The sequence below is a fragment of the Scyliorhinus torazame genome, chromosome 13 (assembly GCF_047496885.1).
Source record: "Scyliorhinus torazame isolate Kashiwa2021f chromosome 13, sScyTor2.1, whole genome shotgun sequence".
Taxonomy (NCBI): domain Eukaryota; kingdom Metazoa; phylum Chordata; class Chondrichthyes; order Carcharhiniformes; family Scyliorhinidae; genus Scyliorhinus; species Scyliorhinus torazame.
The window spans coordinates 185282644-185354732 of NC_092719.1; the positions used below are offsets into that span (position 1 = coordinate 185282644).

The 72089-nt window shown below is 48.0% G+C and overlaps 1 protein-coding gene, 1 long non-coding RNA gene and 1 other non-coding gene across 3 annotated transcripts; 2 read left to right on the plus strand and 1 right to left on the minus strand.

The window, feature by feature from the left end:
• Positions 1-2844: 2844 nt before the first annotated feature.
• On the minus strand, positions 2845-31420 carry isy1 (ISY1 splicing factor homolog). The gene is made up of 11 exons (XM_072472561.1): positions 31301-31420; positions 29777-29799; positions 26585-26636; positions 26175-26240; positions 23914-23956; positions 23713-23825; positions 22425-22542; positions 21108-21230; positions 7447-7562; positions 6894-6980; positions 2845-3213 (listed from the first exon to the last, which is right to left on the minus strand). Exons 1-11 carry the CDS (start codon positions 31301-31303, stop codon positions 3106-3108), a joined length of 852 nt encoding a protein of 283 aa, XP_072328662.1. The 5' UTR covers positions 31304-31420; the 3' UTR covers positions 2845-3105.
• On the plus strand, positions 27737-27823 carry trnas-uga (transfer RNA serine (anticodon UGA)). The gene has a single exon. It is a non-coding gene; the product is annotated as a tRNA-Ser (tRNA).
• Positions 31421-31539: 119 nt separating the features above from the next.
• LOC140388423 (uncharacterized) lies at positions 31540-60685 on the plus strand. Its single transcript, XR_011934183.1, has 3 exons — positions 31540-32044; positions 46679-46737; positions 60384-60685. It is a non-coding gene; the product is annotated as an uncharacterized lncRNA (long non-coding RNA).
• Positions 60686-72089: the final 11404 nt, after the last annotated feature.

Genomic DNA, 72089 nt, shown 5'->3' on the forward strand with positions numbered 1-72089 from the left:
GTTGTGGAGGAGAATGCTGAGACCCAGGCTATTAGAATAGATGGCATTGAGGTACGTAGGGAAGAGGTGTTGGCAATTCTGGACAGGCTGAAAATAGATAAGTCCCCGGGGCCTGATGGGATTTATCCTAGGATTCTCTGGGAGGCCAGGGAAGAGATTGCTGGACCTTTGGCTTTGATTTTTATGTCATCATTGGCTACAGGAATAGTGCCAGAGGACTGGAGGTTAGCAAATGTGGTCCCTTTGTTCAAAAAGGGGAGCAGAGACAACCCCGGCAACTATAGACCGGTGAGCCTCACGTCTGTAGTGGGTAAAGTCTTGGAGGGGATTATAAGAGACAAGATTTATAATCATCTAGATAGGAATAATATGATCAGGGATAGTCAGCATGGCTTTGTGAAGGGTAGGTCATGCCTCGCAAACCTTATCGAGTTCTTTGAGAAGGTGACTGAACAGGTAGACGATGGTAGAGCAGTTGATGTGGTGTATATGGATTTCAGTAAAGCGTTTGATAAGGTTCCCACGGTAGGCTATTGCAGAAAATACGGAGGCTGGGGATTGAGGGTGATTTAGAGATGTGGATCTGAAATTGGCTAGCTGAAAGAAGACAGAGGGTGGTGGTTGATGGGAAATGTTCAGAATGGAGTTCAGTTACAAGTGGCGTACCACAAGGATCTGTTCTGGGGCCGTTGCTGTTTGTCATTTTTATCAATGACCTAGAGGAAGGCGCAGAAGGGTGGGTGAGTAAATTTGCAGACGACACTAAAGTCGGTGGTGTTGTCGACAGTGTGGAAGGATGTAGCAGGTTACAGAGGGACATAGATAAGCTGCAGAGCTGGGCTGAGAGGTGGCAAATGGAGTTTAATGTAGAGAAGTGTGAGGTGATTCACTTTGGAAGGAATAACATGAATGCGGAATATTTGGCTAATGGAGAAGTTCTTGGAAGTGTGGATGAGCAGAGGGATCTAGGCGTCCATGTACATAGATCCCTGAAAGTTGCCACCCAGGTTGATAGGGTTGTGAAGAAGGCCTATGGAGTGTTGGCCTTTATTGGTAGAGGGATTGAGTTCCGGTGACAGGAGGTCATGTTGCAGCTGTACAAAACTCTGGTACGGCCGCATTTGGAGTATTGCGTACAGTTCTGGTCACCGCATTATAGGAAGGACGTGGAGGCTTTGGAGCGGGTGCAGAGGAGATTTACCAGGATGTTGCCTGGTATGGAGGGAAAATCTTATGAGGAAAGGCTGATGGACTTGAGGTTGTTTTCGTTAGAGAGAAGAAGGTGAAGAGGAGACTTAATAGAGGCATACAAAATGATCAGGGGGTTAGATAGGGTGGACAGTGAGAGCCTTCTCCCGCGGATGGAAATGGCTGGCACGAGGGGACATAGCTTTAAACTGAGGGGTAATAGATATAGGACAGAGGTCAGAGGTAGGTTCTTTACGCAAAGAGTGGTGAGGCCGTGGAATGCCCTACCTGCAACAGTAGTGAACTCGCCAACATTGAGGGCATTTAAAAGTTTATTGGATAAGCATATGGATGATAATGGCATAGTGTAGGTTAGATGGCTTTTGTTTCGGTGCAACATCGTGGGCTGAAGGGCCTGTACTGCGCTGTATCGTTCTATGTTCTATGTTCTAAATGCCGTGGGGGCCCTGTAAAAGAGCCCAAAAGTCCGTTCCAAGCGTGAGCTGCCGAATATGCGACCTAGCTCTGCATAGCCGCACCCGGAAGTCGCTCCCACCCATGTCTGACTGCGATTCATGCTGGCTGGCTGGCCCTTAACTAGCCAGCCCATGTGAAACTGCGATATCACATCCGCTTCAATCCCGCCTGCCATATGCGCCCGACATGCCCAAAATGCAGGCCGTACAGTAGTTGAAATCAGTCTTTTACTTTCACATTTATTTACAATGCCAGTTCAATTGGCATAAAGAAATAACCATTTAATACAAGAGGGAGTGATTAAAATGAAAGATTCTCCGACCTGCTGCACCAGTTTTCTGGTGCGGCACGCCCCCGCCGGCAGCAGGATCCTACATCCCGACAGCTGGCCAATGGGGTTTTCCATTGTTTGTACGCCATACCGTCGTCAAATCTTGAGTGCGCTGCTGGCGAAACAGAGGATCCTGCCAACGGAGGATCCAGCCACATAGAATCCCTACAGTGCAGGAGGCCATTCGGCCCGTCGAGTTTGCACCGGCCCCCCCAAAACAGCGCCCTACCTATGCCCACTCCCCCACCCCATCTTTGCAACCCCACCTAACCTTTGGATACTTAAGGGAGATTGCTCATGGCCAATCCACCTAATCTGCATATCTTTGGACTGTGGGAGGAAACCGGAACACCCAGAAGAAATCCATGCAGATATGAGGAGAATGTACAAACTCCACAGTCTCCAAAGGTTGGAATCGAACCCGGGTGCCTGGGGCTGTGAGGCAGCAGTGCTAACCACTGTGCCACCGTGGTGCCCAAATACAGTCTTTCTGAATTTTGACAGTAAATGGTTTAAAAATCTTCAAAATTGCTATTTCTTTCGGGTTTTCGAATTTTACATTTGGCCATATTTTGTCACCATTCCGACTTGGATGTTCAAGGATAGGGGCATAAATTCTAAAGTATGGACTGAACCAAAGCTTCATTTCTCCCTTTGCCTCCTACTCACTCCCCCCAACCCTACAGAGTTTCAAGAATGATTTCCTCACAAACCTACCGGATCTAGTGTCTGAGATTTTAAACAAAATCGATTTAAACTATACCGCTCCTCTAAGAAATGATCCAGTTCAACTTACTTTAGGATGCTATTGTGTTAAGCATATAGAAAATGTCCAGATGCATAATCAGTGACTATCTATAAAAAAATCATTTTATTAAAAAATAGTTCAATTCACATTAAGTGAAACATTTTTTTTGTTATTTACAGAAAGCATTGTCTGGTTTTACTAGAACCACCCCCACATCAGATGTCAAAAATCAGGTATTTCTGGCCACTGTACAAGCATTATGCATCATAACAAGAATTAGAGGTCAACAATCTATATGAAATTTATATTACTGGCTTTATATAAAATAGTCCTTGTGAATCAGTTATGAAATATTTCGCTGTTAGAGTCCCATAAGTCTTTTAGCATCTTCACTTTGAGCCATTAAAGTTTCACTAGCATATTTCTGTAAGAGTTCCATTTTCTTCCGCCGTACAAGAGCCTCCTCAATCTGCAATTATGGAAATTAAAAATATTATCAAATTATTTAATCCAAAAATGTAATCCAAATTGATAATTACGTTAAGTACTAAACAGAATTATATGCTGCAAAGCAGAACAATCCACCACTGTAAGAAGACTTTGAAATAAGTAATATTTGAAGTAAAGTCACATTTGAAGTACTCGTGATGCGAACTTTAAGAATGCCTTTTGGACAACATTCGATGCTCATTTTTAAGGCACCATTCCTGCAACCCATTTCTACACTCACACTGAAAATAAGAGTTTCTGCACGATCTGCCCCCTTTCAAACAGTGTTACTGAATGTAGATTTTTTTCCCCAAAAAATGTTTTATTAAAATTTTCCATATTAAACAAAACCACCCAATACAATTAACCAAAATTACACAATAGAAGAGACAAATAAACAAAAACACAAATTAACTTTCACCCAAAAAACTAAACTAAATCCCCTAACAGCTGATGGCGACTAGGTCCTTAAAAAATGAATGGCTGCGATCTTAGGTAGAGCTCTTCTACTGACCCTCTAATGGTGTACATGACCTTCTCCAAATGTAGCAAAGACATGAAATCACCCAACCATGCAGAGTAATGATGCAGAGTAGGAGACCTCCACCCAAGTAGAACTTGTCTCCGGGCTATTAGAAGAGAAGGCAACGAAATCCACCTTTACGCCCGACTGAAGCACTGGCGAATCTGATACCCTAATTATGGTTCCAAATCAACATTAAGTATTTTCGACATGATGATGAAGAAAGAGGCCCAGAAGCTTACCAACTTGGGGCAAGACCAGAACATATGGGCATAGTCAGACAACCCCAGAGAGCAGCGCTCACATTTATGCTCCATCCCAGAGAAAAATCCGCTTATCCTCCCTTTGGTCAGATACGCCCTATGCACCACCTTAAATCAAACTTAGTCAAGCACAGGAAGATGTGTGATTGACCCTGCGAAGGGCCCCACTCCACACCTACCAACCAGAATGGGACCTAATTCACTGTCCCATTTCGTCCTTGCCTCACTCAACAGAACTGAATCCGCTGAGAAGATATGGTCATACGTGTCTGAATTAGTCCCCCCCATCAGCCCCACCAAAGGCAAAATCCTCTTCAACAGGGAAGAGGGTGGTTCCACCCACGTCAACGCTACCACCAAGAAAGCACAACAGCGCCTATACTTCCTCAGGAAACTAAGGAAATTCGGCATGTCCACATTGACTCTTACCAACTTTTACAGATGCACCATAGAAAGCATCCTATCGGACTGCATCACAGCCTGGTATGGCAACTGCTCGGACCAGGACCGCAAGAAACTTCAGAGAGTCGTGAACACCGCCCAGTCCATCACGCGAACCTGCCTCCCATCCATTGACTCCATCTACACCTCTCGCTGCCTGGGGAAAGCGGGCAGTATAATCAAAGATCCCTCCCACCCGGCTTACTCACTCTTCCAACTTCTTCCATCGGGCAGGAGATGCAGAAGTCTGAGAACACGCACAAACAGACTCAAAAACAGCTTCTTCCCCACTGTCACCAGACTCCTAAATGACCCTCTTATGGACTGACTTCATTAACACTACACCCTGTATGCTTCAGCCGATGCCAGTGCTTATGTAGTTACATTGTATATGCTGTGTTGCCCTATTATGTATTTTCTTTTATTCCCTTTTCTTCTCATGTACTTAATGATCTGTTGAGCTGCTCGCAGAAAAATATTTTTCACTGTACCTCGGTACACGTGATAATAAACAAATCCAATCCAACGGAAAGGAGGGATAAGTCTTGCGTGAAACAGCACGAATCTGAAAGTACCTGAAAAGACTGGAAACCAAGCAGTTGTAATTTCTCCGCCAACTCCCTAAAACTGGCAAACCTCCCCTCCACAAACAGGTCTCCAATCCACTCCCTGACTTAAACATGGAATACAAATCCTCTGAGAGAAAAGGTGGTTGTTGCAGATGGGGGCGAGCGAAGACAGGAAACAGCTTGAAATGCTGCCTGAACTACTTCCAAATTCTCAGGGTGGTGACCACCACTGGATTCAAGGAAATTCTCACCGGAAAGGCAACAATGCTGCAACCACTGCACAAAGACTAGAAAGTGCAGGAGCTCACTTCCATTTGTCCCCATATGGAGCCAGTATCACTGAACCACAGCAATATCTTCTGAATATTGGCTGCCTAATAGTAAAGCAATAAGTTGGGTAGAGCCAAGTCCCCAGATTGTCTATCTGTCTATCTCTTTGGGGCAAAGCCCACATATCCTTGGGAGTCTTACCTGCCCAAATAAAGGAGGACATTAATTTGTTGACCTTGATAAATGCTTTTCGACATCCAGGGAAATAATCACCTCTGGTTTGGGTATCAAGGAGGGGGAAAAGGACAATGTTTAGCAGGCAATGTATATTGTCTAACAATTGTAAACCTTTAACGAAGCCTGTCTGAGCCTCTGAGATTACCTCGGGGAGGCAAAGATCCAGCCGCAGCGCCAGGACCTTGGCAAGTAACTTAACATCCGCATTTAACAGCGAGATAGGTCGATATGACCCACACTCCATTGGGTCTTTGTCTTTGAGAATCAAGGAAACAAGGGACCTGTGTGAGGGTAGAGGGCAGCAACCCCCAGGATAAGGAATCATTAAACATGCCCAGAATTAAAGGCACCAAATGCTCTGCAAACTTCTTATAAAATTCAATGGGGAAGTCATCTGGGCATGGGGCTTTACCAGTCTGTATCAACCCAATGCATTTTATCATTTCCCCTGGGCCCAATGGGAATTCCAATTCATCGCACCTCTCCAACTCCACCGCTGGGATGGATAAGTTGTTCAAAAAGTCAGTCGTGACTGATCCCTCAGCCGGAAGCTTCAATCTATGGAGACCCCAATAGAACGATTCAAAAGCCGCATTATGCCCGTGTTGCGTACCTGTATGATCTCCCGGGAAGCCTCCTGTCACTTAAGCTAGTGAGCTGAAAGGCTACTGGCCTTCTCCCGTATTCATAAAACATGCCCCTCGAACATCGCAACTGGCCCACTGCTCGGTCTATCGATAATAGCTCGAATTGTGTTTGTAGCTTTTTCCTACTTGCCAACAACTCTGGGGTAGGGGTAAGTGAGTACTGGTGGTCCACCTCAAGAATGAAATCCATCAACCTCTGCTGCTTCACGCTCTCTGTCTTTACCATGTTAAAGGCTTCCTACAGAGTGGAAAGTGAGATAGCCTCATTTTTATTAAATTTTATGTAGTCCCCAATGGCAGTGGACATGCATTCACAAAATTTGTCCGCCATGGCGGACGTTGGGAGGGACTTAACTCTAGTGCTGAATCAACAAAATGTGGGGCATGGTCCGAAATCACAATCGTTGAGTGATCTGCTGCCATCACAGGAGGGTGGCCATTTTCTCTGCTGATGAACTCAGAGAGGCCTCCCATTCATTCGACAAACTTCTGCTGTTCACCTTCTTTCCCCTGACTTTTCTGGGCATTTCATTCATATAGGATCCTTATCCCATTAATTATGTGGGCTTTCAAAAGAAAATACCCCCCCTGAAACGGAGAGAAAAGGGCAGAAAGTGCAGTACGCTAGCAGAAGCCACGTTGTGCATGTCTTCCCCCTACATTATGCCACTGGAGGTCCCCCCCACAGATTTTTTTCCATGTCCCCTTACCTCTTTCTGTGACGGTACAGGAACATGAGCTATAAATTTTTGCTCGTTTTCCTCTCCTTCCGTCTGTTCCTCACCTTCGTCATCAGACTGGACCATTTGAAACATAAATAATTTTAATACATTGGGAAAAACATCATTGTCCTTATTCTATAAACAATATGCATTTATTTTAAAGCAATTTTTAAAACAAAAATCTAAAAGTTCTGTGGTCATGATTTAACACAATATCTTAGCTGAAGGAAACATTAAAATATTTTGCTTCTTTTCTCTAGCGGCTAGATATTTCTTCTTCAGCATAGACAGCACAATGGCTCAAGTAATAATTAACAAAAATTAATGGGAGAAATGGCATTTAATATTTAACAAAAACTCAGAACTGCACCCAATTGGGGCCATTGTGTACAGGTGACACCATCAACATTATGCAACAAGATAGTTCAGGTCTTACCGACAAATTAATACAACACGCTTCTTCATTTTTACCCTGTGACAGAAATGATCCCATACATTGACAATTACAAGTTTGATTTAAGATATTTGATACTGCATTTACCTCATCATCCTTCACTGCATAAATGTTTACTTCTTCCTCCTCCTCCTCTTTATCACCTCCACTCTCAAGTCTGGCCTCTTTATCTTCCTTCCATTTTTCCACAGCTTCTAATATGACTAAAATGTGGAAGAAAGTTGAAGCATTTGTAAAACTTAATTCAAATGCAAATTTTGTTCCCAGTCTTTTTGCCCATACTCAAAATATAAATACAATCATGCTCATCTTGAGATACAGATCCCTAGGTCGCAGATTTCTCTGTGTCAATTAGCAGTGTTTCACTTTGATTACATGCCTGGAAAGCTGAGAAATCAGGACGGACATTAACTGATCGTAAATGAAGACTTTCAACATCTGGGATGTGTGGACTCCATTGCTGGGATGTTACATTTACAAAGCAAACCATCATAACACAGCAATTCACTTCTGAAAATGAAATGAAAATCGCTTATTGTCACCTCGGACTTTGGATCTCAGTTTTAAATACATTCATACGTGATCCTGTCGTTGGTATCTGCTAATATACAGAGTGATCGCAAACAGATTGCTCACTCAGTGTAAAAGTTGGCAACTTGGTGAGATTGTGAATTCAGTGCAGAGGGAGGAGGTGGTAACACTTTTGGTCGAAAATATCTGAAGTATTTAAAAACTTTTGTCTTGTATTTTAGTAGTTGATGCAAAATAGTGTGGAGAATTTTTTTTTGAATTATAATAATTTAAAAAGCATATATGAATAATCTACATCAAGATGTGGCCCAGCAGGATGTATGCTTGCACTGCAGTGTGCGGAAGTTTGTGAATAGTGAGTCCTAGACACGTAATAAAATCAAGAGATTGTTAGCTAAAGTTGAAGTTCGTGAAAATGGAAGGTGAATTATTAATCTAGTCAGAAAATTGTCCGGGTGGCAAGAGGCAGAGTGTAGGGATAATGGACAGGTACTTTATTTGACAGGATGTAGCAATGCTTTTCAAACATTTCCTTCCTCCTGGGACACACTTCTGCCAACTGGCTGACCTTTGGGATCCATGCCACATCCACTTACCTTTATTGCATTAGGTCCTAATGAATCACTGGATGCTAACTTTTTAAAAAAATAAACAAATGCACAAGATTGTATTTCCCTCAAAAAAAAAATTTTTAATCATAAATTACACTCTGCATTAAAATTTTTCCTCCCTGGGAAGAGACCACCCCTCACCAACCACCAGCAAAAATGTTGATAACCATAAATCTCCAGCTCCCAATTTCATAGTCAAAAGTATTAAGAACATATGTTGGTAGAACAGAAACAGTAAGTTGGCAATACATTTCTTGCACAAAACCCAGCTGGGCACTGACTAACCAACAGAAAAGGACAAGCAGCAGCTGAAAAATGAGACTTCACATAATAAAACATTGCAGTTTAAAAAAATAAAATACATGTAAACACTATGAATTTTCTCAGGATGCAAGATATTCAGATTCTGGTCTCTTACCACAGATGATTGCGACCATGCACACAGTTGTTGTTCCAATATCTTACATAGAAACATACATAAAAAACAGGAGGAGGCCATTCGCCCCTTCGGGTCTGCTCCACCATTCACTATTGGGACTGATCATCAAGTTAAATACCCTGATCCAGCCTTCCCCCATATCCCTTGATCTCTTTAGCCTCGAGCTATATCTAATTAGTTCTTGAAATTATACAATGTTTTGGCCTTAACTACTGGCTGCGGTAGTGAATTCCACAGATGAAGAAATTTCTCCTCACCTCAGCCCTCAAACTATGAGTACATAATGTACTTAAAACGGAGATCCAAAGTCCGAGGTGACAATAAACGATTTTCATTTCATTTCATTTTCAGAAGTGAATTGCTGTGTTACGATGGTTTGCTTCGTAAATGTAACATACCAGCAATGGAGTCCACACGTCCCAGATGTTGAATGCTGGAAGTCTTCATTTACAATCCGTTCTGGATTACCTTGTATAATCCTGTTAGAATTTTATACATTTCTATGAGATCCCTCTCACTCTTCTAAACTCCAATTAATATAATCCTAACCAAATTAGTCTCTCCTCATGTGACAGTCTCACCATCCCAGGAATCAGCCAGATAAACCTTTGTTGTACTTCCTCCATAGCAAGAACATCCTTTTCAGATTAGGGCACCAAAAACTGCACACAATACTCCAGGTGTGGCCTCCCCAATACCTTATACAACTGTAGTAAAACATCCCTAACCCTATACTCAAATCCCCTCGCTATGAAGGCCAACATACCATCTTGTGTAATAAATTTGTAGATCAGAAAAACAGCCAACCACACAGAAGTCATACAAAACAACCATTTGAACAAAATGCATCAGTGCTGGTACTATTATATTTTCTGTGCTCTGAACAGGATGTTTCAAAGAACGGAGCTGGTGCATGTTTGCATGACTCTGTGTTGGATCTTTATGACTTGGCTTTGAAATATCACAGATGACCACTGAAGAATATCTGATACCTGGATATGAGACCAAAGGGGAAGTTCATTCACCTCCCCATCACCTCGATTTATTCCACCCGACCACAAGTCTGGTCCAAGCAGGATGGATGGATTCTCAATGGGGCATTGACTGTCCCGATGTAATGGATTATTTTAACCCCAAAACTAGTAATTTTAACGTGACCACTGGCAATTGTCGTTACGATCCCACCTGCTCCTTTCCGACCAATGGTCACACCTTCAAATACATTACTGCCACGGTCACCTGTACCATTTCTGTTATCGGGATGATTGGCAGTGCGACTTTGCTGAGGATTACCATAAGTACATTGGCTTCTCTCTGTAGCCAGCATTCCCCACCTTCAGCTCTCCTGTACAATCAATTGCCCCATCAGCTTCATTCCTGATCTATTCTCCCATTTCTTGCCTAAACTTCAAATAACATTTTGGGTTTTTTCTGCCCTCTTTAATTCTGGTCCTTGCCGTTCACATTTTTTCCGACCCTGCACTCCGCAAACCTTCTGACACCCACGGCTCACAACCTGCACTTCTGAAAAACACTGGAGATTGGGCAGTACGGCGGCACAGTGGTTAGCACTGCTGTCTCACGGCACCGAGGTCCCAGGTTCGATCCCGGCTCTGGGTCACTGTCCTTGTGGAGTTTGCACATTCTCCCAGTGTTTGCATGGGTTTCACCCCAACACCCCAAAGATGTGCAGGTTAGGTGAATTGGCCATGCTAAAACCGCTACTTAATAGGAAAAAAATGAATTGGGTATTCTAAATTTAAAAAAAAAAAAAGAAAATCACTTGAGATACCTCGACACCAAGGGTAAATTAGGTGAGATTATACGAACTAAGAGCTGTATTCCATGGAATTTAGATAGCTGAGGGTTAATCAAAGTTTGAGAGAGAGAGAGAGACTATTTCCACAGATCAGGAAATCTAGAACTAGGGGGCATAGTCTAAATATTAGAGCCATACCTTTCAGGAGTGAAATAAGGAAGCACTTCTACCTGCAAAGGGTTGGCAAAGTTTGGAACTCTTTTGCAAACTCAAATTAATACTGACGCAATTGTTCATTTTAAATATGTGATTGATAGATTTGTTTTAACTAAAGGTATTAAGAGACATGGGGCAAGGGCAGATTTTGAGGTGTTAGGTCACAGAATCAACCAAAATCTCACCAAATGGCAGAACAAGATCAAAGGACTAAATGGCCTACTCCTGCTCCTATCTTATCAGCAGGCAAAATGTTTAGTTTTTTCCCAGCATATACAGTGTGTACTATCTTTGTACTTTGCAGGATATTTTTTAAATGTGCATTTAGCTTTTGGAAATCTGCCATGGCACAAATGATCACAATTAATTAAATTACACTGGAACTCACATGCACATAAATAGAAATTTCTTACTACATTGACTAACCTAATTCAATGTCTGATGAGAGGAAGTCACTTATACGCTTCATTAAAATCTAAACCTTTAACATATTGCAATCACGCATCTTGTTGCAGAAGCTCATTAAGCAAGAGTCTTGAGGATTGTGACTGCATAGAAACCATATAGACGGTCAATAGTCGACAGAAGCGCTGTATCCAGTTTTTTTTTTAAAAATCTACATTACGGATGAGAGATGATGGGAATGTAGCCTCAGAACATAGATATGGCCAGCTGAAATCATTACAGTGACATCACAAATACAAGGAGCATTGTAAAAAAAAATGCAGTTCCCACTCAAATACATACTCAGGAATGAATTCACTAGCCATGACTTTAATCACAACTCATGGTCACTAACCATTTCCCAAACCATCACAGTTGTCAGCAGCAAATTGTGTGTGCAGACTTGCCTCCCTTCCTTCTATTGCTGCACAATATCACACTTGAGGGAATGGTCCTTAAAGAGATTGATCGGAATTAATGCCCACTAAAATAATAGTACTAGTGCAATACACCGACAATGTCAATAGTCTTTAAAGAACATATCAATGCAATAAGTTTATCCTAAATGAGATACCACTGCTGCCTTAAGTTTGTAAGAGGTTAAGTGTCTGAATAGATGAGGCTGATTCAGTAACCCTTTGGCATGCTGCCAAAGTTGTAAGCATGTGGAATTTAACTGATTGATTTGTGACATTAGGAGAACCACATGATCTACAAAGTTATTGGAAGACAACTATTTTTAAAATCAGAACATGCAAAAGAAAAGAAACCCATTTAAAATGGCATTAATAAACTATTCTCCTGTTTAGCATACTATATTCTTGAATGTATGACAGAGTACAGCACAGTCATTTAAAACAACTAACAGAAAAGTTATTTTTTGGATCCTTTCTAATGCAATAAAAATAAACAAAAATTTGATTACTGCAGCAGAGCAAAAGAAATCTAGTAGTATTGCTGGAACAAGGCACCGTGATGTCACAAGCGGTCAGGCCAAGCAACCAGAAGATAAAGTCAAATCAATAAACAATTTATTGATTAATAGACGTGAAGGCATGTAGCCAAATTAATGGTCGTATAAATGGAAAAAGAGTTCAAGTTACCGAGGCAGGTTCTTACAGTCCATAGTCGGGTTCCAAAGCAGGTTTGTTGTCTGGTACTAGTTGTGACCCACAAAGCACATAGCAAGTAATTCAAACAGGAATCCAACATCCTCCTCACTTCCACTCAAAGGTCTTTCCTATTGCTCAGTGATCAGTGATCTACTTATATAGTCCATCTAAGGGGTTGCAGCTGAACCTCAACTCCAGGTTCCTTCTGGGATTTCTGGAAGCCATCTTGTGAAAGGCATGGTTGTACTCGATGAGTATCGGAATGCCGGCCCTCCAGTATCCAGCTGGATATATACCCTCGTCCTGGGCTGAAGCATACACCCAGAGATGGTTGTGCAAACATAGTGTGCATCTTTGAGAGGGCATTAGCATTGACACCTGGGCGGTGGGCCACGTCAAACTGGAACAGCTATAGGCTGAGGCACCATCGGGTGATCCTGCTGTTCTGGTCCTGGTTCCTGAACATCCATCTCAGGGATGCATGGTCTGTAAGTAGAAGTAAACGCCTCCCAATCAAGTAGTATTTCAGTGACACAAGTGCCCACTTAATGGCCAAGCTTATTTTCCAATTGTGGAATAATGTTTTTCCGCAGGCAACAATTTACAGCTAACGCATTTGAGTGGATACTCATTTCCAAACTCCTGTGACAATACCGCCACCAAACTGGTGTCCGATGCATGCATTTGTAGCCGTATCTGTTCACTGAAATCGGGAGAGCAAAGGATTGAGTAAGCACAGTGCATCCTAAAGGCCTGGAAAGGCTTTCTCAACGGGCTCTGACCACTGAACCCAGTTCGACAATTTGGCTTTGGCCAAATACTGCAAAGGGATGATCATGGATGCAAAGTAAGGGATGAATTGTCAGTAATAAATGGCGAAACCAAGGAATGCCCGGATGCCCGGACCTTTTTTTTTGAGAGTGGGGTGGGCCAGTCCCTTATAGCTTCCACTTTTATCTCATGTGGCATAATTAATCCCCTCCCAATGGTATATCTTAAGTAATTTGCCTCACTCACCCCAGATGGCACTTCTTCAGTTGCCAGTGAGACCTGCATTCCATTGGGCATCAACCACCCGCTTCAGGTGCAGCATATGTTCCTCTCAAGTCACACTGTGGATGACGACAGTATTGCGGTGGCAAACTGCCAATGGGGGCATAGGACCTGATCCAGTCTTTGGAAAGTGGCACAAGCTCAGTGCCAGCCAAAGGGCAGCTTGCGGTATTGGTATGGACCATTGTGGTCGTAAAAGCAGTTTTCTTACTAGTCTCTTTTGCCAGGGGTACCTGCCAATATTCTTTTGTTAAACCCAGGGCGATGAACCTAGAGCCGCTCAATGAGTTCATCGACCCAGAGCGTGCAGTATGTATCAAAGAGAGAGTTGGCATTTAGTTTATGAAAATAATTATAAAACTGAACAGACCCATCAGGTTTTGGTCAGAGGACTATCGGACTAGTCCACTCACTCCGAGACTCCTCGATGATTCCCATCGGCAACATCAATAAGGTCGGAGTCTCACCTTCTGTCCGGGCTGGGTCACTGTTTTGTGTTGTACTAACGCCATTCTTCCTGGGAGACTAATGAACACATCTTTATTTTACAACAAGAATTCAAGCATCTTTTGTTTCTGTTGTCTGGTCAGATGCCCCGGTGGTACTTCTGTCACTCAGTCCTCCTCTACCGGATCGGGGTTCAGGGAGGCTAATAAGGCGTTGGTTACATTCCATTTGTTCAGTAAATTTATGAGGTACAATTGCTCTGATTTTCTGCGATCTGCTCGTCTTATTTTGTAGGTAACCGGACCTATTCAAGTACATCATTGAGTCCCTTTCGCTTCGCAAGGAACTGTCAGCACCAGAAGCAGTACACAAATCTCCCACCTGGAACTCTTGGGTATGACACCTCTGTTGTAAGCCTTGGTCTGGACCGCGTGGGCTTTCTCCATATGTTCTTTACTATTGGGAGGATTGCATGTATCTGTGTTCTCATTTGGTCCACATGTTCGATGACTGTGCGCTGAGGACATGGCTGACTAGACTCTTTGGTAATGTCTAGTAGGCCTCATGGTCTTCTGGAATATAGAAGTTCAAATTGCGAGAAACCTGTAGAACCCCTGAGGAACCTCACGTATAACAAATAATAAAAATGGCAAGAGCTGGTCCCAATTTCTCCTGTCCTTTTCCATGATTTTCCTCAACAAGGTTTTATTAAATCTTTCCATGAGACCATCTGTCGGTGGATGATATACAGAGGTCCTCACCTGCTGGATTCTGAAGAGACGACACATTTTTCTCATGATCCGAGACATGAATGGGGTCCCCTGGTCAGTTAGAATCTCCTTTGGTCGACCTACCCAGGAGAAAAAAAAGACACGTTCACGTGCTATATTTTTTGTTGTAGCAGTACAAAGCGGGGTGGCCTCAGGCTACCTTGCGGCAGAATTGACTATCACCAAGAGGTATTGGTATCCTTTGGCTGACTTGATTAAGGGCTCTATTGGATCCATTTTGATGCATTCAGAGGGGCCATCTATACTGGGAAGTGTAATGAGCGGACTCTGGCAATCTGGCTTTGGGGGGGGGGGGGGGGGGGGCAGTGGTCTGGCATTCTCTGTAGCTTCTGCAAAACTGTGTCACACTCCTATGTACTCCTGGCCAGTAAAACTGGTTCATCAGTCACTCCTTAGTCTTTGGTACTCCCAGATGCCCTGAGTAAAATGACTATGGGCAAGATCCAGCACGATGTTTTGATAAGACCGGGGTAAAAACAGCATCCTCCACCTCTGTTTCTCCCCTCTTCTCAATTCTATACAGCAGCTGGTTCTTTACTGGAGGGCTAGAGGTGTGTTTGGTTTGTTACATTCCCCTTCATTTGCACTTGTGACCAGGCCTATTTAAGGTTTGGGTCCTCCAACTGGGCCTTTCCAAATTCACGCCGCCGTTCCTTATCTCCAGTTCATTCTCTGTTAGACCATCTCCTTCTTCTTCCCCACTGGTCTCAGCTTCCAGGGGTTCCTCAGCCGCAGGGGGACTGTCCTCTGCTTCTCCCAAACACATTTTGGGACCCGTCTTGCTCCCACAACTCCTGGAGCAGTGGACAGTCTTGGCCCACCAGCACCAGGTACAGGAGAAGCGCAACGACTCTCACCGTGGCCTGATTACTCCAGTTCCCCACAGCCAGAGGAAGTTAAACAACAGGGTAACTCCAGCTATCACCGTGTACACAGTTTCCGTTCCAGGAGGACAGATATTATCTCGAGGAACTATTGCTTGGGTGACCAATGTGACCATGCTGCCAGGGTCCAGTAAAACAACCACATTCTGATGTTTCACTTGGATCTTCCAGACCTGGTTTGCCCAAACCTTAGCCTAGCTGCATGCAGAAATAAGGTGTCAGTCCATCTAGTCCTCTCTTACTATATCCTGCTCAGTCTGTATGGGCAAGATGCCAATTTTTCAGTAGACATAATCAGCAGGCTTCTATCTGGAACACAGCCTTTCGGGTCGTCTTGGTCCTCACTCTGGGTTTGGAGAGTTTAGTTCAAGTGCATTACGGGGTCATTTCCTCCGATTTCCCTAACTTCATTAACCATTTGGTAGCCAGATGTTGCTCTACCAAGTCCACTGACCGCTTGACGTCTCTGGGAAGACTTCACAGGAAATATTCCAGCACCGTCCGTTCCACCACCTGGGCTGAGTTAAACGTTTCAGGCTGGAGCCATTTGCGAGCCAGACGAATCAAGTCAAATATCTGAGATTCGGAGCTCGGTCAGAAAGGTAGGCCTAAAAAAGCAGGAAAATGTTGAGCACTCATAGTCGTGATGACCCCCAGCCGTGCCAGGATTTCTATTCTGAGCTGGTTGTAATCTTCAGCGACAGCCTCCTCCAAATCATGGTAGGCCTTCTGTGCTTCCTTATGATGCCAGCTCACTGTTTTTTAGGCCAGGTTTTCAGTTTAGTTGTTCTCTCAGAGATCCTCAAGTAGGACTCCACATCAGCAGTGTCTGCCATTTTCCATAGCCAGTGTCCCCAGACATTCCAGGGGGAGTTTGTGGAGGGGGTTTGATGAGCATGGCGTTGAGTCTCTGGAGCTCTGCCCGGAGCTGCTCTTGAACTCATCTTTGACCTTCCAACAGCAACTGGTTGGTGGTGGCTTGTGTCAGGGTTGCTGCTCGTTGCGCCTGGATTGCCTCCTGTTGAGTCAGTGTTCCTCGGCGAGCTGCTGGATAAGAACATCCATGTCTCTTTGATCTCTGTGACCAACCCACAACCTATGCCCACATTCTCCACCAATCATGATGTTACAAGGGGTCGGACGACAATATAGGTGGGGTTTAGAGACACAACATAAGCAACCAGAAGTTAAAGTCAAAACAATAAACAATTTATTGATTAACACATGTGAAGGTACGTAGCCAAGTTTGTGGTCCTATAAACGGAGAAGGGGCTAACGTTACCAAGGCAGTTATTTTGCAGTCCATAGTCAGGCTCCAAAGTGGATTCTTTGTCTGCTACTGGTCGTAACCCACAAAGCACACAGCAAGGAATTCACACAGGAATCCAATGTCCTCCTTGCTTCCATCCCAAGGCTCCTATCCCTTTACTATTGCTCGGTGATCTCCTTATATGGTCTATCTAAGGGGTTGCAACTGAACCTCATCTCAAGATTAACATGGACCCACTTCCAGGTTCAAAGTCGCCAGTTCCTTCTGGGATTGCTGGCAGCCATGGCCTGTACTTGGCAAGTATCAGAAATACCGCCCCTCCAGTACCTGACCACATGCGACATCACAGTGAAAAGATTAAAATAACAGAATTTTAAGTCGACTGACCAAAACTGAAAAAAAAAAAGCCACTTAAAATTCAGCTCAACAGAATAGTAAGCTGGTGAGCCACATGCAACATCAAAGTTGCAGTTTTGCCTCTAGTCCCTGTAATTTGGCCTCAGCCAAGATGGTGGTACAGGTGCTATAACTGATCTCAATGCTCCTTTGATACCTTAACTGACATGAACTTCTCCGAACAACCCAACTTCCTCATAAACCTCGACCGACATGTGAGAAGCTTTGGTGGTTAATCAATGGCACAGATTTTACTTGCAGCTGCAACTTCAAAAAACAAAGATCAAGTCTGTGATTCTATGGCTGGTCCTAAAGAGCAATGTGATTTTGAAAGTGTTCTGTGCACTACATTCAGCAGCAGGCAATCAATCAAGATGACGAAGAATCTTGCCAGTACTAGATAGAAGTTAGATGCCCCAAAGGTTACTATGGTCAGGTTTCCCTTACTTTCCACAATACAACTCAAACATCACCATTCTTTGGCCAATTGTCTCAGAGGCTTGCAGTTAAAGCACAATGCCTTCGATGTTACCTGGGACTTCGATGTTGTGGCCATTTCGGAGACATGGATAGAGCAGGGTCAGGAATGGTTGTTGCAGGTGTCGGATATTTCAGTAAGCTCAGGGAAGGTGGTAAAAGAGGGGGAGGGGTGGCATTGTTAGTCAAGGACAGTATTACGGTGGCAGAAAGGACATTTGATGAGGACTTGTCTACTGAGGTAGTATGGGCTGAGGTTAGAAACAGGAAAGGAGAGGTTACCCCGTTAGGGGCTTTCTATAGGCCTCCGAAAAGTTCCAGAGATGTAGAGGAAAGGATTGCAAAGATGATTCTGGATAGGAGCGAAAGCAACAGGGTAGTTGTTATGGGGGACTTTAACTTTCCAAATATTGACTGGAAACGCTGTAGTTCGAGTACTTTAGATGGGTCCGTTTTTGTTTAATGTGTGCAGGTTGGTTTCCTGACACAGTAAGTAGATAGGCCAACGAGAGGCGAGGCCATATTGGATTTGGTACTAGGTAATGAACCAGGACAGGTGTTAGATTTGGAGGTAGGTGAGCACTTTGGTGATAGTGACCACAATTCGATTACGTTTACTTTAGTGATGGAAAGGGATAGGTATATACCGCAGGGCAAGAGTTATATCTGGGGGAAAGGCAATTATGATGCGATGAGGCAAGACATAGGATGCATCGGATGTAGAGGAAATCTGCAGGGGAGGGGCACAATGGAAATGTGGAGCTTGTTCAAGGAACAGCTACTGCGTGTCCTTGATAAGTATGTACCTGTCAGGCAGGGAGGAAGTGGTTGAGCGAAGGAATCGTGGTTTACTAAAGCAGTCGAAACACTTGTCAAGAGGAAGGAGACTTATGTAAAGATGAGACATGAAGGTTCAGTTAGGGCGCTCGAGAGTTACAAGTTAGCTAGGAAGGACCTAAAGAGAGAGTGAAGAAGAACCAGGAGGGGACATGAGAAGTCTTTGGCAGGTAGGATCAAGGATAACACTAAAGCTTTCTATAGATATGTCAGGAATAAAAGAATGATTAGGGTAAGAGTAGGGCCAGTCAAGGACAGTAGTGGGAAGTTGTGCGTGGAGTCCGAGGAGATAGGAGAGGTGCTAAATGAATATTTTGTCAGTATTCACACAGGAAAAAGACAATGTTGTCGAGGAGAATACTGAGATTCAGGCTACTAGACTAGAAGGGCTTGAGGTTCATAAAGAGGAGGTGTTAGCAATTCTGGAACGTGTGAAAATAGATAAGTCCCCTGGGCCGGATGGGATTTATCCTAGGATTCTCTGGGAAGCTAGGGACGAGATTGCGGAGCCTTTGGCTTTGATCTTTAAGTCATCTTTGTCTACAGGAATAGTGCCAGAAGACTGGAGGATAGCAAATGTTGTCCCCTTGTTCAAGAAGGGGAGTAGAGACAACCCTGGTAACTATAGGCCAGTGAGCCTTATTTCTGTTGTGGGCAAAATCATGGAAAGGTTTATAAGCGATAGGATGTATAATCATCTGGAAAGGAATAATTTGATTAGAGATAGTCAACACGGTTTTGTGAAGGGTAGGTCGTGCCTCACAAACCTTATTGAGTTCTTTGAGAAGGTAACCAAATAGGTGGATGAGGGTAAAGCAGTTGATGTGGTGTATATGGATTTCAGTAAAGCGTTTGATAAGGCTCCCCACAGTAGGCTACTGCAGAAAATACGGAGGCATGGGATTCAGGGTGAGGGCAGCACGGTAGCATTGTGGATAGCACAATTGCTTCACAGCTCCAGGGTCCCAGGTTCGATTCTGGCTTGGGTCACTGTCTGTGCGGAGTCTGCACATCCTCCCCATGTGTGCGTGGGTTTCCTCCGGGTGCTCCGGTTTCCTCCCACAGTCCAAAGATGTGCAGGTTAGGTGGATTGGCCATGATGAATTGCCCTTAATGTCCAAAATTGCCCTTAGTGTTGGGTGGGGTTACTGGGTTATGGGGATAGGGTGGAGGTGTTGACCTTGGGTAGGGTGCTCTTTCAAAGAGCCGGTGCAGACTCGATGGGCCGAATGGCCTCCTTCTGCACTGTAAAAAAATTCTGTGATTTAGCAGTTTGGATCAGAAATTGGCTAGCTGGAAGAATACAAAGGGTGGTGGTTGATGGGAAATGTTCAGACTGGAGCCCAGTTACTAGTGGTGTACCACAAGGATCTGTTTTGGGGCTACTGCTGTTTGTCATTTTTATAAATGGCCTGGAGGAGGGCGTAGAAGAATGGGTGAGTAAATTTGCAGATGACACTAAAGTCAGTGGAGTTGTGGACAGTGCGGAAGGATGTTACAAGTTACAGAGGGACATAGATAAGCTGCAGCGCTGGGCTGAGAGGGGCAAATGGAGTTTAATGCAGAAAAGTGTGAGGTGATTCATTTTGGAAGGAATAACAGGAAGACAGAGTACTGGGCTAATGGTAAGATTCTTGGTAGTGTGGATGAGCAGAGAGATCTTGGTGTCCATGTACATAGATCCCTGAAAGTTGCCACCCAGGTTGAGAGGGTTGTTAAGAAGGCGTACGGTGTGTTAGCTTTTATTGGTAGAGGGATTGAGTTTCGGAGTTTAGAGGATGATCACGAAGAACAAATAGCTTTGTTATAGATATAGAATCCCTACAGTGCAGAAGGAGGCCATTCAGTGCATCACGTCTGCACCAACCCTCTGAAAGAGCACCTTTCCCCACCATATCCCCACCGAACCTGCACAACATTGGACACAAAGGGGCAATTTAGCATGATCAATCCACCTAATCTGCACATTTTTGGACTGTGGGAGGCAACCTGAGCACCCAGAGGAAACCCATGCAGACTCGGGAGAACGTGCAAACTCCACAGACAATCACCCAAGGCCGTAATTGAACCCGGGTCCCTGGTGCTGTGAGGCAGCAGTAATAACCACTGTGTCACCATGCCACCCCTGAAGATTCACTTCATATTTCCAAACAGACTTTTTATCCAATTAATGCACTTTTGATGTACCATCTTGTATTGCTTCCATCCTGATGTTAATCATAGGAACAGCAATATGAAGAGTGTATTAATTTCAGTTAGTGTGACAGTGCATTTTTCTTTTGAAAAACAATTAAATACCATCCAATAAAAACACATTGGAATTGCATACAATCTCTGTGAAAACTTTATTCCAATTTGAGATACTTGCTCTTTATACCAATATTTGTATTTAATTTAAAAAATATATATTAAGGGACATGGACTACAATTACCTACTTCTATCACAATGTTACAGTCGTATTGATTTTTAGATCTCCTTACCTTGCTTCTCAAGCTCTTGCTCCAGGGGCAAAAGGACCCCATCATCTTCATCTCTGTAACCATAATAGTCGGCATCAATGTCTTTCATGAGCTCAGCACGGGTTTTCCGTGGTGGGGCAGGTGCTGCAAGCAAACACATGATTAAATGGCATGTTGCAATTTCTTAGAATGACAAAGTATAGATTCCATATTACACCACCTATAATTATACATGTAATTTTAAATTTGCTTTTACATTGTTCATTGTTAACTTCTTTTACCAATACTTTTGAAATGCAGCGACATAGTCTAGGTAATATTGCTTAGATCAATGTGCATTGGCACAATGGGACACTGCATCTGAGCACCATAGATTGTTCCTGAAATCAGTCATATTTTGGGCTGATACCACCTATTGGGGATGTGGCAGTCTGAGAGCAGGGCTCCTATACACTTGATTGGACGAGATGCGTGAATCAAGAATACCAGATAATTTGGAAGCTAGTATACTTCAAAAAAATACTATTTGTGTTTCATATTATTAATGAATAATTTTGGTCAGCTTACTGTAACTGTAAGCCTGGAAGAATCATAGAATCTTAGAATTTACAGTGCAGAAGGAGGCCTCTCAGCCCATCGAGTCTGCAGTCTCTAGCCCCTATCCCCTATCACACCTCCACCCTATCCCCGTAACCCAGTAACCCCACCCACAAGTGCAATTTGGCATGGCCAATCCACCTAACCTGCACATCTTTGGACAGTGGGAGGAAACCGGAGCACCCAGAGGAAACCCAAGCATACACGGGGAGAGCGTGCAGACTCCGCACAGACAGTGATCTAAGCCGGGAATCGAACCTGGGACCGTGGAGCTGTGAAACAGCAGTGCTAACCATTGTGCTGCCATGCCCTCCACCTATCATTGTTTACTTACACGTTCCACCTATAGTTCGATGCAGACTATAAAAGTTCCAGGTTCATTACATGAATTAATGCACAAATTAATCAATAGCAGGAATGCTACCACTAGTCTCGTTTCACTAAGGTTAAGGATGGGTAAAATAGACCAGCAGATCTGATTTCTATCTAGCAACATAAGTAACAGGTTGCAGTAGTACACATGAATACTAGGCAAGGATAAAATTTGGACTCAGCTGTGTGGTCCCTATGATTAAATAGCATGTAAACATTCACCAGCAAGGCACAAACATGAAAAATGTGAATACGAGCAAGGTTCCAAGCCCAGCAAACTTTCCAATCGGTTCATGTTTTCAGAATTAGAGGTGGAGAAAACTTGATGAAAAAAAAGCAAATTTAAAAAAATGTTTTTAAAAAACATACGTTCTTTTTCAAACAATTCTCTGACTCCTGGCAAATCTTTAGCTGCTCCAAAATATTTGTATCCTCTGTTGCCTGGAACTTCTTTTCCCTCGTGATCCAACATTTTTGGTCCAATTCTCTAAATGTTAAAAAAAAAACTTCACCTTATAAAAAAGACAGCAATAAAAAGTATACAGCGCGAAGAAAGAATTGTCAGCAGCTGAGAAAAATACATGTACATCACGGGTTTGCTCAAAATATTTGTTAAAATGTTGCATTATAGAGTCAATGGGTACAACATCACCATATATTGGATAATCAATGCAAAGTAACAGAGCTGGAGAGAATGTAAGTCAGTGACATATGTATCCACAGCAGTGTTGAGCTCTTGATTTTAGCTGTTTCAATGAAGGGTAGAGAAACGACTGCCATTTTCTTGAACTCTTCAGTGACCAGTTTTAGAATGACAAAGGTAAAAGCTCGAGAGGAGGCCACTCACTTTTTATGCTGCAGATCATGCGCAATTTAGAGTGCACCATATGAAATGCAACAGAAGGAATCTCTTAATTACATTTGGAAGAAGAAATTCCAAATATAAATTCCAATATCACTTGTACAATGTTTGAGAGTTGAGGGATAGGCTCTATTATACAATATATCACATTGCGGGACACTGGTAATTAGGTATGGAAGTATTGGGATGTGGATCCTAGTGATCATCAATGGCAGGAAGGAGACTGTATGGTGCTGCACAAAAAAAAAGCAGTGTTGGAGGTTGCGATGATCAGCAATGGCAAGTGGGAGAAAGGGCATTGGTATTTGATAAGGGATGGGGAAACAACAGCAGTGATGTGTGGCAGGAAGAAAAAGTACTTGGGGTACGTGGAAAACAAAATGACCAACGAAGTGGGGAACACAGAAGCGGTGGGGTCGGGCAATTTAGAGGTAGAAGGAAACAAGAATGTACATTGCTTGCCGCTCAAGGGTGAAATGATACATATAAAGAAAGGTTATAATCCTCATACTAACATGAACCAGCTTTTTATAGTTAAGCACTTTTATTGCTTTTAAGAAAATTTTTGCCTACCTCGGACACAGAAGCTACTTAGATTGGTGTAACTGTAACTAATAGCTAGTGATTACCCAAGCATGTTTAAAATTAAGAGACTGACAGCTGAAAGTTGTTATTAGATCGAGCAGGTTTCAAATCTTCAATCAAAATATGAAATTGGAAAGTTTCTAACAGTTACTGCTGCCATTGTTCAGGAGACAGGGATGGATATTTGACAAAGCTTCCTATGTTACTTACACCATAGTCAGGACCTCCCAACTCCTTTATTCTGACTTCCCAGTGGCCTTTTTCCCGTAGCAACTTATTGATTTCATCATTCAGGTCACGTATCCGAAATTCTCCCAAACCAGCTTTAAGTGAAAAAAATGTATTTGCATTATATGAAGGCATACTGTAAAAACACATACTTAAAAAGTTGAAAGAATTTCAGATACTTACCATTTTGTATCTGTGCCACCTTTTTGGAAATTTCACTTATGATCTACAAAACATCATAAAGCTTAAGAATACAGACACAAACTACAGATATTATGAATACTATTTGCTTTCATGCGTGTATCCATACAAAACACAACTAGATGCTTTCATTTCTAGAATCAGTAATGAGGCAACTGTAGCACGATCACATGGAAGAGATGCCCTCGAGTTGAAACAGTCTAAAATATTCAAGCTTAATCCCTTAGACTAAGCCCTATACTGCACTTTCTAATTTTGGACATTACACTGGCAGAGCTGCGCAAGCGATCAGTGAAACAACTTATTCAATAGTCAGAATTGCTTCATCTGCTACACTACTGGTGCAGTACACTGCTGATTTGAAATTCAGTAATTTATAATACACATAAATAAGTAAAACGATACTATTTTTCATAAATCAAAATATGAAACTTTCACCCTAACAAACATATTAGTGAGAATACATTCATCAGTAAATAGTGTTTATATTATTAAAACAAATGCCACTTTGCATTAAACAGCATTAGAATTCATTGTTATTTTCTTTCCTGCACGGCAAGGCTATATTTGGGCTTAAAAAGGGATTTGATTTTTTTGCTTTTCCAGATGCTTACATTATAGTTATAATTACTACTTGATTTTTTTTTTTTTTTAATTGAAGAAAAAATACAAGGATGCTCACTCTTATTTCACTCAAAGGCACATTATACCAGCTACAATGAGGAATTGCTATGATCTGCAATCCTATTGCTTCTCTGAATACACTAACGTTGATCTGACATGAGAAGAAACAGAAAACACTGAATGGGAGCACAATTATTTGTCAATTCACAACATGTTCACTTGTGCTATTTGACAAACAACAATTGTACTTTAGGAAAAACCTGTGAAATTATGCAACAAACTTGAGCGACAATTAACTACTGCTTCATTATTTGATACAATTAGCTCATTCTTTATCCAAAAGGGCACAGTGTCTGTATTGACAATCATGTTCAATGCAATTATTCTTAATCCCAAAACAACCTTTACAGACTACTCTTTTGAGCTCAATGATCTTACTAGTTGTGATGCGCCTGCACTCATTGTGCCATTTTAGAATTGTGAGCAGTTTTGGTCTCCTTCTCAGAGGAAGGATGTTCTTGCTCCAGAGGGAGTGCAGCGAAGGTTTACCAGACTGATTCCAGGGATGGCGGGACTGTCAAATAAGGAGAGATTGACTAGGTTGGGATTGTTCTCGCTGGAGTTCAGAAGAATGGGGGGGTGGAAATCTCATAGAGACATATAAAATTTTAACAGGACTACACAGGTTAGGGTTAAGCCTAATGCACTTTTCTGTATCCACTTAAATATTCACAGAATTTTGAGAAAACAAAAGGTTACATGTGTATTTGTATATAATTGGCATTGTATAAACTGCACATTTTAATTAAAATAAATAACAAACAGTATCCAAAGTTATATTTTAATAAATATTAAGCATAGAAATCCTACAGTGCATGAAGAGACCATTCGGTCCAACGTGTCTGCACTGACCCTCTGAACAAATACCCTACCTAACCTTTGAACACTAAGGGGCAATTTAGCCTGCCCAATCCACCTAACCTGCATATCTTTGGAATACCCCCCTCTTCTGTAGTGTACATCTACAATGCCATTTTTCCTATCAAATATGAAATTGATCACAAATTTATCAGAGATTTAGGCAAAATGGTCATTACAATTATTAGGTCAGATGGTGCAAAACTGCAGTAAACTCATGGGAAATGTGGTCTACTAGCAATCCATATTCTTCTTGTTAAAGAGAATGGGTTAAAAAAAGCATCGACCGATATTTAAAATATGCAGGAAATCAGCCACAACATTTTAAAATGCCACCCAGCGGACTAAGGAACACCTCTTCTCCATGTTGTACAAGCACAACAGTGTGGCTGTTATTTCCACAACCATCTCTGCTGTACACTATCGCTGTGCTGTTTCCTCAGTGTTATCTTGTAGTTTAATTTAACACTGACACATTTTTGAGGGACTTAGCAAGCTTCTTCTGTGCAGGTTCCACCTCACTTTCCCTCCCAACCAATCTGAAATTCTGATTAAAACAAGTTCCTGGGAACTGGGTGATAGATAGCGTTTGATATGCAGCAAAGGCTTCAATAATGAAATCAAAATATTATTTTGCCAAATCCACACAGGAGCTGAAACGAATTACAGAATCTTATATTTAAACAGAAAGCTTAGCTCACCTGTCTCCTCCACTTCTCTGCTTTATGCAAATCATTACACTCTGATGCAAGGAATGGTCTCCTTTCCTACTGAATAGATAAACAGTAATCATCACAAAGTCAACACCACAGCCGCGTCAACATCAAAGTTTATTATGAAGCAACTAAAATAATGAAGTGATCTGCATCTCATTCAACTGCAAACAATGAAGATATTTGAATAAATGCTGCACTAACTGCTTATTTTGCTAGAAAGTGATCTGTTAGCTAGGCAACTCCCATCACTGCATAATTTAATAGGTCAAGTATGGGGAAATCTGGTGTATAATTGTGCATGTTTCAATGTCCTGCAAATATAAAAGGGGCAATTTATACACTGGAATAGTTTATATACTGCATCTTGCTCAAAAACAATTACACAATTTACCAACCTTAACTTTTCCATCTTCTAGCTGGGCCTGGCGAAATCTTGCCAGGGCGGTCCTAAAACAAAACAATTACTATGAATTACTAATCACCTCTCACAAATACACAAGGAATGATGCATTGGATTCCAAAAGAATATTCAAGCCAATTCAGAAAGTTAATTAAAAATATTTTCCCCGATAAGAATTACGAGCCATTACTGAATGAAAGAATGAAATGAACAGAAAATGCTCGAAACACTCAGAGCAGGCAGCATCCCTGGATAGAAACAGGGAGAACATGGCCCAGACTATTAACTTTGAGCTGGATTTAATGCAGCCCAGTGCAACAGGAACCACAGTGGCCAAGGACACTTAACTGTGGGAGAGATCCCACGTCAGTCTCCTGATGGTAGGCAAATCTCCCTGATTAAATCGGAGGGCGGAAGGGACAAACGCAAAATTTCTGGACGCCGGCAGTGGGATATCAATTAGGCTCATTTATGAGACGATTGACATCCATTATCCATGAGCCAACTGCAATTTAGTGACCCCGGGATTAAATGCAGACCGCAGAGGTCTGCTGCGTTTCTGAAAGGCCATCCAGCAAACCTTGTTCAGTTTCCCAGTGGTCCCACAGGAGGGTGGGGACTGGTCCTTCCTATTAAAGGACCCAGCATCGGGTTGGGTGTGGCTGCTGAAAGCCTCCGACCTCCCTCTCCTATGACCTCCATCTTTTCACTCACCTGTGGCCCGGAATCCCTCTGAAATCCTGGGCCTTGGGTGTGGGAAGTGCTGCCAGCAGCCACCACTCTGCTGGCTGGACTTCCATTGCCTCAATCACGGGAAAGGACTAACAGTGACCAATTAAGTGCCTGAAGGGCACTTGATTCTGCCAGGCCTCCCCATGGGACCGATGGGGATTGCCTGCTGGTTCTCTGACTGGTGGACGAGACCCCCATTGGCGTGACAAACTTCCGGCCTCTGTTTCTCTCCCCAATGCTCAAACTGCTGAGTATTTCCAAAGGGGCAGCACAGTGGTTAGCACTGCTGCCTCACAGCACCAGGGACTCGGGTTCCATTCTGACTTCGGGTGACGGTCTATGTGGAGTTTGCACAATCTTCCTGTGTCAACATGGGTTTCCTCCAGTTACCTCCCATTGTCAAAAGAGGCGCATAGCAGCGATGGCCAAGTGGTTAAGGCGTTGCACTTGAAATCCAATGGGGTCTCCCCACACAGGTTCGATTCGAACCCTGCTCGCTGTGGACTTTCATATGAAGGGGCTGGTTTAGCACAGTGGACTAAACAGCTTGCTTGTAAAGTAGAACAAGGCCAGCAGCGCGGGTTCAATTCCCGTACCAGCCTCCCCGAACAGGCACCGGAATGTGGCGACTAGGGGCTTTTCACAGTAACTTAATTTGAAGTCTACTTGTGACAATAAGCGATTTTCATTTTTCATTTTCAGGTTCGGTGGATTGGCCATGATAAATTGCCCCTTAGTGTCCAAAAGGTTAGGTGGGGTTACCGGGATAAAACGGGGGTATGGACCTGGGTGGGGTGCTCCTTCGGACTCAATGAGCGAATGGCCTCCTTCTACACTGTAGTGATTTGATAATTTTCTGTTTTCTTTTCAGATTTTCAGCGTCTGGAGTATTTTGCTTTTGTCATCAACAATAAATAAAATGGACGGCACTGCTGCCTACGCCGCTGAGGATCCGGGTTCGAATCCCGGCCCTGGGTCACTGTCAGTGTGGTTTGCACATTCTCCCCTTGTCTACGTGGGTTTCACCCACACAACCCAAAGATGTGCAGATTAGGTGGATTGGACACGCGAAATTGCCCCCTAACTGGAAGAAAAAAAAATTGGGTACTCTAAATTTTTTAAACAATAAAATTAGTTACACATGTCTGAGATCACCTCAGTAATTAGAATTCCACATTAAACTCTGTCGCAAATGTGGAGTATGATGGTGGCTTATTACTTTTCCAAAACGAGAAACACCAACCCCAACATTTGGGTACCAAAACCACACCACATAGAAAGGTAGAAAGAGATATAAGGGATCGGAAATTGAATTTTGAAATCAAAAGCAGCTCAAAATCTTAGATGTCAAATTTACAAAATGTAAATCTTAAAAGCTGGGGTTAAACAAAATCAAATTGCCCAGCTTGAGCATTAAGAATAACATGGAATAAATACTAGGTTAAGTTCCAATGCAATCATCCATCAATATTCTTTAATTCAGATTTCAGAATAACATTCCTATTGCAAAGTTCTAAACTTTACACCTTACGTTTTTGGGTTTTTGTTTCAGTGAAATTGACAAATTGTCACAGGCCACTTTTATGCAATTTATTCAAATACCAAGGAACTGGATTAAAAGACTCAAACACAATTTAGTTTAGCATGACCTAAAACAAGAATAACCCAAGAGTACTTACTAAAAGGCAATCCACAATTGATATGCTTTGCTGACTGCATACATCCCATACTATCCCAGAGAAGCATGCCCATAGATAAATATGATACCAATGCATAAACATAACCTAGAAATATTGTTTCTAATGATATGAAAATGAAGACAACTACAAATCATCCCCAAGACAATCCCATTTTACCACTGTCACTGTATTAACAAAGCTGAACTACTGCTGGCATCGAGTGAAGCACAATTATTATTTTTTAAATCTTTTTTACATTTTTGCAATTAAGGGGCAATTCTCAAAAGTGTGGCCAATCCTCCTACCCTGCACACCTTTAGGTTGTGGGGTGAGACCCACGCAGATACGAGGAGAATGTGCAAACTCTACACAACAGTGGCCTGGGGCTGTGATCAAACCCGGGTCCATGGCGCCATGAGGCAGTAGTGCTAACTACTGCGCCAGTAAAGCACCATAAATTTGAACCTTCGCCAAATATTTACATGTTGCACTTACGATTTGATTGGGTTTTCAAAATATTTTAAATGTTTTATTTTTTAAAACAACCAAATTTAAATTGGATATCATAAATCCAATTGGATGAAAAAGTAAAATGAAATGAAAATCATTTATTGTCACAAGTAGGCTTCAAATGAAGTTACTGTGAAAAGCCCCTAGTCGCCACATTCCGGCACCTGTTCACCACAGTAAATCTAAAAATTCACAAGAATAGTACTACTTTCTTGAAATGTGTATTTCATTTTTGTCATTAAATGTTAATGAGATCATGTACTTACATCGCCTTTTCTGCATTTCGAGCCTGTATGAGGAAAATGGGCAAAATTAATTTTGCAGCAAGTCATTCAATTTATTACAAATTTAGAGAAAAATTACCGGAATTCTACTTAAAATGGCAAGAGTTTTGTAAACCCATTTCCACGGATTAGCAAGTGCACACGTTAGGCTGACAGTGTACTGGAACATTGCAGCAGGCCAAAGTCAGAAATGTGAGCCTGAGAGCAAGATGGTGAATTGAAGTGGCACGTGACAGGCATGGGGTCCACAAAGTGGTCAGCCAGAATCCCCAGTGTAGAGAAGATCGCAATGTGAGCAGCGAATGCAGTAGACTAAATTAAATGTTCCAATGCAAATTGGAAGAACAGCACCTCATCTTTTGATTAGGCACTTTACAGCCTTCTGCACTTAACACAGAGTTTAACAACTTCACACCATGAACTCTCCTCCATTTTGATATTTTTAACCTCTACTCCCACCACTTTCAGAGGATGCTGACCCTTGTTCTGTTATTAACACGTTTAGCTATCTATTAATCCCTATGTGAGCTAAATTAGGCCATCTTGGTGTTAGTACTGCTACAATCACCCTTCTTGGAGGAAGGGGGGGGGGGTAATAAAATGGTCAAAGCACTTTCGACTGGGAAGGAAACACTTGGAAAGGCCAGGGAAATGAGATTAGAGCTGAGAATTCCAACTGGAAAGTTATCATGATGGGCCCGTTCCTGCCCTGCAATTCATTTGGTTCTATGAATTATACAACGTGCACGTTTGGGCATGTAATTTGTTCTCCAACATCAGTATAGCTCTGCAAATACATTATGTGCTAAATCAATCCTAATTAAAGTTGGCTTAGTACAAAAAGCATCACAAATTGTGTGGGTTTCACTCCCACAACCCAAAAGATGTGCAGGGTAGGTGGATTGACCATGCTAAATTGCTCCTTAATTGGAAAAAATGAATTGGGCACTCTAAATGTTTTTTAAAAGCATCGCAAAAATATAGTGGGGGACAAAATTCTTTCAGCTGTTCTGATCACTTTAACTATAGGTTTGAGAATAAATGTTGCAAAGCCAATCCAGAAAGTGAATATTGCGAGAGGACAGCAGCTATCATACAAGGGTAGCACAGTGGTTAGAACTGTTGCTTCATAGCTCCAGGGTCCCTTGTTCGATTCCCGGCTTGTGTCAGTCTGTGTGGGGTCTGCACGTTCTCCCCATGTCTGCGTGGGTTTCCTCCGGGTGCTCCGACTTCTTCCCACAAGTCCCAAAAGACGTGCTTGTTAGGTAATTTGGACATCCTGAATTCTCCCTCTGTGTACCTGAACAGGTGCCAGAATGTGGCGACTAGGCGATTTTCACAGTAACTTCATTGCAGTGTTAATGTAAGGTTACTTGTGACAATAAAGATTATAATACATAGAGGCGCTACAGCATTGCCGCGATGATTCACCCAGAGGCACATCTTGAACCCGAGGGGGTCCTGCCTCTACGTCAACACTTTTCAAATGACTGATTTGATACCTACCATTGTAAAAGCTGTAAACGGGTAAACTTCCACACACGGTGATTCCCAACGCCTCAAACCTGATGAGAAACAGGAAGTCTATGTCGCGGGTCGCAGGTCAGGGTTCGGATGTTGACAAAAGGAAGCTGATGATTGGAGAGATGGACAGGAACAGGCGGAGCTCTTTCTCTCGCGCACGATTGGTGCGTGGGGATAGAGGGAGGCGGGGCTGTCCTCGCGCGGGGTGACGGTTGGTAGGTCACGTGAGCATGTCTCATGGCGGTGGCTGATGCTGGGCTGGGGTGAGCATGTTGCCACGGGTAACGCCAGCCCATAATACCAGACAACAGTCACTGCGAGCTGGGCCATCATTGCGGTAGTTGGATGGTGCTGCTGGGCACTGTGCGCCCCTTTTGGATAACCAAATAAACTATATCATCAAGCTGAGGGTCAATTGAAAGGAACCCCCTTCAAGAGAAACTGCGCCAATGTCAACGGAATCTCAAAGGAAACTTAAAGCATCAAAATGTGAATGAGAGGGTCCAACTGTGCGTTTGTGCTGTCGAGTTAGCAAGTTCTCAGCTGGGACATCCTTCGGCAAATTGACTGAAACCGGGGTGTCCGAAACGTGCACCCTTTTTATTGTGGCCGGTGGTGATCGGGTAGCCCTTTCCTTGGGACTCGGCGGCTGCAGGAGGCAGCATTTCCTACCAACGGCTTCAAACATAAATAGAGCAACTTAATGTATTGAATGGCCTGGTTAGAGTAAGTAAGGCGAAACTGCTTCCACAGGTAGTCAGGCCGGTAACCTGAGGGCATAGATTCGGTGTAATTGGCAAAACGCCATGATCTGGAACACATTGCCTGAAAGGAAACATTCAAAAATAATTTTCAAACTCGAGTTGGATAAATACTTGATGGGCTGGGCTATGTGGAAAGAGCTGAGGAGTGAAATTAATTGAGTAGATAGTTATTTCAATGAGCCAGCAAAGGCACGATGGTCTGTGTTGTATCATTCTATGATTCTGTAATGCAGACTTGACAAAATTGTGATTGAACATACAATGAAAACTGATGACAAATGACTTGATGGCTTTTTTGCTGGTGGGGGGAGGGCAGTCAGTAGTTTTGCTAGGCTTTTGTCTTGTTACATGTCTTGTGAAATTCATAAAACAGTAGAAATAGCCTGCATGGTGTCCAAATGCATCCCTTTTTCATTTAGCCTGACATCTGAAGATGACACAGGCTGCCAATGGGAATGCTAAAGTAAAAGTGAAGTCTGCGCAGCTGTCATTTTGCAATCTTGGAGTGACAGTGCACGTGTTCAACTTCAGACATTTAACAGTGGAAACACTTCCAAATTGGTTAATCTTTCCTGGACTCTCTTGCCTAAGACTGTTTTTATGGGAAGTTATAAAATTATTACTCAAGAATTCTATTTGTGCCTAAGCAAGTTGTGTTTTTGGATCCTATGAAAAAAATTTTTTTAAAAATATTTTTTATTCAAATTTTTCAGTCAAAGACAGTACAAAATTTTCCCTTTTGCAACTTTAAAACAATATAAATAATGATGATGACCGTTTTTTTTTAAGAATAAATAATATATTAACTAGACGGCAACTGCCAGCAACAAAAATAAAAACTAGCCAATATCCAAAATAATAAAGTCACAAAAACCAATATAAATAACTCATATACAAAAACCTGTACAAAACCCCTCCCCCCCCTTCCCCCTCCCCCCCCCCCCTCCCCCCTGGGTTGCTCCTGCTACCTTTCCCATTTCCCTTATCGTTCTGTGAGATAGTCGAGGAATGGTTGCCACCGCCTGGTGAACCCTTGAGCCGAACCTCTTAGTGCGTATTTTATCTGCTCCAATTTTATAAACCCCGCCATGTCGTTTATCCAGGCCTCCACGCCTGGGAGTTTAGCTTCTTTCCACATAAGTAATATCCTTCGCCGGGCTACTAGGGACACAAAGGCTAAAACATCAGCCTCTCTCGCCTCCTGCACTCCCAGCTCGTCCGCAACCCCAAATATCGCCAACCCCCAGCCTGGCTTGAGCCGGACCCCCACCACCCTTGAAAGCACATTCGCCACCCCCACCCAGAACCCATGCAGTACCGGGCATGATCAAAACATGTGGGTGTGGTTCGCTGGGCTTCCCGCGCATCTCCCGCACCTATCCTCCACTCCAAAAAATCTACTTAACCTTGCTCCAGTCATGTGCGCCCTCCGTAGAACCTTGAATTGTATCAGGCTGAGCCTGGCGCATGAGGACGAAGAGTTTACCCTACTTAAGGCATCTGCCCACAGCCCCTCCTCAATCTCTTCCCCCAGCTCCTCTTCCCATTTTCCCTTCAGCTCCTCCACCATCGTCTCCCTCTCGTCTCTCATTTCTCTGTATATATCTGACACCCTACCATCCGCCACCCATGCCCCCGAAATCTCTTGCGCCGGGAGCCGCGGAAATTCCCTCACCTGTTGCCTCGCAAAAGCCCTCAGTTGCATATATCGAAATGCATTCCCTGGTGGCAACCCATATTTTTCTGTCAGTGCTCCCAGACTCGCAAACGTCCCGCCTAGGAACAAATCCTTCAATTTCACAATCCCTGCTCTCTGCCAAGCTTTAAATCCCCTATCTATCTTCCCCGGGACGAACCTGTGGTTGTTCCTTATCGGGGACCTCACCGAGGCACCTGTCACTCCCTTATGTCGTCTCCACTGCCCCCAAATCTTCAGCGTTGCCACCACCACTGGACTTGTGGTGTATTTCTTCGGGGAGAACGGTAAAGGCGCCGGCGCTAATACTTTTAGGCTGGTTCCCCTACAGGACGCCATCTCTAGTCTTTTCCACGCCGCTCCCTCCCCTTCCCCCATCCACTTGCAACCATTGATATGTTGGCGGCCCAATAATCACTTAAACTCGGCAGTGCCAGTCCCCCCCTATCCCTACTACGCTGCAGGAACCCCCTCTTCACTCTTGGGGTCTTCCCAGCCCTCACAAAACTCATAATGCTCTCATCCACTTTCTTGAAAAAGGCCTTTGTAATCATCACAGGGAGGCACTGGAACACAAAAAGAAACCGCGGAAGGACCACCATTTTAACCGCCTGCACCCTACCCGCCAGTGACAGGGGCACCATGTCCCATCTCCTAAAGTCCTCTTCCATCTGCTCCACCAATCTTACTAAATTAAGCTTATGCAAGGTTCCCCAGTTCCTGGCCATCTGGATCCCTAGGTACCGAAAATCCCTTGTTACTCTCCTCAACGGCAAATCATCTATTCCCCTGCCCTGTTCCCCAGGGTGCATCACAAACAGCTCACTCTTTCCCATATTCAATTTATATCCTGAAAATTCCCCAAACTCCCTGAGTGTCTGCATTATCTCGGGCATCACCTCCACTGGGTCCGCGACATACAACAACAAATAGTGACACCCGGTGCTCTTCTCCTCCCCTAAGTACTCCCCCTCCACTTCCTAGAGCCCCTCAGCGCTATGGCCAGTGGCTCAATTGCCAACGCAAACAGTAACGGGGACAGAGGACATCCCTGTCTTGTCCCTCTGTATAGACGGAAGTGGTCAGATCTCTGCCTATTTGTAGTCACACTTGCCACCGGGGCCCCGTATAGAAGCTGAACCCATCCAATAAACCCCTCTCCAAATCCAAATCTCCTCAACACTTCCCACAGGTAATCCCACTCCACTCTATCAAATGCTTTCTCTGCATCCATCGCCACCACTATCTCCGCCTCCCCCTCCGGCGGGGGCATCATCATCACACCCAGCAGCCTCTGTATGTTAGTGTTCAATTGTCTCCCCTTAACAAACCCCGTTTGATCCTCGTGAACCACCCCCGGGACACAATCCTCCATCCTCGTCGCCATCACCTTGGCCAAAAGCTTGGCATCTACATTCAGGAGGGAAATAGGCCTGTAAGACCCGCACTGCAGCGGGTCTTTGTCCCTTTTCAAGAGCAGCGATATCGTCGCCTCCGACATCGTCCATCCGGTCCCGGGGCCTCCCCTGCCTGCATGCTCCCAATCCCTTTTACCACCTCCTCCACCTCAATCTGTGCTCCCAGTCCTGTCCTCTCCTGCTCCTCAACCTTCGGGAATTCCAACTGGTCTAGGAAGTGCATCATTCCCTCCTTCCCTTCCGGGGGCTGAGCCTTATACAGCCTCTCATAAAATGCCTTAAACACCCCGTCACCCTCTCCGCTCCCCGTTCCATCTCACCCTCCTCGTCCCTAACCCCTCCAATCTCCCTCACCGCCCCCCTCTTCCTCAGTTGTTGGGCCAGTAACCGGCTCGCCTTCTCTCCATGCTCATACTGCACTCCCTGTGCCTTCCTCCATTATGCCTCCGCCTTACCCGTGGTCAACAAATCAAATTCGTCTTTCCCTGTATAGTCCTTCATCCGGAGCCACCGCATACTGCCTATCCACCCTCAAAATTTCTCTCAACAATCTCTCCCTCTCTTTGCTCTCTTGTGGGCCCTTATGGAGATCAGTTCCCCTCTGACCACCGCCTTCAGTGCTTCCCAGACCACTCCCACCTGAACCTCTCCGTCGTCATTAATGTCCAGATACCTTTCGATACATCTCCTTACCCTTACACACACACCCTCGTCCACCAACAATCCCATATCTAATCTCCACAGTGGGTGCTGTTCCTTTTCCTCTCCTACTTCCAGATCTACCCAATGTGGGGCATGGTTCGAAATGGCTATAGCCGAGTACTGCGTCCCGGCCACCTTCGGGATCAGCGCCTTCCCAGGACGAAGAAGTCTATCCGAGAATACACCTTGTGGACATGGGAGAAGAAGGAGAACTCTTTACTCCTAGGCCTAGTAAATCTCCAGGGATCCACTCCTCCCATCTGCTCCATGAAGTCCTTAAGCACCTTGGCCGCTGCCGGCCTCTTCCCGGTCCTAGACCTGGACCGGTTCATCCCTGGATCCAGCACCGTGTTGAAGTCTCCCCCCATTACCAACTTTCCTGCCTCCAGGTCCGGGATACGCCCCAGCATACGCTTCATGAAGTTGGCATCATCCCAGTTCGGGGCATATACGTTCACCAGAGCCACCGCCTCACCTTGCAATCTGCCACTCACCATCACGTATCTACCCCCACTGTCCGCCACTGTGGTCCACGCCTCAAACAATACCCGTTTCCCCACTAATATTGCTACCCCTCTATTTTTCACATCCAAGCCCGAGTGAAATACCTGTCCCACCCATCCTTTTCGTAATCTGACCTGATCCACCATTTCCCGGGTTCCACGTGATCAACCGGGTTGGGGGGCTCTTTACCCCCCCCCCCCCTCGTCAACTAGCCAGCCCCTTTTTTAAACCAGCTCCTCACCCGGTTCCCACGCACCCACTTGTCCCCCCAACGGTGTCCTCCCGTCCCGACCATCCCATCCCGTAGCAGCTCCCCCTTCCCCTTAACAGCAGCAACCCAGTTACCCCCCCCCCCCCCCCGCTAGATCCCCCTCTAGCGTGATTGCTCCCCCCATGTTGCTTCCAGAAGTCAGCAAAATCTGGCTGACCTCGGCTTCCCCCGTTTATCCTCAGCCTCCCATTGTGTAAGGCCCCCTCCTACCTGCGCCCCCTTTTCCCGCCACAATTACCATAGCGCGGGAGCAAAGCCCGCGCTTCCCACTCGGCCCCGCCCCTAATGGCGCAGCTCCCTCTCTCCTTCCCCACCGGCGCCCACAGTTCACCATGCCCCCCCCCCCCATCGAGGGGAAAGAGAAAATTTCCCCCCCCCCCCTTCGGATTCCCAGTCCCATGCAATCACACCACTGCTTTATTACAAAGGTTCTTTCTCTCCCTCCAGTCTAGTCCAGCTTCTCCTCTTCAATGAATGTCCACGCCTCTTCTGCCGTCTCAAAGTAGTGGTGTTTCCCTTGATGTGTAACCCACAGTCTCACCGGCTGCAGCATACCAAATTTAACTTTCTTTCTATGGAGCACCGCCTTGGCCCGATTGAAACTCGCCCTCCTTCTCGCCACCTCCGCACTCCAATCCTGGTACACGCGGATCACCGCGTTCTCCCACCTGCAGCTCCGTGTCTTTTTCGCCCATCTCAGGACCATCTCCCTGTCTTTATAGCGGTGAAACCTCACCACTATAGCTCGAGGTATTTCTCCCGCCTTCGGTCTTCTCGCAAGGACTCGATATGCTCCCTCCACTTCCAAGGGGCCCGTCGGGGCCTCCGGTCCCATTAAGGAATGAAGCATCATGCTCACATATGCCCCGACGTCCGCTCCCTCTGCACCTTCGGGAAGACCCAAAACTCTTAGGTTCTTCCTCCTCGAGCTATTTTCCAGGGCTTCCAGCCTCTCCATACACCTCTTATGCAGTGCCTCGTGTGTCTCTGTCTTCACCACCAGGCCCTGTATTTCGTCCTCATTTTCGGCAGCCTTTGCCTTCACGCCACGAAGCTCCAATTCTTGGGTCTTCTGCGCCTCCTTTAGCCCCTCAATCGCCTGCAGCATCGGGGCCAGCACCTCCTTCTTTAGCTCCTCAACACATCTCCGAAGGAACTCTTGCTGTTCCGGGCCCCATACCAAACGGCCTCCCTCCGCCGCCATCTTGCTTCGTGCTTCCCTTCCTTGCCGCTGCTCCAGAGGATCCTCTGCAATCCGGCCACTATTATCTCCTTTCTCCATGTACACCCGGGGGGATTCCCTTCTGTTTCACCGCACAATGGGTTTAGCCGTCAAAAATTGCCATTGGGGCTCCCAATAAGAGCCCAAAAGTCTGTTCAAACGGGAGGTGCCGAAACGTGCGACCTAGCTGGTCATCGCCGCACCCGGAAGTGATCCTATGAAAATTTGACCTAACCATACAAACCCAAGGAAAAGTGTGTCTACTGGTGCCTCCTGCCTTGGGTTGCTGTCTATGCGGAGTTTGCATTTTCTCCCCGTGTCTGCGTGGGTTTCTTCCAGGTGCTCTGGTTTCCTCCCACAGTCCAAAGATGTGCAGGCTATGTGGATTGGTCATGCTAAATTATAGTGTCCAGGGATGTGCAGGTTGTTATAATAATAATCTTTATTAGTGTCACAAGTAGGCTTACATTAACACTGCAATTAAGTTATTGTGAAAATTCCCTGGTCGCCACACTACGGTGCATGTTCGGGTACATTGAGGGAGAATTCAGAATGTCCAATTGACCTAACAATCACGTCTTTCGGGACTTGTGGGAGGAAACCGGAGCACTCGGAGGAGACCCACGCAGACACGGGGAGAATCCAATTCTCTTTTGGAGGCCTTGATTAAATCATCCTCCACCACACACTTGGGACAGTGCATTCCAGATCTTAATCATTTCCGGTGTAAAAAAAAAATCCTATGTCTTTGTTGCTTCTTTCTGTAAATCTGTATCTTTAGTTCTTGATCCTTCCACCAATGGAAGAAGTTTCTCCCTATCTACTTTGACCCCTTATGATTTTAAACACTTCTATCAAATCTCCTTTTGATCTTTCAGCTCCAACTTCTCAAATCTATCCATGTAACTGGTTACTCAAACTATTCTCAGTTGCTTTCACATCCTTCCTAACATGATGCCCAGAACTGGACACGCGGCTCCACTTGCGGCTGAACCAGTATGTTAAACTTAGTTAAACACGATTTGTCCTTAACAAATGTGTGCTGGCTTTTTAAAATTAATTCACATTTCCCTCAGTGATTTGTCCCAAATTATCAGTTCTAAAAGTGTCTCCACTACTGAGGTTTCACTGACTGGCCTATTGTGCTGGGTTTATCCTTACACCCTTTTTTTGAACAATGGTGTAACATTTGCAATTCTCCAGTACTCTGGACCACCCTGGTATCTAAGGAGGATTAGAAAATTATGGCCATTCTTGCTTCCCTCCGTATCCTTGGATGCATTTGGTCCTGGTGACCTATCAACGTCATGTACAACCAGCCAATTTAATGCCTGTAGCGCACAAAGACTCCGTGAGACGAATAGAGTGAAGTCGATGAGGCTTTATTAAGCGTGTCTGTTCCCCCGCAGCTCGATAGTAAACTGGCCTGCGGGGGAAGACTCCGGCTTCTTATACTCCGCCTTCAGGGCGGAGCTAGAGGTCAACGGCCAACCAGGACCCGGGATCTGTCAGCCAATGACATTAGGGCTTCCAGTCCCACATGACCCCCAATACATACTACCACATTCACCCCTTGTCAAAAATGAACCCGGCGGGGTGATGCTTCGTATGGTGGGAAGGGTTTACAGGGCTGGTCCTGGGAGGAAAAAAAACATTCACATGGCAATACAGTATTGTACAATTTTGTCCTGTTGCAACTATTTACAGAGGGTATAGGAAGAAAAGCAAAATGTTCTTGTGAAAAGTCCATATTTAGTTTTAGACCGACGCCATGAGTCGGTCGGGTGGTCTGGTCGTCTGTGTCGATCGCCTCGGCCCCGGTGGTGGTGGTGCTTGTACCGGTGTTGTCGCCTCCAGGAGCCTTACGGTTTCAGCTTGGGCTTTATTCTTGGTCGGTGCTGAGGGGAGGGGAACCGATCCTCCTGGGAAGGGGGCGGTCGCGGGGTGCGGCGGTGGCAGGAAGGGGGGGGTTGGGTTGATGGTGTCGGGGGGGTGTGCGTGTTGCCGGCGGGCGCCAGATCCCGCAGGGAGACCGTGTCCTGTCGGCCGTCGGGGTACTCCACGTAGGCGTACTGGGGGTTCGCGTGGAGGAGGTGAACCCTTTCGACCAACGGGTCCGCCTTATGTGCCCGCACATGCTTTCGGAGCAGGATGGGTCCTGGGGCCGCCAGCCAGGTCGGCAGCGACGTTCCAGAGGAGGACCTCCTAGGGAAAACAAGGAGACGCTCATGAGGCATTTGATTAGTGCTCGTACATAATAACAACCGGATGGAGTGGAGAGCGTCCGGGAGGACCGCCTGCCACCGTGAAACTGGGAGGTCCCTGGACCATAGGGCCAGTAGGACGGTCTTCCAGATCGTTCCGTTCTCCCTCTCTACCTGACCGTTCCCCCGAGGGTTGTAACTGGTCGTCCTGCTCGAGGCGATGCCCTTGCTGAGCAGGAATTGATGCAGTTCGTCGCTCATGAAGGAGGACCCCCTATCGCTATAGATGTAGGCGGGGAAACCGAACAGTGTAAAGATGGTGCAGAGGGCTTTAATGACTTTGGCCGCGGACATGTCGGGGCAGGGGATTGCGAAAGGGAAACGGGAGTATTCGTCCACCACGTTTAGGAAGTACGTGTTGCGATCGGTGGAGGGGAGGGGGCCTTTGAAGTCCAGACTGAGGCGTTCAAAGGGACGGGAAGCCTTTATCAGGTGCGCTTTTCTGGCCTGAAAAAGTGCGGCTTGCACTCTGCGCAGATTTGGCAGTTCCTGGTGGCTGTTCTGACCTCGACGGAGTAGGGGAGGTTGCGGGACTTCACAAAGTGGTAGAACCGAGTGACCCCCCGGTGGCAGATGTCCTCGTGGAGGGCTTGGAGACGGTCCACTTGTGCATTGGCACATGTGCTGGGATAGGGCATCGGACGGCTCGTTCAGCTTTCCGGGACGATACAAGATCTCATAATTATATGTGGAGTGTCGTTCTTGATCTTGCCCCGCTGTGCATTATCGAACATAAAGGCTACCGACCGTTGGTCAGTGAGGAGAGTGAATCTCCTACCGGCCAGGTAATGCCTCCAAAGCCGCACAGCTTCTACTATGGCCTGGGCTTCCTTTTCCACTGAGGGGTGGCGGATCTCTGAAGCGTGGAGGGTATGGGAGAAAAAGGCCACGGGTCTGCCCGCTTGGTTGAGGGTGGCCGCCAGAGCTACGTCGGATGCGTCGCTCTCGACTTGGAAGGGGAGGGACTCATCGATTGCGTGAATCGTGACCTTTGCGATATCTGCTTTGATGCGGCTGAAGGCCTGGTGGGCCTCTGTCGACGGGGAAGGTAGTGGACTGAATTAGCGGGCAGGCTTTGTCCGCGTAGTTGGGGTCCACTGGGCGTAATAAGAGAAAAAGCCCAGGCAGTGTTTCAGGGCTTTGGAACCGTGAGGGAGGGGGAACTCCATAAGGGAGCGCATGCGTTCAGGGTCGGGGCCTATCACTCCATTCCGCACTACGTAGCCAAGGATGGCTAGACGGTCGGTGCTAAACACGCATTTTTCCCTGTTGTAAGTGAGGTTCAGGGCGTTAGCGGTCTGGAGGAATTTGCAGAGGTTGGCGTCGTGGTCCTGCTGGTCGTGGCGGCAGATGGTGATGTTGTCGAGATACGGGAACGTGGCCCGCAAACCATGTTGGTCAACCATTTGGTCCATCTCCCGTTGGAAGACCGAGACTCCGTTAGTGACGCCGAATGGAACCCTTAAGTGGTAGAGCCGCTCGTCTGCTTCAAAAGCAGTGTACTTGCGGTCGCTTGGGCGGATGGGGAGCTGGTGATATGCGGACTTAAGGTCCACGGTGGAAAAGACCTTGTACTGTGCAATCCGATTGACCATGCCGGATATGCAGGGGAGAGGGTACGCATCTAACTGTGTGTACCTATTGATGGTTTGACTATAGTCTACAACCATCCTCTGCTTCTCCCCTGTCTTTACGACGACCACCTGAGCTCTCCAGGGGCTATTGCTGGCCTGGATTATGCCTTCCTTCAGCAGCCGCTGGACTTCTGACCGGATAAATGTTCGGTCCTGGGCGCTGTACCGTCTGCTCCTAGTGGCGACGGGTTTGCAATCCGGGGTGAGGTTCGCAAACAAGGAAGGCGGTTCAACCTTGAGGGTCGCGAGGCTGCAGATAGTCAGTGATGCAGAACCCTTTGATTTCTACGGAATGGGATCCCGCTGCCAGAAAAATCTTTTGGGTATTCGGGTGAATTGAAAGAAAACAGCGTCTTACCGTATCCGGATGGATAAAACTTTCCGTGCTCCCAGAGTCGATCAGGCATGGCGTTTCGTACCCGTTAACCAGCACCGTCGTCGTTGCCGTTTGGAGCGTCCGGGGCCGCGACTGGTCCAGGGTCGCCGAAGCCAATCGCGGTTGCTGCATCAGGGCGTTTTCTTCAGGCCCCGTGGGGCCGTCCGTGCTGGGGCACTTGGCTGTCAGCCAAGATGGCGGCGTCCATGGATCGCACGCGGTCGGGGGCGGACAAAATGGCCACGCCCATGGGTCGCACGTGGCCGGGGGGTCACAAGATGGCGGCGCCCATCCCCCCCCCCCGCATGGAGTCCGGGACCCAAAATGGCGGCGCCCGTTGGCCGCACATGGATCGTTGGGAGGGTTGAGTCTGTGGTCCCAGTTCTCCCCCGGAGATTGCGGCGACCCCCCGGGACTGGCACACTGCTGAATAGTGCCCCTTTTTACCGCAACTTTTACAGATCGCCGAGCGGGCCGGGCAGCGCTGCCGGGGGTGTTTCGACTGCCCGCAAAAATAGCAGCGGTGCCCCCCCGGGTGGTCTGGTGCTCTAGCCGCGCAGGCTTGCGGGGGGATGGGGGGGGGTGCAGGGGAGTCGGTTGCGGCAGGGGTCCACGGAGCCCAAGGGGCTGCCGTGCGGTCAGGGGCATAAGCGCGGGCATTCTGCGAGGCCACATCGAGGGAGGCCGCAAGGGCCCGTGCCTCCGTGAGCCCCAGTGAGTCTCTGTCCTCGAATTTGGGATGAGGTCATACCTGCTACGAAAGCATCCCTGATTAGGAGTTCCGTATGTTTTAGCCGTCACCGGTGGGCAGTTGCAGCTTCTTCCCAATATTAGCAGCGCGCTGTAGAACTCATCCGGGGATTTGCCGTCTCATCGCGAGTTGGTGGCATGCATAGACCTGATTTACGGGCCGAATGTAGATCCCTCTCAGCATGGTGAGTGCCGTTGAGAAATCCTCCGCGTCTTCGATGAGCGTGTAAATCTCCGGACTCACCCTGGAATGCAGTACCTGCATTTTCTGGTCTTCTGTAGGTCTGCCGGGGGCCATTTGGAGGTATCCCTCAAAACACGCTAGCCAGTGTTTAAAAGTGGCCGCTGAGTTTGCTGCGTGGGGGCTGATTTGCAGGCACTCCGAGGGCGATCCGGAGCTCCATTGTCTTTTAAAGTGTGCGTATTAAATTGTAGCACGATCAATCACTCACGAGGCGAGAAGAGATAAAGTCAATCGATGGCTTTATTACGCAGACTTGTTCCCCAGCAGCTCGGTTACAGAATGCGGCTGCTGGGAGAACCCGGGTTCTTATACTCCGCCTTACTGGGTGGAGCTAGCAGGCAGCAGATCCAATCCGAATCCAGAGTCTGTCAACCAATAGCCTCTCGGCATCACTGGTTACCGTACTACCCCTAATACATACCACCACAGTGGTGTTTGCACATTCTCCCCACTGTCTGCATGGGTCTCACCTCCACAACCCAAAAGATGTGCAGGGTAGGTGAATTGGCCATGTTAATTGGCCCTTAATTGAAAAAAAAAGTATTGGGTACTCTAAAAAAAAAATTTAAATAAATAAATTACAGTGAAGAGGGTCCTGGGGCACTATCTGGTGCGCAACAGACACGCAGGACGACACTGACTTTCCATTGCAGCTGTCTCCAACATCCTCCACCATCCCAGAGACACTCGACCCGGTTGGGCATTATAGCGAAGACACTCCTGGGCACTATCTGGTGTGCACCATACATGTGCAGCGGTACATCAAGTGGAGGTACGAACCCCCGACGGGCGGACGGTCAGAGGGCAGCCCGACCCCAGGGATTAGCTGCCGTCCAGATAGGTCTTAGGCTTCTGGAAAGGGCGGTCTCATCGATGCTGGAGTTGCTTTTGTCAGCAACCATCCTGTGCCTGCAGATGCAGGAGGTGGTGCTGACTATGCGTGCCACCCAAGCCAACACCGCATGGGTGGTGTCCGCGGTGGAGGCCTTGGAGGCGAAGCTATCGACCATGGGTCAGCATGGCCAAGGCTTGGGGCACTCTGTGCGGTCAGTGGCTGCTATGTACCAGGACCACGTGGACATTGCAGCAGCACTTCACAACTTGGCCCAGTCATAAAGGGTCAGGGCTGCAGGCGTCAACGGCATTGCCTGGGTACTGGCTGACCTGAACCAGTCACAGAGGGAAATGGCACATTTCCAGATGGAGGTGGCCCAGTCCCTGACTCCATGACCGCAAGCATTGAAACCATGGTTGAGACAGGAGCGGGTCTCCAGGACTGGTATGCGGCGGCAAGGCAGTGGCAACCATTCCTGGTTGAATTCCAAAATCCATTGGCTTCAGCGGGTGAAAGGCAGACATGTTAGCATGGTAAGTACCCCCGTGCCCAACCAGGTCCAACTGGATACACAGTGGCCCCGGATTGCACTGCAGCCCCTGCCTCCCATGTCCCCCTCCCCAGCACCCCCTACACCCCACCCCCCCCCTGGCCGTTCTTCCTGGTCCCATCGGTGCCCAGCACCACAGGGGCCTCTGGCCCTGGCACCTGTCCCTGCCGGCAGGGATACCGGTGTGGCTGGCACTTTTTTTAAATGAAAAATAAATAAAAAATTAGAGCTGGGATCGAACCTGGATCCTCAGTGCCATTCATGCCACTGTTGCGGCACCAGAGCATGGCAGTCTGCCAGGTGCCTGTCTCGATTTTCGGCTGACACGCGATTCACCACCCGATCGTGCCTCGTGATTCCGGCGTCGCTGGAAGGAGAATCCCACCCCCTATATTTATTTGGTTTATGTTATGTATCTGAAAAAAACGTGCTGATGGTTAAATTTAGAGCATCCAATTTTTTTTTCCCAATTAAGGGGCAATTTAGCGTGGCCGATCCACTTAGCCTGCACATCTTTGGGGTTGTGTGGATGAAACCCACGCAGACACGGGGAGAATGTGCAAACTCCACACGGACAGTGACCCAGAGCCGGGGTTTCTTAACCATAATAAATGTTCATAATCATTTTAAACAGTTAATTATTTTTAACAATGTATTTTGTGTAATCCTAACAATGGAATTATTTTTCAGATTATTACTGAGAAAACAAGCTGGCCAATTATTTTCTGAAGAGATGATATAAAGACTGCCTACACGGAAGAACATTGTTATTAAACAAGACAAAATGTCAATGCATCTTCATTGTGTACTCCCACATATTTCACTGCTTGAAAACCTGATACCACCAGATGGCTCTCTACTAAAATAGCTTTGTTTATGTGACAGCTGCATTTATGTGACAGCTGTTGTAAACTACTGTACGTGGTTATTAACAAGGGGAGGCTATTACATGATCTTCTAAAGATATATGTTGACAGTATATCATATGCTTACACCTTTATGTTTTATTTTCTGACAGTAGTTGTTGATTTAGCGCATGTAACCCCACAGCGGTTGGCCAATACAATAGCACAAAACTAATCTCTTCTGTTTAGATTGGCAACATTGCTAAGGATCTTTGTTTCTGAGTTTACATTCTGAATGTGAATAGTTCCTGGACTGATGATTTGAAAAAAAAAAGTAGATGGATAACTTGCCTTATGGAATAGATGGGCATGGGATTGATTTTCAGGTTGTTGCTTATTGATTGGTTGAGTTTAATCAGTTCTGGATCAGTTTATCCAGCACCGCCTCTAGGTCATTTCTTGAAACATTAAGAGGAGACAGTGTGCAGCTAATTTGCTTGAATCGTTCCTGCTGTTGGTTTCCACAGACCATTCCTGGTGAAATGTAAAAACTTTGCATAATTGTTTCTGAAAAGCTTGTCAGCAAAGAATTTGGGGTGAAAACATAAAAGGAACTTGAAACACATTGCTGGTAAGATGTGAACTGGGCGGGGGGGAGTGGGTGTTGACAAGGTGATTTTATGTTTTTCTTTTATTTGAAGGCCTTTTTAAAAGCACTTTATTCCTTGATTTCAGGTTCTGTGAATTTACTTTTCCTTCCATTTCATTGGCTGCTTAAGGCCTAATTTTTAAAATCAGAATCCTTACAATATTATTGATTTGTTTCAATCAATCATGAAGTTGTGGCTGAATTTTATAATGTTCCTTTCAGAATTGTCTATATTTCTTATTTGATTTATTTACACACCTGCCTGCAACGACTGAAAATTAACATTCATACTGACCTTGCTTCGAACAAGCTGTGCCATGTTTTACAGTAGTGGCGTCTGTTGTTCGTTACACCTCTTCATTGAATGTCTAGGAATTTTATTTTCCGCATGGTAAGTTGGTGAAAATGTGAACAGATTGTGGTGAAACAGGGCAAACAGTTGTTTTCCTCCTCAAATCGAAGGATAGTGAAATTAGAGTACAGGACTGAGAAGGAAGTATAAACCAGAGTGTGTGAATTCAATGTCAAGTCAGCTATAAAAAAGAGGGACAAAGATATTAGATTAAGATGGGGAGGAAAAAAGCTCAGACAAAATTGAATATACAACTAATTAGTGTTACGTTTTCAAAATTTCAGAACAATTCAAACCAGAAGGAATGCAACCCCACATTTGTGCTAAAATCACGGCCAGAGAGGTTAGTTGGCAGAAATTTAACATTTCTACAATAATTAAAGGAGTATCTTTTTAAAAAAAATAATAAAAAATGTTTTGAGTACCCAATTCATTTTTTCTAATTAAGGGGCAATTTAGCGTGGCCAAACCACCCACCTTGCACATCTTTGGGTTGTGGGGGTGAAACCAACGCAAACACAGGGAGAATGTGCAAACTCCACATGGACAGTGACCCAGAGCCAGGATCGAACCTGGGAACTCGACGCCGTGAGGCAACAGTGCTAACCACTATGCCACCATGCTGCTCTATTAAAGGAGTATCTTGACTGAAATGGACAAACCTAACTTTCTGTGGCAGGTTTATTTTGTATCTGTTGCACAAGTACACCAGGGCCATTCACTGCATTTCCATTGTCTTTTGTGAGATAGCGAGATTAGATTTTCTAGAATCTAATAATGATGACTTGCCACATTTTGCGCAGCGACTTTTGGGTAATTGACTTTAAACACGCATCGGCCCTACACCTAAACGTGCTGTATTCACAAAGGAACTTGCCAAACACTTTGACTTGGCCAAACCAGAATCTTTTATTGAGTCTCATGTGGTAAGATAGCAATCTGATACAGAGCACGTTATCACGGAGTCTTATTACCCTCTCAATCTTCTTTTGAAGATGGCCGGATGTGTCTCCCTTTATATCGGAGTCACAGGTCACATGACCTTAGTCTGGAGACTGCATGGTGCGTCTGTACCGCCACCTGCTTGGTGGAGGTCGCACACTATCCAACTATGATATAGCCCATAGGCACATCACCACATCCTGGCAGATAAAATTACATAAACAAGTTTCCGAAAGGAGAGTAGGTGAACTAGGAATAAAAGATTAGGAGATAGCGAAGAACGTGATTGTCACCCGCTTGGAAAAGCCTATGTTTTGGAATTCCACAGTTGATGAATTGTGATATTAGTAGGACACGTTTATGCCAACTATTCCTTGGATCACAAAGGCAGGACTTCCTACTGGGATGACATCCAAAAAGGTACTCTTGTTCAATAGGAGCAGAGTGGCTCCATTGGAGCACAAGTCAAGGATGATGGGTAGAATGCTTGCATGGGGAAGTAATGGTTTTTTTTTTAAACAGTACACTTTAGTCCTTGATGTTGTGTGAGGGGAAACCAATGGACTTCCATAGATGTTTAACATGCATGTAAATAGTTTTTTTCTATGCAAACATTATTTGGGGACATATGTAAACTATGGTACATGTAAGCAATAATAAATCTGTTATTCGGGTAATGCATTAAAGCGTTCCAAAGAGAAGGGATGATAAGGGTGCGATTCTCCAGAAAAGTTTCTAAGTGTGCTAGCAAGTGGGAATTGCCACGAGTTTCCCAGCGCTCAGCCCAGCGAGGCTGGCAACGCTATTCAACATTAATTGATCCAATTAATTGACCCCCCCCAGCTAACAATGTCGAGCAGCACTTAAGCTGCACTTGCTCAGCCAGCCCCAGCCAGCTCGCAACAATGGCGCCGAGGAGACTGGCCCCAAGATTCGGGGATGCTGACCTGGGTAAGCTCCTGGACATGGTGGAGGCCAGGAGGGATGTCCTGTTCCCCCGGGCATCCAGGAGGGTGAGCTACAAGGCAGCAAGTGCTGCCTGGGATGAGGTGGCAGCAGCAATCAGCTCGGCAGTGTGACCAGGAGGACTGGCCTCCAGTGCCAGAAGGTCAGCACGAGTGAGTAGACACCAACTTCCCACCACCTCCCAAGGGAGCATCCCCCCAGGTGACCCCAACCCTCCCCACAATTGTGAACCACACATGTGGCTAACAATGCTCTTTGCGACTCCTCAGGAAAAGCTCTCCCACAAACGGCGGGGAGAGCCCAGACTGGTGGTGGGGTGCCAGACTTGAGAATCCACATCTCCTTCAAGGAGCGGGCCCTGGAGGTGACCAGGATGGCCAAGAACAGGGCGGTCACCCATGCGGAAGCTGCCGGCTGCCACAGAGGTGAGGAACCACCAGGCTCCACCCAGAGGTCCAGTCAAATGAGAGTACTGATCGCCTTACTGACTGATCCATCCCTCCCACTGACAACATGTCCATTCTTCCGCAGGTCCTCCAGCCGACGGCGTTGGCCTATCCCGGGCGGCACCCTCTCCTGACCCCGAGGAGAACACCTTGGAGAAGAGCTCCGACGATGCAACTGTTCTAGTCGTGGCACAGCAGTCATCCCCACCGAGATACATATGCCTCGGTGGGACATGTTAGTGGTCAGGCTTCTGGGGCACAATCTGGTGAGCACCACACTGCTGATGATGCACATCTGGTGGAGGAGGGAACCCCCAGGCAAAACAGCGGTCAAATGCCTGCTGGATCCCTGGGTCCCAGCCTGATGCTGAGCCTCTGCAACAGGTTTACCCGGACCTGATGGAGATGTTAGGCAGCAGCCAGGACATTAAGAGGGAGATGTCAGCATCACGCCAGCAGATCCATAGCAGCTTGGAACAGTCCCAGAGGTTATGGGCGCAGGAGATGGCGTGGGCAATGAGTGGCACCGAAGCCAACGGTGCTCGGATGGCGACCGCAGTGGAGCGTCTGGTGCATGATGTTGGCACCGTTAGTGAAGGTGTCCAAGGCATAGCGCAGTCGGTGACAGCCATGGCTGAGGGTCTCGACAGTATGTCTGCCTCACTGGGCGATGTCACTCAGTACCAGGCTGACCTTGATGAGGTTCTGCGGGACATGTCTCGCTCTCAGATGGAAATGGCCGATGCACCAAGGAGCTTGTCCCAATCGTAGGTGGGCATGGCTGAGGCACTGCAAGACCCGGTCACTGGGGGATGTGTCGCAGTCACTGAGGAGCGTCGCAAAGGGCATCAACACCATGGTGCAAGCACGGGGAGCAGCCAAGGCTGACAGTCAGATGATGCAGGGGCAGCCGGGGCTTGAACCAGCTGCCCCTCCATCCCAAGGCGGGCCCTTTGGGCACCGACCGGGAGGAGGAGGCACCGAGTGACAACCCGGACCCGTCTCAAGGGGCCGCGACGGTGACCACCAGCTCTCCTGCGTTCCACCACGTTGATCAGGCCGTGTCTTGGGGTCAGCACACGGGCCAAGGCGGAAAGGCTGTGCATGTGCCGTCAACAGGTGAGCCCCAGAGGATGGCCGCAAGGTGCTTTGAAGGTCATGGAACGAGATAAGCAGCTGGCTCCTCCACCTCAGTTGTGCATCCTGGTGAGACATCTAGCCGTAGTGGTATATCTAGGAGGACCAAGCACATCGAGGATCACTGAGGGCACGGGGGAAGGGGGACAGGACGAGGTAGATAGCGAGGTGGGGGGGGGGGGGGGGAGTGGGCTGCACCATCGTGAGAGTGGGGATCTCTATTTATTTTTGTAAAATATTTTATTGCGGCATTTGTGATTTTATAACCATAACAGTAAACCATATACAAACAACTATAAACATAGTGCAAAGACCCTCTACCTCCCTCACAGGTCCCACCTTCCTAGAACAGTAATCTAGACTACTACCTCCCCCCCCCCCCCCCCCCCCCGCCCCCGCTGACAGTTAATTGCCTCTAAAGAAGTCGACAAACGGCTGCCACCTCCGGACGAACCCTAGCATTGACCCTCTTAGGGCAAACTTGATTTTCTCATGTCATTGACCCAGGTCTCTGATTTTGGGGACTTCAAGTCCCTCCAAGCTAACAGTATCCGTCTCCGGGCTACCAAGGAGGCAAAGGCCAAGACGTCGGCCTCTCTGTCCCTTGGACTACTGGGTCCTCCGACACTCCGAAAATCGCCACCTCTGGACTCGGTGCCACCCTTGTTTTTAACACCATGGACATGACATCTACAAACCCCTGCCAGAATCCCCTCAGCATCAAACATGCCCAAAACCTGTGAACATGGTTCGCTGGCCTTCCCGCACACCTTGCACACCTGTCTTCTTTCCCAAAAAACTTGCTCATCCGGGCCACCGTAATGTGTGCCTGGCGAACGACCTTAAATTGTATCCGGCTGATCCTGGCGCAAGACGTGGATGTGTTGACCCTGCTTAATGCATCCGTCCAGAGACCTGCCTCTATCTCCCCAGTAACTCATCCTCCCATTTGTGCTTTAGCTCCTCTTGTCTGCATTTCCTCTCACCCCATGATGCCTTTGTTCTTTATAGATATCTGAGACCTTCCCCATTTCCACCCATGCTCTAGAAATTACCTTGTATCCCCCATGGCGGTAGGAGCGGGAAGGTTGGAACCTGCCTTCGCAAGAAGTCCCGAATCTGCAGATACCTAAACACATTCCCTCCCGTCAACCCAAACTTCTCCTCTAACTCCCTCAAACCGGGAAGCTCCCATCTATAAACAAATCTCACATCCTTCCGATCCCTGCTCTCTGCCATCCCCGAAACCCTCCATCCAGTCTCCCGTGGGGCAAACCGATGGTTGCTTCAGATTGGAGCCGAAACTGGTGCTGCCCCCGCTCTCACATGTTTCCTCCACTGCTCCCAGACTCTCAGGGCCGCCACTACCACTGGGCTTGTGGAGTACCGGGTCGGCGAGAACAGCAGAGGTACCGTGATCAATGCCCCTAAACTCATGTCCTGACAAGATGCTGCCTTTACTCGCTCCCAAACCGACCCTTCCCCACTACCCATTTCCTAATTGTGGTAGTATGCATTAGGGGTCATGTGGGACTGTGAAGCCGTGATGTCATTGGCTGACAGATCCCGGGTCCTGGTTGGCTGTTGACCTCTAGCTCCGCCCTGAAGGCGGAGTATAAGAACCAGGAGTTCTCCCCCGCAGGCCAGTCTGTTACTGAACTGCGGGGAACAAGTCACGCTTAATAAAGCCTCATCGACTTCATCTCTATTCGTCTCTCGTGAGTCTTTGTGCGCTACAATTTATTAAGCGTGCTTAAAGGACTATGGACCTCAGGATCATCCCGGAATGCCTGAAGATCAGCCCCAACGCAGTGAACTCAGCAGCAGTTTTCAAACACTGGCAGACTTGTTTCGAGGCCTACCTCAGAACGGCCCCTGGCCGGGTCACAGAAGACCAGAAACTACAGGTCCTGCACTCGAGGGTAAGCCTGGAAATTTTCCCTCTCATCGAAGACGCAGAGGATTTCCAGACGGCGTTCGCAGCACTAAAGAGCATCTATGTTCGCCCAGTGAACCAGATCTACGCACGCTACCAGCTCGCAATGAGACGGCAAAGTCCCGGAGAATCGTTGGACGAATTCTACGCCGCGCTGCTAATTTTGGGACGGGCCTGCAGCTGCCCGCCGGTAAACGCGATTGAACACATGGACATGTTGATGCGCGATGCTTTTGTCGCAGGTATGAACTCTCCCCAAATCCGCCAAAGACTTTTGGAAAAAGAGTCGCTGGGACTCTCAGAGGCACGGGCCCTTGCAGCCTAGCCCTGGATGTAGCCGCGCGAAACGCCCGCGCGTACGTCCCCGACCGCGCGGCAGCCCCTTGTGCTCCGTGGACCCCCGTCGCGACAAACCCCCCCCCCCCACCCCACAGGCTTGCGCGGTTCAGACTCCAAGTCGTCCCGGGGGGGGCCCGCTGCTATTTCTGCGGCCAGGCGAAACACCCCCGGCAGCGCTGCCCGGCCCGCACAGCGATTTGCAAAAGCTGCGGGAAAAAGGGCCATTTCGCGGCTGTGTGCCGGTCCCGGGAGGTCGCCGCTGTCCCAGGAGAAGAAGCAGTCCTGCGCTTTTCTAACGCTCCCCAACCCCCCCAGTGCCCTATGTACGACCCGCAAGTGCAGCAATTTTGGGTCCCGGTCCCCGGAGAACAAGGAGTCCTGCGCGTTTCAAACGCTCCCCAGCTCCCCATGTGCGACCCGCAGGCGCCGCCATTTTGGGTCCCGGCCACCACGAGGGGAGGAGGGGCGCCGCCATCTTGGGACCCCCCAGCCATGTGCGACGCATGGGGCGGCCATTTTGTCCACCCCCGCCGCCATCTTGTGACCCCCCCAGCCATGTGCGATGCATGGGGGCAGCCATTTTGTTCACCCCCGCCGCCATCTTGGACGGCAACAACGGACCCCAGTGTCGATGGCTCCACGGGGTTCGAGGAAGACGCTCAAGCACTATGATCACGTCTGGCCTCAATGATGCTGGACCAAGCACGGCCCCGGACGCTCCGGACGACGACAACAACGGTGCTGATAAACGGCCACGAGACACCATGCCTGCTCGACTCCGGGAGCACAGAAAGCTTCATCCACCCCGACACGGTAAGACGCTGTTTTTTGACCATCCGTCCCAGTGCGCAAAAGATTTCCCGAGCGGCAGGATCCCACTCCGTACAGATTAAAGGCTTCTGCATAGTAACCCTAACGGTGCAAGGGAGGGAGTTTAAAAACTACCGGCTCTACGTCCTTCCCCAACTCTGCGCGCCCACATTACTGGGATTAGACTTCCAGTGCAATCTGCAGAGCCTAACTTTCCAATTCGGCGGCCCAATACCCCCACTCACTATCTGCGGCCTCGCAACCCTCAAGGTTGAGCCCCCATCCTTGTTTGAAAACCTCACCCCGGATTGCAAACCCGTCGCCACTAGGAGCAGACGGTACAGCGCCCAGGACCGGACATTCATTCGGTCCGAAGTCCAGCGGCTACTGAAGGAAGGCATAATCCAGGCCAGCAATAGTCCCTGGAGAGCACAGGTGGTAGTAGTAAAGACAGGGGAGAAGCAAAGGATGGTCATAGACTATAGCCAGACCATCAACAGGTACACACAGCTAGATGCGTACCCACTCCCCCGCATATCCGACATGGTCAGTCGGATTGCCCAATATAGGGTCTTCTCCACCGTGGACCTCAAGTCCGCCTACCATCAGCTCCCCATCCGCCCAAGTGACCGCAAGTACACAGCCTTCGAGGCAGACGGGCGATTATACCACTTCCTAAGGGTCCCTTTTGGCGTCACAAACGGGGTCTCGGTCTTCCAACGAGATATGGACCGAATGGTTGATCAACACGGGTTGCAGGCCACGTTCCCATATCTCGACAACGTAACCATCTGCGGCCACGATCAGCAGGACCACGACGCCAACCTCCAAAAATTCATCCAGACCGCTAAAGCCTTGAACCTCACATACAACAAGGACAAGTGCGTTTTCAGCACAAACCGGCTAGCCATCTTGGGATACGTAGTGCGCAATGGGATAATAGGCCCCGACCCCGAACGCATGCGCCCCCTCATGGAATTTCCCCTCCCTCACTGCTCAAAAGCCCTAAAACGCTGCCTGGGGTTCTTTTCATATTACGCCCAGTGGGTCCCCCAGTACGCAGACAAGGCCCGCCCGCTAATACAGACCACGACTTTCCCTCTGTCGACAGAGGCTTGCCAGGCCTTCAGCCGCATCAAAGCGGATATCGCAAAGGCCACGATGCGCGCCATCGACGAGTCCCTCTCCTTCCAGGTCGAGAGCGACGCCTCCGATGTAGCTCTAGCGGCCACCCTTAACCAAGCGGGCAGACCCGTGGCCTTTTTCTCTCGAACCCTCCACGCTTCAGAAATCCGCCACTCCTCAGTGGAAAAGGAAGCCCAAGCCATAGTGGAAGCTGTGCGACATTGGAGGCATTACCTGGCCGGCAGGAGATTCACTCTCCTCACGGACCAACGGTCGGTAGCCTTCATGTTCGATAATGCACAGCGGGGCAAAATTAAAAACAACAAGATCTTAAGGTGGAGGATCGAGCTCTCCACCTTCAACTATGAGATCCTGTACCGTCCCGGAAAGCTGAACGAGCCGTCCGATGCCCTATCCCGCGGCACATGTGCCAACGCACAAATTAACCGCCTCCAAACCCTCCACGAGGATCTCTGCCACCCGGGGGTCACTCGTTTCTACCACTTTATAAAGTCCCGCAACCTCCCCTACTCTGTGGAGGAGGTCCGTACAGTCACAAGGAACTGCCACATCTGCGCAGAGTGCAAACCGCACTTTTTCAGGCCGGATGGTGCGCACCTGATCAAGGCTTCCCGTCCCTTTGAACGCCTTAGTCTAGATTTCAAAGGGCCCCTCCCCTCCACCGACCGCAACACATACTTCCTGAATGTGGTGGACGGGTACTCCCGTTTCCCCTTCGCCATCCCCTGCCCTGACATGACAGTGGCCACAGTCGTTAAAGCCCTCAACACCATATTCACACTGTTCGGTTGTCCCGCATACGTCCACAGCGACAGGGGGTCCTCCTTCATGAGTGACGAGCTGCGCCAGTTCCTGCTCAGCAACGGTATAGCCTCGAGCAGGACGACCAGCTACAACCCCCGGGGGAATGGGCAAGTAGAGAGGGAGAACGGCACGGTCTGGAAGACCGTCCTACTGGCCCTACGGTCCAGGGACCTCCCAGTTTCACGGTGGCAGGAGGTCCTCCCGGACGCTCTCCACTCCATCCGGTCGCTACTGTGTATTAGCACTAACCAAACGCCTCATGAGCGCCTCCTTGTCTTCCCCAGGAAGTCCTCCTCTGGAACGTCGCTGCCGACCTGGCTGGCGGCCCCAGGACCCATCTTGCTCCGAAAACGTGTGCGGGCACACAAGTCGGACCCGTTGGTCGAGAGGGTTCACCTCCCGCACGCGAACCTGCAGTACGCTTACGTGGAGTACCCCGACGGCTGACAGGACACGGTCTCCCTGCGAGATCTGGCGCCCGCCGGCAACACGCACACCCCTCCGACACCAATCACCCCCTCCCTGCCACCGGCACACCCTGCCACCGCCCCCTTCCCGGGAGGATCAGTCCTCCCAGGTCCGACCAGAAGTGAAGCTGAAGCAGAAACCGTAAGGCTCCCGGAGACGACAACACGGGAACAAGCACCACCACCGGGGCCGAGGCGATCGACAAGAACAACCAGACCACCCGACCGACTCGTGGCATCGGTGTAACACTACAATGTTGTGGACTTTAACGAGGACCTTTTTCTTTTCCCCCCTTACGACCACTGTAAATAGTGCAAAACAAAAAAACCCTGTACATACTGTGATAACATGCAAAAGTTTTCCTCCCAGGACCAGCCTTGTAAACCCTTACCACCATGCGAAGCACCACCCCGCCGGGTTCATTTTTAACAAGGGGTGAATGTGGTAGTATGCATTAGGGGTCATGTGGGACTGTGAAGCCGTGATGTCATTGGCTGACAGATCCCGGCTCCTGGTTGGCTGTTGACCTCTAGCTCCGCCCTGAAGGCGGAGTATAAGAACCAGGAGTTCTCCCCCGCAGGCCAGTCTGTTACTGAACTGCGGGGAACAAGTCACACTTAATTATGCCTCATCGACTTCATCTCTATTCGTCTCTCGTGAGTCTTTGTGCGCTACACTAATCATGGCTATATTTGCCGCCAGTAATAGTTGCTGAAGTTCGGCAGCGCCAGCCCGCCCTCTCCCCCCCGCACCCTCCCCCCCCCCCCCCTTCTCCCTGGCCACGCTCCAGCATCACCTTCTTCACTTGCGGGGATTTGCCCACCCAAACATAACCGGAGATCACCTTATTTACCCGCTTGAAAAAGGCCTTTGGGATAAAGATGGGGAGGTACTGAAACAGGAATCTTGGGAGGACCGTCATTTTCATTGTACCCTCCCCGCCAGTGATAACGGGAGCATATCCCACCTTCGGATGTCCTCTTTCATTTGTTCCACTAACCGGGTCAAGTTTAGTTTATGTAACAGCCCCCAGTCCCGTGCCACCTGGATCTCTAATGGATTTCTAAATAATGGAAGCTTCCTGCCACCACTCTGAACGGCAGCTCTCCCAGTCTCCTTTCCTGCCCCCTTGCCTGGATCGCAAACATCTCGCTCTTTATCCCATTTCCCCTAAAATCCTCATGATCTCTTCCATCCCCTCTAACGGGTCGGACACATACAGGAGCAGGTCGTCGGTGTATAGCGAGATGCTGTGTTTCACCCCACCCCGGACCAGCCCCTGGAAGCTCTTATCGCCATTGCCAGTGGCTCAATGGCCAGAGCGTACAGCAAAATGGGGATCTGTATTGAATAAACAACCTTGTGCACAACCAGCAGGAAGCCTTTGTCACTTTGTTCCGCAATGCATCACCGCGTGCAGGTGGTTGGTGTGATCGAGCCCTCAGTGGAAGGGCAGGGGTCAGACTATGGCGTAGATTGAGGGGCACCAGCACCCAGCTCTTTGCGGGTTATCATCACCCCTCCCTGCCCTCGACAGTGACCCGCTGACAGTGATGACACAGTCCCAGCACCCTGGAGTGATGTGACACATACCCTGGGAGAATTGGAAATGGGGGTGGTGGGAGGGTAAGGATGCGACGATGGAACAGGCCGGCCACGTCCTAGGTACATCGGGCCAGTATGAGAACTCCCTGGCCCACTGGGCTTGCCGGACCCTCACTGCTGCCGCCTTTCTACAGCCTCTGGCTGGGCCCCAGGTTCCTCCCCGACATCATCCTCCAGCCCCTGCTGGTCCAGTGCCTCCTCAACATCCTAGTCCCCATCCCCTCATCCTCATGCTCCTCCTCTGAGGTGGCCACATGTTCCTCGTCACCAACCTCCATCTCTTCGCCCCACTGCTGTGGGAGGTTGTGGAGGACACAGCAGACCACAACAAAGCGGGCAACTCTCCAGGCAGTGGACTGGAGGGCACCTCCGGAATTTGAGGCATCTTGAGGAGTCCAGTGCACCGCTCAAATGATCGCCTGGGTGGCTGCATGGGCCTCGCTATACCGGGTCTCCGCTTCGGTCTCCGGCCTCCGTACTGGCGTCATGAGCCAGGTCCTCAGCGGATATTCCCCAAGAGCCAGCCTCCTATCCTGGGATTCTCCTCAAAGAGGGCAGGAATGACTGACTGCCCCAGGATGTAGCTGTCGTGGACGTTCCCTGGGAAGCGGGCACACGTGCATTATCTTCATCTGGTGGTCACAGCTGAGCTGAATGTTGAGGGAGTGGAACCCCTTTTGGTTTTTGTAGGGTACCTCCAGATAGTCCGGTGAGCATCGGGCAGCAAGCGTTGCATCTATTACCACCTGGACCTGGGGCATCCCGGTAATGGCGGAGAAGGCTGATGCCTGGGCATCTTGCTGGTCTTGGTCCACGTAGCCTTCCGCCCTGGCATACAGGACATTCATGACCTGCCGGATGCACCTGTGGGCTGTGGGCTGCAATATTCCACACAGGTCCCTGCTTGAGCCCTGGAATGATCCCGAGACGTAAAAGTTCAGGGCTGTGGTGACCTTGACGGCCACCGGGAGCAGATATCCTCTTCCTCCACATGGTGCCAGGTTATGGCTCAAGTGCCGCACTGTCTCGTTGTTGAGGCGGAGCCGCCAGCGGCACGCGCTGTCTGTCATTTGTTCAAAGGACCAGTGGTGCCTGTACACCCTGGCCCGAAGCGGGACTCCCCCCCCCGGGTTCCTCCCTAGCCTGATGGGCGGCTTGGTTCTCTGGGTGTGAGGCAGGGTACGGCACATGGGCTGCCGCCTTCTCCGGCGTCTGGCCGCATTGCGTAGCATCAGCACCACTAGGGCAACCTCTGCTTCCGGAATCCCGGCCAAAATGTTCAATTTCTGTAAAGAAGTGGGAGAGAGTGTTATACTGACAAACAGCGGTGGTTCTCACCCCAGGACCCTCCAATCCTGTACTGATCCCCTCCTCGCCCCTGATGCCCACACACACCCAGCCATAGCCGGCCACCTTACCAGGCCCCAGACCCTGTACTCCAGTACCCGCTCACAACGTCAACCGGACTGCAGGGCTGGTCCCCTCCCCGTGGCACTCACCCACCCTCCAGATGTGGAGATGTGGCCCAGAGCTGTGTCCCATCCCCTGGGTTTTCGGATGTTGGCTGCTGTGTGTTTGGTGCCTCCCACATTGTTCAGGCACATTGTCCAGGCATCAAGGTGCGATTGGGATGCTAGGCAATGACTCCCACATGCTACATGGCATGCCCACCCATGGTAATCCACTTGGGTTGTGTGAAGTACTCACCTAACCACGATTGCCAATTCCCTATTAGCAATAGCCTTCAGCCGTACGGCCAAAGTCTTGGCAGTTGGTGGGGATTATGAGTGGTCAGTGGGGCATATGGGTAGAGACAAAGGTTGCCCCAAGAACAGGCACACATGATCCAGGAGTTGGCATGATGGTGCAACGAGCAGTTGCCCCCCCCCCCCCCCCCACCTTCCCATGGCGGCCCACCCCTGTGGAGGGTCCTCCACCGAGCACAGGGGCAGGAAGCCCAGCATCCCCGGCTCTTTGCCTGTGAGCAAAGATGGCTACTCACCTCCTCGGCTCGCCACAGAAGTCCTTCCGCCAAGTTCACGCTTTTAAAAAGGAGTACTAATCGAATGATGGGAGGCCATTGGCTAACGGGTGGGTCTCGTTAATTGTATGGAAATGGGGCTTAAGTGGTGATAATTGGTTTCTCTCCACGCTATGGCGAGATCCCAATTTTACCTACGGGAGCGGGCAGGTTGCATTACAAACTGGCACCTGGCACATTTTTGTTCTCTCGCACTATTTACTGCTGGAAGATCGTGCCCTAAAACCTTTAAAAGCATCATGATTAGACAAGGGGGGGCTATTTGCGATCTACTTTGTGCCCATAGCAAATCCCACTACGTTGGGAGAATTCAGGGAGTAGCCCAAAACAGGATTTGGATCGGTCGGTAAACAGATTGTTTTAAGCAGAATTCTCCGGCTGCTGCAATTCTCCCACCCACCGGCGCAACGTGAAGCCAGCCCAAATCACTATTGGTCTCCACAAAAGGATGACCATGCTAGGGGGCTCTGAGGTCATTGTAGCGCATGGATGGTTGGGGATATGGCATGGCAGTCCATGGAAACCTGGCACTGCCAGATTGGCACTGTCAAGGAGCAGGGCCTATGGGAGATCCATTGGGATGGCCCCAATGCCAGCGATCCTTGGGGAGGGGGATTTGGTGCCGGTGAGGATAGGTGGCTGGGTCATCCTGATGTTTGCATAGTGGGGTTGGTGATTTGAATATTTCTGAATATTTAGTGGTGGGGAGAGGTTGTCCCTCCGTTGTCCAGGTTTGGGGTGTTCCCCTTGTCTGCAGAGGGCCACAATGTCGGTGGAGGGTCTTTAAACTCATTTTGAGATCGGATGGAAGCCCCAAGTTGGGCTTGCTGGCGTGCTTAGGCCCCACCCCTCTTAAGTGTGGGTGGATTACGATCAGAATCACAATGAACCCCCCAGCGGGAATCACACTGCGTTTCCCACCGGAGGTCACACTTCGAAAAATTTTGGGAGAATTGTGCCCACGGTGTCAATCCAAATTCTTTAATTTCTTTATCAAGTGCTGTCCAGATTATCTGTTTGTTCAGCATATATATATATATATATGCTATCTTTTGTGGAGCTGTTTGTATGAAGTTGCACTCTGGTCTAGGCATTGTCATTGCCCGCACAGTGCTCAGATACTGTGCTGACAGAGCTATTCTGATGACCTAAATGAACTCTAATTCCAATTGTTCAGCAAAGAAACCTTATACATTCACCCTGTGGTTGCACTCAAAGCTTGGAAACTTAAATTACAGAGATTGCTATCACTAGCCTTTCAAATACTTGACTCATTTAAAACCCATTAAAATCTAAAAGCTTTTTGAAATTTAACGTGCCGGTTCTTTTTTCGTTTTTTTTTGTCACAGGATGTGCGTGGTGCTAGCCAATGTGGGGATATGCCTGTAAGCAATATCATAGATGGCTGATGGTGCAACCTCCAACCAGCAGGTGGCAGTACCGATACACCTTGCAGTCTCAAGACAGTGGTCATGTGACAAGGCACTCCATTATAAGTGGGGGCACGTCCAGTCACAAGAGGATGGTTGTAAAAGTGAACCGTTGTGCTAGGTGTAGTTCCAGAGGAGTTCAAAGAAACTCCATGATAACTTGCTCTGTAACAGATCGTTATCTTTCCATGTGGATTCAATAAAGATCCTTGTTTGGACAAGTCAAGTTGTTTCCTTGCTAGACATCGAACACCAAACACAAAAGCCAAGCATTTATTACCCATCTGTAATTACCCTTGAGAAGGGTAACTGTTTATACCCACTCAATCAACAGCATGAGAGCCTGTTAAATAATCTTGATGGTGAAGAGAATTTGCAATATAACATACATAGCCATATCAACACAATGTGATAAACTAAGTACAAAAGTCACGTGACCTGCTTTGTGTCCTACTTAAATCAATAATTTATCTTTCTGAGGAAAAGAAATGCAACTATTAATGTTGGTGAATATCGAGTAACAACTGATTCGGGGTGGATGGTGAGACAACACCATACCTCAGAAATGTTAGCAAGATGAGGATTCCCTTGCCCATCCAAAACCACCAGGATACATGGTCACCCTGAGTTTAGTGTTGTGCCACACTCAACATGTCCCCTCCACCCCACCCCTCACCAGCCCCTTCGATATGTTGTCGTCTGCATTACACCCATGTCCCCATTAGTGAGTGGCACCTGGCCTGTGATGTGGGATCCTCTATCCTCACTACCCGTCCCTGTCAACATTGGTACCGGTGTCAGTGATAGGCTCTGCATCCCCAGCCCCTGTCCTGTTAAGTTGCTTCTTTGTAAGCTGTGAACCAGAGGCACTGGAGCTCTGTACAGAGCTAACACTAGCACTGCTCTGTCCTGCTATGGACACTACTGCGCAGTTCTCTCCAGTAGATTCTATTGTGCGGTTCTGTCTAATAGGTACACTGCATATTTGAGTCTCTGGTCGTCTCTTTGAAGAAAACAATCCATCTTCACAGTCCTCTTCCCAGCAGCTGGAAAACGGAAACAACTCTGCTCCTTGATTTGGCGCCAGAAGCACGTACATGGAAGGCACTTGACGTCAGATGTATGCGTTGGGTGTGTGACCTGCTCTCTGCTGCCGTTTCTGGCCAGAATATTCCACACAGACTTATTTAATTTCATTTTAAAGGTGCAACAGCTCCCAATGAAAAAGCCGGTGGTGGCCATTGTGCGCTTCTCCCACAATCGGGATCACCTCTGGAACGGCAAGACCGATCGCTCTGCGACTCTCCAACCACCCGCACCTACAGGTTGCAACCCGCACTTTGAAAATCCCTGCATTACTGTGTGAAATTCTCTTCCCCAGAAAGTAGTGGAGGCTGAGTTTTTTAATTAATTCAAGGCTGAGTTAGATAAATTTTCATTAGACAAGGGTGCAGGCAAGGAGGTGGAGCTGAGACCACAACCAGATCAGCCGTCATGCTAGTGCAGGCCTGAAGGGCCAAATGGTCTCCTCATAAGTAAATTACACACCATACCAAATTACATCCAAGAAATTTGCTTCCACTGCACCCCGCCAGTTAGCTGCTAGGAAATGAATAATGTACCCATTAAAACGACGACCATGCAGCAACCGGGAATCAGCATCCTCAAGATGCGCTTCTGGTGGGGCAGTGGTGTAGTGAATCACTGTAATAGGAGATGTAAGGTAGGACCTGCACTACAGGTTCGCCGGTACCTCCTGATGGCTGGCTCCGTCCACGGAGAACTGTATAAATATGTATGACCTCCAGTGCCCTGCCATTTAGCCAGCTGCAGCATGAGGCCACACATCTGACTTAAGCCACAGTTGTACCCAACTTTAGTCTTTGTGCAATTGATCGTGCATCAATTTATTACAGTCAGATTTTCCACAGAATGGATATCCGAATTAAGCCCGATCACCTGCAGCTGGATCCGCACCCTCCCAACGCCAGGAAAGACTTTACTCACTGGCTTGCATGTTTCGAGGCTTACATCAACGCGGCGGACCCCGCGCCAACGGCGGCTCAGAAGATAAACATCCTGTACTCCAGACTGAGCTCCAGCGTGTTCCCGTTGATCCAAGACGCCACGACTTACACAAAAGAAATGGAACTCCTCAAAGAACACTATGCGCAGAAGACAAACACGCTCTCGCCAGGCATGTACTTGCCACCCGCTCGCAACTACCTGGTGAGTCCATCGAAGACTTCTGGCGAGCTCTAATCCCACTCGTCCGGGACTGTGACTGTCAGGCCACCACGGTCGCCGAATACTCGAATCTCCTCATGCGCGATGCCTTCGTGACAGGGATTGCGTCGGACCGCATCTGAGAACGATTGCTGCAAGGGGCCACGCTCAAACTGGCGGAAACGAAAACCATGGCGCTCTCCATGACGGTCGCGTCCCGTAACGTACAATCGTACCACTCCCGCCACGCTGCCCACCCTTCTACTCTTTCCTACCCCTCCTGGACCCTGCCGATGACCTCAGCCGGGGCCCTGCCTTCGCAATACACCTGCGCTGCACGCCGATCCGCGCACCCCGGGGGTCCCCGCTGCTACTTCTGCGGTCAGCAGAAGCGCCCCCGCCAACACTGCCCGGCCCGCACTGCCGTTTGTAAAGCTTGCAGAAAAAAGGGCCACTTCGCAGCTGTGTGCCAGGCCCGTGCAGTCGCTGCGATCGCGCCCGCTATCGTCCCCTTCCCCCACGCCAGGCGCACAATGGGAGCCACCATCTTCTCCTCCCAGGTCCATGTGCGATTAATGGGCGCCGCCATCTTGTCCCGACCCCACAATGTGCGCATCATGGGCGCCGCCATCTTGTCCCGACACCACCATGGGCGCCGCCATCCTGTCCCCCACAGGGTCCCCGGACATCTAGGCATCGGAACCGCACATGCTCGCCACCCGAAGCATCCGATGGCTACCCGCAGCTCGCGTCAATGACGCTGGACCAATCTCGCCCGCACAACCTGGCCACCGTGTCGACGGCGGTTAAAATCAACGGCCACGCGACCTCGTGCCTGCTGGACTCTGGGAGCACCGAAAGCTTCGTTCAGCCAGATATGGTAAGGCGATGCTCCCTCACGGTCCACCCTGCCAATCAAAGGACCTCCCTAGCCTCCGGATCCCACTCCGTTCCAATCCGAGGCTTTTGTACAGTCACCCTCACGGTCCAGGGCGTAGAATTTAGTAACTTCCGTCTCTATGTCCTTCCTAATCTCTGCGCTGCACTTCTGTTGGGCCTGGACTTCCAGTGCAACCTCCAGAGCCTCACCTTCAAATTCGGCGGGCCCTTACCCCCCCCTTACCATTTGCGGCCTCGTGACCCTCAAGGTCGATCCCCCCTCCCTATTTGCTGATCTAACTGCGGATTGCAAGCCTGTTGCCACTAGGAGCAGACGGTACAGCACCCAGGACAAGACCTTCATCAGGTCCGAAGTCCAGCGGCTGCTTAAGGAGGGTATTATCGAGGCCAGCAACAGCCCCTGGAGAGCCCAAGTGGTAGTGGTTAAAACTGGGGAGAAACAGGATGGTCGTGGACTACAGTCAGACCATCAATCGGTACACGCAGCTCGACGCGTACCCCCCTCCCACGCATATCTGATATGGTCAATCAGATTTCGCAGTACCGGGTCTTCTCAACAATTGACCTGAAATCCGCCTACCACCAGCTCCCCATCCGGAAGTCGGACCGGCCATACACGGCCTTCGAGGCGGACGTTCGCCTCTACCACTTCCTTAGGGTCCCTTTCGGTGTCACAAATGGGGTCTCGGTCTCCAAAGAGAGATGGAACGAATGGTCGACCAGTATGGTTTGCGGGCCACCTTTCCGTACTTTGATAATGTCACCATCTGCGGCCATGACCAGCAGGACCACGATGCCAACCTCGATAAATTCCTCCGCTCTGCCACTCTTCTCAACAAAGAGAAGTGTGTGTTCAGCACAACCCGGTTAGCCATTCTCGGCTATATAGTCCAAAATGGACTTCTCGGGCCCGACCCCGACCGCATGCGCCCCCTCATGGAACTTCCAGTCCCCCACTACCCCAAGGCCCTCAAACGCTGCCTGGGGTTCTTTTCCTACTGCGCTCAGGGGGTCCCAAACTATGCGGACAAGGCCCGCCCACTCATTCAGTCCACCCAATTCCCACTTGCAGCCGAGGCACAACATGCTTTCGCCGCATCAGAGCAGACATCGCCAAGGCCAGGATGCCGCAGTGGACGAATCACTGCCTTTCCAAGTAGAAAGCGACGCTTCACACATCACCCTTGCCGCCACTCTAAACCAGGCAGACAGGCCCGTGGCATTCTTTTCCCACACCCTTCATGCTTCTGAAATTCGACACTCATCCGTCGAGAAGGAGGCCCAAGCTATCATTGAAGCGGTGCGGCATTGGAGGCATTACCTGGCCGGTAAGAGATTCACTCTCCTTCCGGACCAACGGTCGGTTGCCTTCATGTTCAATAACACACAGCGAAGCAAGATAAAAAATGATAAAATCATGCGGTGGAGAATCGAGCTCTCCACCTATAATTACGAGATCTTGTATCGCCCCCGGTAAACTCAACGAGCCTCCAGACGCCCTCTCCCGAGGTACATGTGCCAGCGCACAAGTGGACCACCTCCGGGCCCTACACGACAGCCTTTGTCACCCGGGGGGTCACTCGATTGTACCATCTGGTCAAAGCTCGCAATCTGCCCTACTCCGTTGAGGAAGTAAGGACAGTCACCAGGGACTGCCAGGTCTGTGCGGAGTGCAAGCCAAACTTCTACCGGCCGGACTGTGCGCGCCTAGTGAAGGCTTCCCGCCCCTTTGAACGCCTCAGCGTGGATTTCAAAGGGCCCCTCCCCTCCAACGACCATAACACGTACATTCTCAGTGTGGTCGATGAGTACTCCAGATTCCCCTTCGCCATCCCATGCCCCGATATGACGTCTTACACCGTCATCAAGGCCCTCAGCACCATTTTCGCTCTGTTCGGTTTCCCCGCCTACATCCACAGTCACAGGGGATCCTCATTCATGAGCGATGAGCTGTGTCAGTTCCTGCTCAGCAGGGGTATAGCCTCCAGCAGGACGACCAGCTGCAACCCTCGGGGAAACGGGCAAGTAGAACGGGAGAATGGGACGGTATGGAGGACCGTCCAGCTGGCCCTACGGTACAGGAGCCTCCCACCCTCTTGCTGGCAGGAGGTCCTCCCTGACACTCTGCACTCCATCCGGTCACTATTGTGCACCACCACTAATAACACACCCCATGAACGTGTTTTTACCTTCCCCAGGAAGTCTACATCCGGGATGTCGCTCCCGACTTGGCTTGCTGCTCCAGGACCGGTCCTTCTCCGTAGGCACGTCCGACTCCACAAGGCAGACCTCTTGGTGGACAGGGTTCACCTGCTCCATGCCAACCCTCAATATGCCTACGTTGAGTTCCCCGACGGCCGCCAAGATACTGTCCCACTCAGGGATTGGCACCGTCAGGTTCCACCCCAACACACACCCCCACCAATGCGCTCCCACCGCGCCGCCAATATTGACCCCACCTGACCACCCCCCTCCGCTTTTCTGCACAAGAGGACAAAGAGGACTTCGGCACGCTACCGGAGTTCCCCGATGACTGGCCAGCATCAGCACCGCCACCATCGGGGCCACCTCCACCACCGCCAGCACTGACTTCGCCACCACTGTTATGCCGCTCCCAACGAAGCACCAAAGCACCGGACCGGCTAAACCTTTGACGGACTCCGGACCGTCAACATGGACTTTTCTTTTGCTACCACTGTACATAATTGCACTAATTGTATATAGTTTCACGTCACCCCCGCCGGACTCATTTTTAACAGGGGGTGAATGTGGTGAACCACTGTAATAGGAGATGTAAGGTAGGACCTGCACTATAGGTTCGCCGGTAGCTCCTGCCGGCTGGCTCCACCCAGGGAGAACTGTATAAATATGTATGACCTCTAGTGCCCTGCCATTTCACCAGCTGCAGCAGCAGGCCACACATCCGACTGTAATAAAGCCACAGTTGTACCCAACTTTAGTCTTTGTGCAATTGATCGTGCATCAAGTGGTTAGCACTGCTGCCTCATGGCGCCGAGGACCTGGGTTCGATCCCGGCCCCAGATCACTGTCCGTGTGGAGTTTGGAGGAAGAATGTCAGGCCTCATCGGACAAGGAGAGTGTCCAGGGTGAACTTGGTGTGGAGCCCGGGCTGGCAGGTCATGCCACCCAATGTGTGACCCAGGGCTGTTGCACATCGGACAATCTCATCATCTCCAGATTTTCCAACAAGAGGTCTGGCCACTGGCAACTCCAGCACTCTGTTGCACCTCTCCATTTCCACTCCCTCCCCCACTTCAACATGAAATCCCCTTCCCCATGACCCCTCACCCCTTCCTTGTCCCTCAGTCTTCCACTCCATCTTCCCTGTCTCTCAGTCTTCCCCTCCACCTTCCCTGTCCCTCAGTCTTCCACTCCACCTGCCCCCTATCTTTCCATTTCTTCCCGCTCCCCTTCCCCCCTCCAAAGGTCCTACCAACATCACCACAGGGTGTTGGCCCTGGATTGGTAGTATCAGCAGGTCTTGTCCACAGGACAGAGGATGATGACGACCCGCTGTGATATGAGTTCTGGTGCTCCTCATTGTCTGGGAAAGTCTGACTCCTGCCTTTATGATAACCTTCTACTGTCTGCCTGGGTGACCCCTGTGTGTGTGCTGGCTATTCCATCTCAGGGGCCCATATATCCTTTGGGGGGGGGTGAGGGGAGTTAGTAGATTGGGGCGGTTTTGGGAGATGGTGAACGGTTAGGGTTCACTAACTAGGTAAGCTGTCATACAGGGGGGGTCACACTTCTCGCCCTGTGTCCTGCCACTTCTTTCTACAGGTGACACCATGTGGAACGTTCATGTGTCATGGGGGCCCTGCCCTGCCCCATCCTCAGCAGCCCCCCCTCCGCACACACACACATTCACACATACACACCCACTCGGCACACCTTTTATATCCAGACCCAGCCCGTCCCTAACACACATCAGATGGAGTTTAGAGGCAGGTCAAACTGTTTGTGCTGAAGTGTTTTATGGTGAGTATGTATATTGTTGTGCCCTAACCCCTAACTATCACCTATGTGCTACACCCGTGCCAACTCAAGTGTTATCTAACTTTCTTATTTTCCGTGGCCTACCGCTCCTTCTAGGTGTAACCCAGACAGCGCATCAGAAGTGGAGGTGGCCTGCTACATGTCTTCCCCTCTGATCTGTGATGTCTTTGGCGGCCGTCCTCTGGAAGGCCTAGAACTGGATAGGCCCGGCTGACCTTTGGGTGTCATAGGTGATGACATGCCACTCTCTTCTGCCCTTGGAATTTGAGATGCGCCAGTGTCAGATGGGGATTCGGAAGGGCTGAGGAGTTCCAACATCTCCACTGCAGGAGACACTGACGTAGGCCCCATCACTTCCCTCTCCCCTGGGCCACCACACTGCTCCATGGGGCAGAGGTGAGGCCAGAGTCAGATCCAGAGGCGTCAACGTCACCTGACGCTGCCAGTCCTGGAGGCCAGCCCTCATCTGACCTATGGTCTTGATGTTCACAGCCATAGACCAATGAGACTGGGACATGTCCCTCAACGAGTGAGATATGTCCCTCACCGCTCTGTCATAGTAAACATAGGAACAGGAGTAGGCCATTCTGCCCCTCAAACCTTATCCCTTAATATCTTTGATTAACAAAACTCTTTCTATCTCAGATTTAAAATCAACAACTGATCTAGCTTCAACTGCTGTTTGTGGAGAGAGTTACAAACTTCTACCACCCTTTGAGGGAAGAAGTTCTTCTTAACATCTCTCTTGAATGGTCTAGCCCTAATTTTTAGACTATGCTCCAAAGTTTTATAATCTTAACTAGTCAAAATAGTTCATCTTCATCTACCCTGTCTTTCCATGGTAATATCTTGAATACATCGATCAGATCACCCCTTAACCGCCTAAATTCTAGCAAAAACAAGTTCAATTTGAGTAATCTCTCCTCGTAACTCAATCCCTGTAATCCAAGTATCATTTTTGTAAACTCATGTTGCACTCCCTCCATGGACAAAATATCCTTCCTAGGGTGTGGTGCCCAGAATAGCTCACAATACTCTAATTGGGGTCTAATCAGGGTTTTGTAGAGCTGCACCATAACCCCTATATATTTACACTCCAATCCTCTTGATATAAAGTCAAGCATTCCATTAGCCTTTTTGATTATTTTCTGCACTTGTTCCTGGCATTTGGACCTATACAGCTGAATCCTCTTTGGATATCCACTGAACCTAACCTTTTCCAATTAGAAAGCACTCTGCTCTCTCCTTTTTTGGTCCAAAATGGATAATCTTACAATTGCTTACATTAAATTCCATCTGCCATAATTTTGTCCATTCACCTCATCTGTCAATATCTCCTTGCAATGTTATGCTTCATCTAGGCTGTCTACAATGTCCCCTAATGTTGCATCATCTGCAAATTTGGATATATGACTTTCTATGCCATCATCCAAGTCGTTAACGAATAGTCAACATAATTGAGACCCAAATACAGATCCTTGTGGTACATCACTAGTCACCTCCTGCCAATTCGAGTAATTACCCAATGTCCCCACTCTCTGTCGCCTACCACTCAATCAATTTCCTAACCATATCAATAATTTGCCCTCAACTCCGTGGGCTTCCACCTTGGTTAACAGTCTCTTGCGTGGGACTTTATCAATTACCTTCTGGAAGTCCATATAAATGACATCCATAGACATTCCCCTGTCAACTAGCTTCGTCACGTCTTCAAACAATTCAATAAGATTGGTCAGGCATGATCTTCCGTTCCATGCTGGCTCTCCCTGATCAACCATATATTTTCAAGGTGTTCAGTTAACCCATCCTTGATTATAGATTCCAGCAAATACCCCACCACAGATGTTAGGCTAACTGGTCTGTAATTCCCTGGTTTCCCCCTTTCACCCTTCCTAAACAATGGAGTGACATATGCAAACAGGAAACAGGACAAATCCAACCCAGCCAATTACCGCCCTGTCAGTCTATTCTTCATCATCAGCAAAGTGATGGAAGGAGTCATCAACAGTGCTATCAAGCGGCACTTACTCAGCAATAACCTGCTCATGGATGCTCAGTTTGGGTTTTGCCAGGGTCACTAAGCTCCTGACCTCACTACAGCCTTGGCTCAAACATGGACAAAAGAGCTGAGGTGAGAGGTGCTACGCTTGACATCAAGACATCATTTGACCGAGCCATCAAGGAGCCCTAGCTGAACTGGAGACAATGGGAATCAGGGGGGAAACCCTCTACTGGTTGGAGTCATACCTGGCACAAAGGAAGATGGTTGTGGTGGTTGGAGGTCAATCATGTCAACTCCAGGACATTGCTGCTGGAGTTCCTAGGGTAGTGTCCTCGGCCCAACCATCTTCAGCTGCTTCATCAATGACCTCACTTCCATTATAAGGTCAGAAGTGGAGATGTTTGCAGATGACTGCACAACGTTCAGCACCATTTGTGACTCCTCAGATAATGAAGCAGTCCATGTCCAAATGAATCAAGACCTGGACAATATTCAAGATTAGGCTGACAAGTGGCAAGATACATTCGCGCCACACAAGTGCCAGGCAATGGCCATCTCCTACAAGAGAGGATCTAACCACTGCCCCTTGACATTCAATTGCATTACCATCACTGAATTCACCACAATCAACATCCTGGGCGTTGTCACTCTTTAGTTACATTAATTTCCTAGTTAGTGAGATTGTACTTAATTAATTGTACTGAGTCCCTGTCCTATGTTGATTATTAATTTTTTCGGGACTTCTGACAAGTTATCCTCCTTTTCTACTGTAAATACTGAAGCAAAGTAAGTAATTCAACATGTCTGCCGTGTCGCCATACTCACTGACAATATCTCCATTTTCAGCTTTTAGTAGGCCTATATTGATCTTCACCACCTGCTTTGCCTTTATATAATTCTCACATTTCTTCTTATTAATTTTGATGTCCCTTGCCAGTTTCCTTTCATAATTTCTTTTAGTAGCCCTTATATGCTGCTTTGTGACGCTTTGCTGGTCTTTGTACCTATCCCATTCGTCCGGATCTGTGCATTTTTGTAAGCCCTCTTTTTTAGTTTTATGCCAGTCCTCACCCCTTTAGTTGTCCATGGTTGTTTTTTTGTGACTTGGAGCCTTTTTCTCTCAGGGCTTTATACATGCTCAGTACCTCATTAAATGTTTCTTTAAATATTTCCCACTAATCTTCAGTTGTTTGACCCATTAACAGACTTTCCCAGTTTGCTGTGGACAGTCTCTGTCTCATCCTGTTAAAGTCAGCCTTACCCAATCTAAAATTCTCGTCTTTGAAATGTGCTTTTCACTTTCAAACGCTACACTGAATTCAAACATGTTGAGATCACTATTTGATAAATGTTCACGCACAGTTAGGCTACTAATTAAATTGGGCTCATTACTCATAATTAAATCTAATATTGCCTGTCACCTTGATAATAATAATAATCTTTATTGTCACAAGTAGGCTTACATTAACACTGCAATGAAGTTACTTGAAAAAACCCTAGTCGGGTACACAGAGGGAGAATTCAGAATGTCCAAATTACCTAACAGCACGTCCTTCGGGACTTGTGGGAGGAAACCGGAGCACCTGGAGGAAACCCACGCAGACACAGGGAGAACGTGCAGACTCCGCACAGACAGTGACCCAAGCCGGGAATCGAATTTGGGACCCTGGCGCTGTGAAGCCATAGTGCTAACCACTATGCTACCATGCTGCCTTGTTGCATTTAGAACATATTGCTGCAGGAAACTAGCCCGCACATATTCCAGAAATTCACTACCTTTCTGACAGGTGCTTGTCTGCCTCTCCCAGTCTATATGTAAGTTGAAATTCATCATTAATACTACTCTGTCTTTGCTACACACTTGCCTAATTTCTGCTTTTATACAACCTGGCACCTCAGAACGGCTACCAGGGGGGTCAATACACATCACTCATTACAATTTTAGATTCTTTTTTGTTCCTCAGTTCTACCCATAACATCTCCACTGGATGCTTTACCCTCATTATAACCTCCCTCACCATTAAGGTGATAGTATTTCTAATCGGTAAGACTCCACACCTCTGTATCATCTCTTTTAAAGCAGACCAAGGCAGGCCAGCAGCACGGTTCAATTCCCGTACCAGCCTCCCCGAACAGGTGCCGGAATGTGGCGACTAGGGGCTTTTCACAGTAACTTCATTGAAGCCTACTCGTGACAATAAGCGATTTTCATTTCATTTCATTTCATTTCCCTGCCCTTCCTGTAAACTTTATAACCAGGTATATTTAGTTCCCAGTCCCAACCATCCTGCAGCCATGTCTCTGTAATAACAACTACCTCATAGCAGCTCTAGATTGTCACCTGACTAATACTCTTGATGCCCTCAGCCATGACCCTTTTTGAATGGGCCACGCTCTGGAGCACTGCAGCAATGTTCATGTGGGGCTGGGACGTGTCTACCTGTGACTAGGTTCCCCTGTCCTGCAGCTCAGACATC

What these genes read in the sequence shown, in the direction of transcription:
- isy1 (XM_072472561.1), bottom strand. An exon ending in CAGAGAAGTGGAGGAGACAG is followed by an intron (nt 23,957 to 26,174) that starts GTGAGCTAAGCT and finishes GATGTTTTGTAG; the next exon opens with ATCATAAGTGAAATTTCCAA. An exon ending in TGGGAGGTCCTGACTATGGT is followed by an intron (nt 22,543 to 23,712) that starts GTAAGTAACATA and finishes TTTAACATTTAG; the next exon opens with AGAATTGGACCAAAAATGTT.